This window comes from Camelus ferus, chromosome X (assembly GCF_009834535.1).
Source record: "Camelus ferus isolate YT-003-E chromosome X, BCGSAC_Cfer_1.0, whole genome shotgun sequence".
Lineage (NCBI taxonomy): Eukaryota > Metazoa > Chordata > Mammalia > Artiodactyla > Camelidae > Camelus > Camelus ferus.
Genome location: NC_045732.1, coordinates 23046280 through 23118368, shown reverse-complemented (window position 1 = coordinate 23118368; position 72089 = coordinate 23046280). Strand labels below are relative to the sequence as shown.

Below are 72089 nucleotides of genomic sequence, written 5' to 3'. Positions count from 1 at the left end.
CAAGTCCCGTTGGTTTTACTTGCCTGGGAAGATATTTTGAAATATGTCAGCCAGTTAAGTGTTTACTGGCATTATATATGTTTCCCATAACAAATCCCATCCAAGTCTGCTCATGGAAGCCAAAAATAGTAACAAGAGATTTCCCTCTACCAGCAAACCTTTTCAAATTTTAGGTATTTGCTACATTTCTGTCATAGGTAGGCTCATCTAGAATTAAAGATACCAGGAGTTTTATTCATAAAATGTAATATTATGGAGCTATTAATACTTTCAAATAATTTTTAGTAACATGAAAAGCTGTTCATGATCTACTGTTTCATTTTTTTTAAGTGGGGTGCTACCTGATCCAAATTTGTGTGTTTAAAAAAGACTGGAAGGAAATAACATCAAAATGTTAACAGTAATTAAATTGGAGGGGATAATGGGGACAGGGGATTTAAATATTCTTTATACTGCTCTGCATTTGCCAATATCTTTGTTAATTATATGATTTATATTTGGGACAATTTTTGTTTGTTTTTTAATAGATTCAAGGGATTGCTTTGGAAATTCCATTTGTAGATCTTAGCAAACGGCATTCTTTTTGCTCTAGAAATTGATGACACTTTTTTTTAAACACTGCAGTTCTTAAATCAGAAACCCCAAATTTCCGAAATCAAGATTTTCAGAACAAAATTTTTCAGTTTTATTGGTTTTCCCAATATGCTACAATCATTAAGAGCTATCATTGTAGCACGTCATTACAATTATCACCTCACACTTCAGTAGCATTTTAAGTAACGTATGTAAAGCATATATGGTTCTGTATCCTTCTGCTATCGAATTCTCCATCCTGGCCTTTATCTAATCAGAGCAGGGCATTTCTGTGAGCTAGGCTGCTGGTTCATGATGAGTAATCACATGTTATATATTAACTTCACAGAGAAATTCATCTTAAGTTTGTCTTTATTTTCGGAGTGACCAAACATGCTGGCTATTATACAAAATATAATAAATGCTGGCTATTATAAGCCTTACTTTCTAGGAACCTTAGTCAGACTTTGAAGCAAGTATTGGCTTTAATGTATGTAATGGTTCTGAAAATTTAAGTCTATCTGAATGTGTTAACAGAAGATCCAGGTACATTATTATCAAGGTGTGTTGGCTAGAATTACAGCATACCCTTACAAGAGAGCAGTGTGAGCTATTAAATTTCCATTAGGTCACTTGAAACCTGTTCAAGGGGGTCTCCTCTTTCAAAGCCCTGAAAAATAATCCCACGGTCTGGGATTTTTACACTTCTAGCCTGACGTATTTGCAAATTTCCTACTCCTTGAAGGTAGCAGCAGGTCCTCCGTGTATATGTGAGAAACTGGAAAATGTTTAATTTAGTGTATCTGGAAGACTGCTGTTAGAGAATGGAAAATCTAATTACTTGAAATGTAGGAAGGCGATTAACTTGGAGTGGTTACAGTGAAGTATCCAGTAAGGTTTAGTGCAGGGAAGGATTGTAGGGGGTCTGTGAGCGTGAATGGGAGACAAAGTCTTCAATTTCACTAACCTCCAACTAAAATTTAACATTTCTTTCCATTATGAACATCAGCAACAAACCACATTAGCTTCAACAGTACTTGCTTGTACCTGTCTCCAGTATAATCACAGATATTTTCATGCCACATTATGGTTGTTCCAAGTATACTGAAGCATCATTTATACTCATCATGATCTTGAGTGGTTAGTTATGAGATCACTGCTAGATCTTGCAGTTTTAAAGTGTTAATAATAGGGCACAAATATTACTATATCACCAATTTGGTTTTTGATATTTTGATAATTGCATTTCAGCATAATTGGTCTCCTTTGTAATTCTAAGTATTTTATTTTATGTGTTCAATAACACTAGCCTGAGAAGTCCATCAGCATCACCACGATGCTAAAGAGGTCCAAAGATTTAGAAGCCCTAATTTTTAGTGATTTCCTAAAGATGTTCTTCTGTCATCCCACCAAACTTATCGTTGTCATAGAACATCATATTTTTTTCTTAGTTTCCAAGCCAGCACCTTATTGGGAAGGAACAGCTGTGATAAATGGAGAATTCAAGGAGCTGAAGTTAACTGATTACCGTGGAAAATACCTGGTTTTTTTCTTCTATCCACTTGATTTGTAAGTAATACGTGTATATAGCAGCTAGCAAAACCTCAGTCAATATCAGTCATTATTCAAGAATATCCAACAGTTAGACATTATTTAGCACTTGTTCTTAAAGGACAAGCTGAGATGAATTTTTTTTAAGAAAGTAATATCTACTGGGTATTTCAGAATCATAAGCCATTGACCCCAATACTTTATACTTATATCCACATGATTGAGTTAACATAATTAATCATTAGAGAAAAACCACAATTATATTCATTAATGCAAGAAAATGGATTGAGAATATTTTAGAAAGCATTTAATAACAAAACTTATGTGACAAATCTGTTAACTGAAAAATGTATAAGTCTTTTTCTCTAGTGATGCCATTTATGGTTTTATTATTTGTATTCTTTGCTGCATCTGTTGCTTTCCTGTGATTTGAACATTTTCCTGAAAATATTGCAAATGCTTAAGGAATAATACCTATTAATATGAATTATGGTTATGGGGAGTTCTCTTTAACTGTGTGACAGTGAACACTTGTAGATAGAAAGTTGACTCACAGTAAATACTCTTGCAGCTTTAGTCACATTGAGGATTTAATTTTGAGTGTTTTTCAAATTCCATGAAAGTGAAAAGATACCAAAGAGACTTATCCCAACTTCTGTCTTTTTTTAAATATATTTTTTGGTTACAAAAAGTAAGAAGATTCTTCTATCTTTGCCACTGTATTATTAAGGTCCTTTTTCCGTTAGGACTAATCTAGAACTCTAAATATAATTTAAACTTCCAGGGAGGATATACTTAAGCTCCTATCTTTAGGCTGTCTCTAGGCCAGGGGTAAGCAGACTTTTTCTGTACAGGGCCAGATAGTAAATGTTTTAGTCTTGAAATGATCTTTATTGCAACTACTCAACATTGCAATTGTAGCACAAAACAGCCATAGACAATAACAAATGAATAGTGTTGTGCTCCACTGAAACTTTATTTAAAAAAATTAAGATCGGCTGGATTTGGCCTGTGGAGTGAAGTTTGCTGACCCCTACTCTAATCCAAATAGAATTCTCGTAAAAATTTGTACATTGGGGCTAAAACAAATCATGAATCTACATAATACGTAATCTTTATTAAATTAGTAAGAACTTGCTTCTTTCTAATCAACTTGTACTCTGGCTTGACTAGCTAAAATGTATGATATAACTTAATTTTTAATAGAAACCAGAAGTAGAAGTTTTTATATAAAATGATAGGCCTTCTAATTTCATGTTGCTGTAAAACCAAAAAGTAACACATGTTAAATATGCATGATGCTAAACCTGAATTGTGAAATTAGTGTAACATAGCAAGTATGCTGTTTCTCCAGTGTTATTTAAAACTCTGTAATGAGTAAGATGTATCTAATTAGAGCATGATGTTAGCAATGGTCTTCTCGGGCAAGGAGCTAAGAGAGCTTCTTTCTGTTTGTGTGTAATGCCTGCCAGACTGGGCCTGGTTAGAGAAGGAAGAATCCTGGGGCATTTGCCACAGTCTGCAAGGAAGGAAAGTCACAAATGTAACCCTTCAGTTTTCTGCCAAAACTTTTAAGTTGGGCAAATATCTCTCTAGGTAGCATTTCATGGGACAATAGGAAGGAAGGCAGGGGCCAATCATTCCTACCTTTTGGAAAATACTAAAAATACATGTCATAGCCCAGGTTTCCAGGGACATAATCTTGATTAGAACTGTTTGCTTGCATATGGCAATCTTCCACTTGAACAACTGAGACATCTGAAAAGCCTGTCTTGGGGCTGTCGTGGGAACTTGTCCCGAGTCTGTTTTTCAGGCCTCCTTGACCATGACACACAGTATGAAATACATTTTTCACTTAACACATACATGCAGGGTAACATTCAGTTTGTACCGGTACAGCTGGTGCTCCTTAAAATACTGAAAAACTTCCATACCAACCCCCTCCCCAATTTGCCCTTCCCACCTGGTCCCTTTCAGAAACCCTCAGAGCTAAAACCAACCCTGAGTTAAGATGGTTAAGCATTTTTAATATCACTCCTGAACACACACACATATATATGCACTTATGTATACATATGTTTCATAACTTACTATGTGTGACATATTCTCATATTTTCTATTTTACTTTTTAAAAATGTTGGTTGGAACTCAGTAAGTTGTCTTAAGGAGCCCCTAACATGGTTTGAAAAATACTCCCCTAAGGTAGTAGTCTCTAAACATGCCCTTCTGACAAAAGGACTGGAAGACAAGGTAGAAGAGGACCTTCTCAAGAAAGGGAGGGCAATGGTAGAGGATTTCCTCATCTCCAAAATTGATACAGATGCATCTAGCTCATAGGGTTTGTATAGGAAGGTTTAAGAAAAAGTGAAATGAGGTAAAATTTGTATAGATCTTTAGAAAGCTGTAAAGCACTATGTAAAGTATTATTGAATAAAAGCTGACAAAATGGGGGTGCTGCCATAAGAAGGGACCATTGCTTCATCTCTGATCCATTAATTTATATAGTTTATCAAGATGTAATTGGGAACTCTATAATATACTTTTTTAATTAAATGATATTTGATCAAATGACAATGTTTTAGACTACATCTTGAGAAGGTTCATAAATTGTTCTTAATGTTCATTTTTATATACTAAAGGTGTTTATAAAAACAAAATCATTCAAAACTTTAGGTATCTGTGTATTTTGAAGATAATGATTTTTTTTAACTTTCAGCACTTTTGTGTGTCCAACTGAAATTATCGCCTTTGGTGATAGAATTGAGGAATTCAGATCGATAAACACTGAAGTTGTAGCATGCTCTGTGGATTCACAGTTTACCCATTTGGCCTGGTCAGTATCTTACGCTTAACATTTGTAGGGAAAAGAATGGATATACTCTTAAATTATGGGCAGACAACTTTTAACATGACAGGAATATAGTTATTTATCAGACAGTTCAGGAATAAATTTATCTGAGAGCTACTAGTTCAATGAAAGTATGGTAAAAATGCTGAACAATTTAATAGGACATTTCATATTTTGAAAAAAAAGTCAAATTCAAAAGATGTAATATCCATAGCAAAAACTAATGAATTGTATGATTATTATGACTAATTGGGTAACTTTAATCTGGAGGAAAATGTTTAAAATATCATTTCTCTCTGTTACACAGTTGTCTAGTTTAAGTCAAATTCAAAACAGCTTTTATTACTTTTTAAGAAGCAATGATCTTTTAAAATAATTCTTTAAATAATTTTTTAGTTCATTAAACATGAAAAGATGTTCCACCTAATTAATTGCAAAGAACTGAAAATTAAACTGACAAAAGATGCCATTTTTTTCCCTGATTGGCCAAGAGGTCAAATATTTAAGAATTTCATCCAGTGTTGACAAAGGTGTAAAGAAATAATACTGTCACATACACATTTGATTCAGCATTTCTGGAGAGCAGTTAGGCAACATGTTTCAAAATTTGAAATGTGCATGTTGACATGAGTTTTTCTTTTTTTTTTAACATTTTTTTAGAGTGATAGTCATTTTACAATGTTGTGTCAAACGTGAGTTTTTAAACAGCGTCCTCAATTTTGTTCACAAAATTTTATGCACAATAAAGATTGTTCAGAATTATTTTGGTTTTAAAACTTAACATTCAATTCATTAAAGTAACAAATTCAAAACAGGTTTTTCTTCATTTACACATTATGTACATAAATATATATACATATACATGTATATATATTTGTGTGTATATATATAACTAAATGTAAATAGCAATAAGTGTAAATTATATATACATATATGTGCGTATATATATGTAAAATTTTAATTAGTTCAGGAGCTACAATTTAAATTTAATTTACATTCCCTTAAGTAATTGATTCTCTGAAGCATTTTAAGACGCCGTTATATATTTAATATATTTGATTTAAACTCAATTTTCAGACAAACCTTCCCAAGAACTTAAATAATAAAAATAAAAATTAAATTATTTAAATTAAATAATGAAAACACAAATCCACTAAGGAAAAAGTTATGTCATTCCAGAAAATTTGAGATTGCTTTCCCAAGGGAGCTTTGGGAATACATTCTCAGCTGTATATGAGATGTCATGTATATGGATGTCAGAACTAGGGCTGCAGACATCTGGAGCATTATTTCCCCGTTTTCTAGCTGCTGTGTCAGTGTCCTGCCCTTGAGGCCCCAGTCCACATCCCTTGGTTTCAAGTTACAGAATACTTAAATCTGAAGATTGATGCTGTGAGATTACAAGTAACTTCCTTGCTGCTTCAAGTGGACTTCACACTTCTTTGTCTCTCTGCACATGAAAATGCCATCCAGTTGTATTCTGCCTGTCTCACAAGGCTTTGTCTTGCAATCACAATTTTAAGGTTATGCTTATGATGCTGCATATCCTTTGATCCTTAATTCCACTTCTAGGAATTAATCAGACAAGTGTACAAAGTTGAGAATATAAGGATTTTCCAGCAGTATTGATAAAAGTAAAAAAAAAATACGGTTTCAATGTCTGTCAATAGAGATTAGCAACATATAGTATGTCTATACATTTAAAAATGTGATGTATATCTCCATATTTAGTGTTTAAAGGATATAAATATATTGGGGGGGGGCAAGAAAATAGACTGTATACTAGCCTGTCTTTGTTAGAGAAAGAATATGATGTTGTGTGTTTGCATATGCAAAGAAAGAGTGTTGACTTTTAATATATGCCATTTACTTAACCCTGAGAGGTAAATGTTCTGTTTGTTACAGGATTAATACCCCTCGAAGACAAGGAGGACTTGGGCCAATAAGTATTCCACTTCTTTCCGACTTGAACCATCAGATCTCAAAGGACTATGGTGTCTATCTGGAAGACTCAGGCCACACCCTTAGGTACCTTTCAGTGATTTTACACTATGATAAATACAAATGTGTTTGTAATCCTCCTTGAAATGGAGTTAGAAGGTACAAGGTTAGATCAAGAAATATGTGCTCTATTTACAAAAATGTTGTAAAGATACCGTTAAAAACAATTGGTAAGCACCCTACTTAGTAACTATTGGGTTGAAATCCATATTGACTTAAATAAACAGATAGTAAAGTCCTCTGAAAATGTTTATCACTAGTATACTTTAACTCTTGCAATGCTACCCCTATCTCAATAGCAGGTCTTGTAGGTCAAACTATTGCATATTTTCCCAGGCTGTAGTAGTGAATCACCGATAGAGAGATTGAGAAGGAAAAGCAATTTCCATATTGGTGACCTTATCTTTTTCCACCACTGAAAAGGGAAATACAAAGACATTCTAAATAGCCAGTGATAAGAAAGATCACTCACTCGTTCACCCACAGGAAGGCTTTGCTGTGTAGCTTTATCATTTCATTTACAGTACAATCCCAAACCTAGTACACATGAAGATTCCACTGTAAACAATACAGTACATTTCATTGACAAAAAAACAAATTTTAAAGCTACCATTTCACAGTGATAATCCCAAAATATACAGTAGGTAAGCATGGGTATGGGGGTGTGGACACGTGCATACAGCTAAGTAGGTAGGCAGTGTGTTCTGGGCTCTGGGTAACATCCTTCTGTGGGTGGAACAGGGATTCACATTAACTAGTATTTGTCTTCACTGAGAACACGTGCCCACACCTCTACCGTTCTTATGTTTTACAGAGGTCTCTTCATTATTGATGACAAAGGAATCCTAAGACAGATTACTCTGAATGACCTTCCTGTGGGTAGATCCGTGGATGAGACACTGCGTTTGGTTCAAGCATTCCAGTACACCGACAAACACGGAGAAGGTGCCCTTTCCTTCTAACCATCATGGCCTTTTGATTTTTCAGTTTGAGGGATAGTAGCATAATTAGTTTGGTTTCTTACCTTAAAAGTAATTTGGATGATTCCAAAGTCTTCTGATTGATTGTTTTCAGATTATTAGATCTTTTAAGCAGATCAAATTATAATTTAAAGTGCTTTTAACAAAATATCACTAATATAGTCTACTTACTGAAGAGGGGGGGAAAAGTATTATTTTCATAGTCCTTTTAGAAGAGCTCAAAGTTTCTGCTACTGTAATTTTTCAAATTATGTTTCTATAAAGTTAAAATGTACCAGCCAATCTGGCAATGTTTAGTAGTGTACATTTTATTTGCATGTTTATATTATTTGATTTCGCTTTTTTTCCTCAAAGTGATTCAGTAATCCTTAAGGTTATTCAGCATCATACTAGTAATCCATCAGTTCATCCTTTCACCCCAAATTTTTGCAGTAGCCAAACGGAAAAGGCCAGATTCTTCTTAAAGTAGAACATATGTTATATATCCCTTTTAAAAATGTAACTTGGTGCCTGGCTCAGGGCGCATTCCAAATCAAGGGAAAATCTTACCTTCTGAATAATTTTAAAGTCTCTTTGGACAGTGAACCATGGCATCAGTACAAAATACTGCAGGACACAGCAGATAAGTTTAAGGGAATATACATTCGAGGAATTTTTGCTGTGCTCAGACCTTTCAGTTGATCAGATTCCCAAACTTTCCAACTTTATGAGAGGAAGACTCAATTTGGTTTCTTATATTATAAATGTAACGAAACATAACTGACAAAAATGAAAGTAGATTAGCTGCCTGCTAATAAGCTCTATGACTAAAATTCCTTGGTGTGAGCAGGTAAGCTGACAGAAGTCAAGTGTTCAGTGGCCTAGAAATGTTCTCATTAATATAGGCTCTATTTTCAGCTTTATTTGGAAAAAGAAAAGCTCCGAGTTGCTGAAGAGAACTGAATTCTAACTGTCTTTTGCCAATTTTTGTTTTTTCAGTCTGCCCTGCTGGTTGGAAACCTGGTAGTGAAACAGTAAGTCAAACTGATTTTTCTGTTAAGCGGATGGCCAGAGCCAAAAAAAATGCCAACCCCAGGATAATCTTTCCTTGTAATAGAACTGTCTTGATTTTGTACAGGGAAGTCAATGCTGCTAGGCAGAGCTCCTAGGAGCACATGCTTCTTTGGACTGGAGGGAGAGCAGCTGAAACTGGAGAAGCAGAACATGGGACTTAGTACTGTGAACTTTAAAGCCAAGTATCCACAGAAACATATGATTTAGAAAGCAGGAGGAACAGTGGAAACTTAGTAGAATAAATTCAGGGCAAAGAAAATAGTCACAAGCAAAACTTCTCTATGTATAGTAAAAAGCTTTTGAGAAAATCTGCCTTAGTTAACCCTGAAGCTAATGCTTCTCTCCTTGTCATTTGAAGGAAGAAAAGACTGAAACAGGTACACTAACTTAGGGAGGCTGTATAATTTACAGACAATCTCCGAAGTAGTCTCTGGCCAAAAGACAATTTGGAAACTTGTCTCTACCTTTTTAAAATAACATTCATGTAAAAATCAAGAATTTTACACAAACTGTAGTTAGGAAATTGAAAAATACTAGAGCATTGGAGGGAGAAATCATTATCTTAGGGTAAAAGAAAAATACAGACTTATATTATAAAATAAGGATTATATTATAAAATTATATTATAATTATATTATTATATTATAAAATAAGGACTTTCTTCCTTAACAAACCGAAAAAAGCATGGTTAGTAATAGACAATGAGAAGTAGAAATGTACTCTGTAAGCTTACACAGATTAGGTAAAGTAATATTTCACTGATTTGATGGGTTTGCAAAACAGCTTTGCCTCTGAGGATCAAAGTTGATGTTACAATACCAATTATTCACCTCTACCTCTACATAGATCTGATGGCTCTCAGAGGGGGTTTGAAGTTAGGCATTAAAGGTACTTTGAGCACTAGGTAGTTTATAACTTAGTCACTAGGTTAGTTTACAATTATGAATTGTGAGGGTTACAAATAGAAATATGAATAGAAGCTGCAGGCATCACCTGAGAAGGCTTAAAAAGCATTTCTGGATAGGTCTTCAGCATAAGGAGCACTTTGCCCTGGAGCTTTTTTAGCAAAACCAGCAGTGACAAATGAACACCACCACCTTTGATCACAGGCACGTGCTGAGCAAGAGCTCCCAAGGACAGATTAACTCAGAAGGGTATCATAGGATGATGAGTTGACATTTCAGAAAACATGTTGACTATCTACTGGATTAACTTTGGGGGGGGCACAAACCCCTCGGATTATATTTTTATATAGGGATAGAGATACTTTACCTCTAACTCGCAAGTAACAGTTAATGTGAGAATTTTTTTTTTAAGTCCAGGAGGTTTCTAAGGCTGTAATGCTCCAGGAGGGAGCACTTATTTTAGAGTATTTGTCCATTCAGTAAATAGTTATTCAGGCTATTTTTAGAGTATTTCTTTTACTTTGCAGTTTGAGATTAAAAGGTTACATTCTAGACCTCCAAAAATATCCAGCTGAACACACTACCCCCTTTTCAGATTGTAGCATACCATCACTTCAGCAGCAGATGACTTTAAAAATACATTAACATCTGTAGCCATGCTCTCTTAATGTGTTTGACTTAATTAGATCAAACCTGAAGATGCCATGAAAGCCTGGTGGCCAAGAGAAGAGCTGTAAGTAAATTTGGGGGTGCTTGAGTACAGATGTTAATTGACTAACAAATGATTTGCCTCTTGGGATAGCTGAGATTAGCAGGTAGGACAAATCCAGGTTTTCCTAAACATATATAATTTGATACATAATTATCTTCTTTAGTCAACAGATGGGCAACTAATGTCATACTAATGATGATGTACTTAGGCTTTTTAAATGAGTAATTTTTTTTCTTTAACAGATAATCCCAGATCCAGCTGGAAAACTGAAGTATTTCGATAAACTGAACTGAAAATACTTCCTCAGGTCATGATGCTTGAAACTTCTCAGTAAAGTTCACCATTGTATTACCACACTGTGTTACAGCACTAATTTCTTGAATATAAAAATCCATGTCAGAGTCCAAAGACACTTAGTGTTCAAGTTAGACACTGATGCCAAAAGGTAGACAGTTATTCTCTATCTTTCCAAAATAAGAAATGTCAGATTAACTCAAATTAGTAACAGCAATAGTAACTAACATTTATGGAGTACATGCCAGGTGCCAGGCGTCGTTAGGAGGTTAGAGGTGTTATTTTACTCAATTCTCACAGCGACTGTTTGAGTTCTTTATTTTACAGATGAAGAAATAGCTGTCTAGCAAAGGTACAATCAGTCTTTGAACCCAAACAGGCTAATTCTAGTTTCTGGGCTCTTAAGACTCCACAGTGGCTCATCTCTCTGTACCTTTGGGAGGCTGGAAAGAAGAGGTTTTGAGCACAGTCCCCTCCATAGCATGTGGCAGGGACAGCTGACCCCAGAGCTCACTGCTCCAGATACAACAAAGTCCTTTGGACCCCCCTTTTTTTCTAAATTCACATTTTCAGCTTATACCAAATTTATAAGTAACAATATGTTTATATTTAGTTTAACAAATAAAAGTTGAATCACTAAATATATGTAGCCAACTATTCACAACCACATATAAAGCTGAACTCCAGTGCTATTCCATCACCCCATTTACCACCCCAATATGGCAGCGGCTTTACTATAATTATCTATAGACATGCCATGTAGTAAAAGGACCCAAGAGAATTTGCCTCATCCTGTCTTCCATGCTAATCCATTCTCAACACTGACAAAAAGCTCCTCACCCCAGGGGAGGCCATCACTAGAATTGGGGGTGTACTAGCCTCCTGGCTGACACTCAAGTTCTGTCATAAATGGCAAGTGATTAGTGACATGCATGTGGACATGGGAATTCAACAGCCATTTATAACCCTTCACTACAGCAAAGTATGTTCCAAGTATGGAATCTAAAAAAAATGGTACAAATGAACTTACTTACAAAACAGAACTAGAGTCACAAATACAGAAAACAAACTTATAGTTACGAAAGGGGATAGCAGGGGGTGGGAAGATAAATCGGGAGTTTAGGATTAACATATACATGCATTACTATATATAAAATAGATAAACAAGGACCTACTATATGGCATGGGGAACTATTCAATGTCTTGTAGTAACCTATAATGGAAAAGAATCTGAACTATATAAAGAATGAATCACTGCTGGATACCTGAAACACAACATTGTAAATTATACTTCAATTTAAGAAATGATTCATAAATACAAATAAAGCCCTGCTTCTCCCTCACATTTCTGATCTTCTATTGAATACTTCGCAGGTAAGCCTTGCGAGCGTCCTGAGCTTCACAGTGGTTGTGGCGGACAGCTCTTTCAAGGATTTCTTACGTCTCCAGAATTTCATGCAAGGAATCATTCCCCCACTCCCATCATTTCCTCCATATCCAAGGGTATACCTAATCTTACATCCTTAACTCCAGCTGTCAGTAGACTTCCAGGTTTTATATTTTTTTCTCAAATACATTAACCACTATTCTGTTAGTTAATGATATTTTTATACTCTTAACTCCCCCATATGGTATCATGGAATGCATCCTTGTATTTTGTTACCCATGAACTTTCTGACAACACTATGTCACTGAAATTTCTTTGAATAGAATTAACTAATATATGAATGGGAGGAAATGCATATTTTAGGTGAATAGCTCCATAAAGGTCACCATGCCAGGGTGTGTGAGGGTGTCTGTGTGCATATTCATATGTTTGTGTATATATACATATTACACATATACATACACATACATGCACACTCCTCTAAAATCACTGAATTTTTTACTTAGCTTTTAAAAGAAAAAATGCTTATCATAGTTACTATGTATTTAGTCTTAGATAGCAAAGCAGTGTGTACCAATTCCATTATTAACACAATTTGGGCATAATGTTGTACACTTATGTAAAATCCTAAAAATACATTTTTAAAGATCTACCTTCCTGAGGCTTAACCTTAAAATTTTTTAAATAAATCCAAAAGCCAAGTTACACCCAAATTCACCTAAATTATGCATTTGTTCATACAGAAATTATTTATGACCTGCACAAGTGCAAGGTACTGTGCTGGCAATACAGGTAAAAGGATATGACACAATCCCTTCCCTCAAGAAGCCCACAGTCTCCCAAAGGAAATCAGCAGGTTAAAAAGAGCAATACGGTGAGTAAGTGCTAAAAATGCTGACATCTGTGTTGGCTCCAAGGCCAACAAGAGCAACGACAAGGAAAGACAGAGATGAGAAACGTGTCACAAAGAAGGGGAGGTACAAGTCCACTTCCCACTCCAGTGAAGGCTGTATCAGGTGCTAATGTACTCTCCTGTAAAAAGGCAGCACTTGTGACCCAACCTCAAGAGAAAAGCGTTGACTGGTTCTCCTCTCATGATGATCTACTGGGAGATGGCACACAGTTTAGAGTTGACTGGCTAGGGTTAGAGGTTCAGTGTGTGGCCAACAATAGATGGAAGGTAAAAACTGAATCTGCAGGTGTGAGTTCCTTAACTTCCAGCTCTGGCCACCTGTACAGCTCAGCCAGGACCTCAGGAAAAAAAAATTGCAAGTTTTGTATCAAATGGAGTTACATTTCACTGTAACCCAATGGCCACGAGAGGGCGCCCGATACACCAAAATTCCAACTGCCTTGTCCTGAGGCCCCCTTTCAAGATAAACTAGAAGAGCAACAACTAACACTCAAATGTTTTTTGGGGGGAGGGTATAGCTTAAGTGGTAGAGTGCATGCTTAGCATGCACAAGGTCCTGGGTTCAATCCCCAGTACCTCCTCCAAAAAATAAATAATTAAACCTAATTACCTTCCCTTCAAAATAAAAAAAAAGCTCTTAAGTGTTCCTTATTTTGTACAAATCTAATTTAGGGGGAAAAAAGAAAAAAACTTAAAAATTGAGACCAATTCAAAACTAAGTACAACTCAAGTTAGCATCTTAATTTGTACTAAGAGTATGTCTTCCATCAATGACCATGACCCAGTTAGAAGTACATTTTATATTGTGACCTAGCACACCTGTAAATGTGTGTGCACCGTGCAGAGGCATAACATAACAAGTATCACACAACGCTTAACCGTTACTATGCGTGACAGTTGGATCTTTTAGTTTTGTAATGTTGGCCACAATCCACTAAATTTCATGACCCACCAATGGGCCACTCTTGTTTTTACAAAGACATATATATATATACTTAAATTTATATATGTATATGTGTAAATATAAAAAATCAGGATACAATAAATGCCTGGCATATCAATACCTTGTCATATATAATTTTCACTTTCCCTCCATTACAGTTTTGTTCGTTTTAGACATACTATCCCACTAAAGGTGCACGATTCCTGTGACACAAAAACCAAAATATCCTACCCTTTCTTTTGTTACTATAATCCTTTCTCTGAAGTATTAATTTCTCAATGCCACTGGCTTACTGAATGATTTTCAGAAGGACCTGTTTTATTCTGAAGCTCCATTTTCTTTGGCATATGCATCTTTAATGGAACTTGATTTTTCAAATGATCAAAGTTCATTGGTAGTCATTACAATGTAGTCATTAAAATATTTCACTAACCAAACAGGCATATCAAGTGAAAGCCTAAATCAGGAAACTCTGGAATGAGAAAACTGCCTCGCCTTTTATGGAGAAAGAAACAGAACCCAAAGAGATGAATCCTCCATCCCAACCCTGAACTTGCTGGATGCAGATGTAGGAGAGACCTCACAGGTGCGGACATTCGGGCCAGCACCACTTCTCAAGCCACACTGCCACCCGAAACCCACCCGCTGGACCAAAGGACCCCAAAGCCACCTCGGATTGATCTCCTTAGATCAAAATAATCTCATGACACAAGAATTTCATCTAGAAGCAATGTGATTAGTCAAAAACCCTTAAATCTGTTTTTGAATTTACCAAATCCGTATTTTTAATTCCTCTTTCCTGTTACCTAAAGTAATTCATTATTTGTTGCCAAGGGAGAAAACATTCACAATTCAATTTAGAGTCAATCACAACTGTAGCAAATTTTTTTCTAAGAGGAAATTAAAACAAATGCCAGAAATATTTCAACCATCCTTGTCTCTTACAGTTGAGACCTAATTATATTCTGATATAAATTTTATATATGTGTGTGTGTGTGTGTGTAAATCACCACAACCCCTTTATCACACTAGCTAAGAAAAATATGTATGAAAGTGGCAAAGGGCCAAGATTCTAGACCTAAGCTGGGCCAAACCCACATAACCCCATCTATGAACAGTTACAGGGTGAGCTGTGGGAAGTTACTTTCCTTCTCTGAGCCTAACTTTCCTCATCTGCAAAAGCGAGTAATGGTCTTGCCCTCAAATGGTAAATTTAAGGATTAAATGAGAAAATCCATTTTGATGTCATTAGCGCAGTGCTAAGGATCCAATATGTGTTAGTCATACATAAAAATTCTTATTTTGTGGTGATTACATTCTGTGACTGATTTTTTTGCCACACTGAACTAACATACAAGTTGCCATGGGGTTCTATATACCAAATAAAGAATCTCTACTTCCAAATGTTTTCATGGTAAAGCATAAAGCACTGGATTTCAGCTTGAGGCTCTTGCACAGAAACAGAATAACACAAACTTGTATTCTCTGTATCAAAATGGAGGCAAATATCTTATAAACTAACCTTCACCATCCTCCAGATGCACTTCCTTTCACCTCCCTCTCTTAATCTATAAAGGGTCATAATGCTTAAAAATTATTATTCAGAATCTGTTGTAAAGTTAAATGCATTGTTACCAGTTAACATTTTATAAAACATCAGCAGTGACAGCAAGCAAGTACACTCCTGTTAAAAAGTAAGACTGTCAACCCTGGCAAGCTGGAGAGTCAGTCAGATCTAAAATATTGTCCTAAATCTGTTTTTAAGAAACATAATACTACTATTTGATTCTTCATAGCAAGGGCATAATGATTTGACAATATACATACTTTGACAATATATAATCCTGCCTTTTCATGTTACAAAGTAGAATACAGAGTATCGTTCTGGCTTTGTAAAAATTATGAAAACTTCTAGTGTGTTCGGTTTATTCACATGTATTAACAACAACAAAAAGTCCATGATCAAGTTAAATTTCACAAAAGCTGATTTAAAAAGTTAAACAAGGAGGGAGGGTACAGCTCAAGCGGTAGAGCACATGCTCAGCATGCATGAGCTCCTGGGTTCAATCCCCAGTACCTCCTCTAAAAATAAATAAAACTAATTACCTCCCCAGCTCCGCCAAAAAAAAAAGTTAAACAGGTGTTCTTACAGCCCTACATTTCAATGAGTCTTTTATAAGCTAATATGCACTTTTATAGAACACCAAAGGAGAGGTATCCTATGCAGTGTTTCCCAATGTTACTTGTCAATAAAATGTTTATAAGACATTTTGTAAATCTGATAAAAATTGTTTTATATAAACATATAGAATGGTTAAGAAAGAGCATTTCACCAGTGTCCAAGAAATTCACCCAGGAGAGCTGGGCACTTGCAATTACTCAGCCCCTTGCCATCAAGCCCTAGACACCATCGCTTTTTAACTGCTTTTTTCTCACCAATGACTTCTCAATCATCAAACTGGTGGCCTTTTCCCAGGGCTCATCTCTGTGAATTCCATGACACTGCTGATCATTCCCTCCACAAAAATGGCTTTGAGAGACAGGAGGGCGACATATTGAGGAGCTAGGAATCTGACTGGTTGTCCTTGGAACCTATAAGCTACCATTTAAGAAATCCAACCAGCCTGTTAGAGTGGCCTGGTTGGCCCCTACCCACTCCAGCCACCCCAGCTGAGGTGCCAGATGTTCCAGCCCCAGACGAGCTCCCGATTGAACACAGGTGCCTGAGGGACCCCAGCCAATGCCACACGGAACAAAGAACCTCCCAAATGAACCCAGCCACCCCACAGAATCAAATGTGTCTTTAAAAAGATGAAATGCTTTTTTCTCTACACAAACTCACCAAAAAGAAAAAAAAATTTTTGAACTTCCTGGGCCTGGGGGTGGAAGGAGAACCTCAGTTCTTCAGGAATCAAGCTACTGACTCAGTTCAAAGAGAGGAGAGAAAGCAGATCGCAGAGAATGCAGGTAGCAAATGGAACGGGCAGACTTGTAGCATATTCGGGTTACAGTGTCACCCGGGCACACACAACACAGTGCAAAGTGTACTAACATGAACCGAACTCTTTTATAGACACCATCCTCAAAGATTGCTCAGTGAAGAAAGACCTAAGCAAAAACTAAGAAGATGGTAAGAAATGCCTGAAGTAAAATGTGGTATGTCAGCACAAACTACTCAATACAAAACTATTCCAACCCACTGAGAGATTATCGTATTAAGTGAAGTAAGTCAGACAAAGACAAGTATCATATGATGTCGCTTATATGTGGAATCTTAAGAAAAAAAAGATACAAATTTTATTTACAAACCAGAAATACTCACAGCAACAGAAAACAAACTGTGGTTACCAGGGGGAGAAGGCAGGGAGGGATGAATTAGGAGTTTGGGATTAACAGATACACATTAAAATAGATAAACAACAAATTTCTACTGTATAGCACAGGGAACTATATTCAATCTCTTGTAACGAGCTGTAATGGAAAATAATTTGAAAATACATATATGTATGTATGTAAATATGTATAACTGAATCGCTTTGCTGTATACCTGAAACTACCACTGTAAATAGACTACACTTCAATTAAAAAAAAAACTATGTCCAACCCACACTAGGGAGTTCCACAGTAAATACGCAGCTGTGCTGGTACTGGTTAAAAGTCCACTATTCCTTAACGAAGAGGGAGTGAACACTAAACATGTAGAATCTACTGTTTATCTTGCGGAGTTGGCTTCATATTATCTCATCTTCTTAAAGTCCTATATTAAATATAAAAATCTCTAGTTCTTATCATATAAAAACTTTCACTGGTAGGTAACAGATTTTGAGTTAAAAATCTGACACCCAAAATTACTCAAACAAGTAATTTGACTAGAAAGACAATCAGAGATTTTTTAAAGTTCAATCTCAGTGGAATTCGAAGAACGGCAATTAATGAATGTCATTTTTCACCTATAAAAATGGCAAAAATGTTTTTAGAAGTAAAGGATAAAATATGGCAAAGTTCAGGGAAATTGCTTAAGTGGATGTGAAGTGAAGTGTTAAGTGAATGGAGGGTTATATGAAATACAGATTCAAAGCCTTGAATGTATGCGTACTATTTAGTATCACTTTTCAACAATTTTCCGAAGGAATAATTTAAGGATTAAATGTTTTATCTTTAGGATATTTACCGTAACACTTCTTATAACCGCAAGAAAAGTTCAAGCAAAAGGTTCAGTGTACAGCAATAAACGGCTAAATGCACAGTGCACACCAGCACACAGTAGGTCGCTTAACTGAACTCCACTTAACACATTCACACAACTCTCCAGGGCCCGTCCTTTCCAGTTAGCCACCTCAGGGTCCCCACCGGCTTACAGGCAGATCTGCAAAATGCCGGCCTGAAGGCCAGGTGGAGCTCTGGAGGGCGTAGGGATGGCGCGGGGAGGCGAGCACCGGTGCCGAGCTACTACCACACAGCACATGCTGGCATCCGTGAGCCAAACTGCACGCCCCCGCAGCAGCTGTGTTTGTTCCATGACTGCTTCCACCGGAAGTGCTTATTCATGTTAACTGTGATTTCAATAAACATTAAATTAGTAAGAATTTTTTTAAAAAAGTATTCTGGCCAATTCTGAGGCAGAGCCAAGTTTGTGACCGCTGATCTAGAACCCACACTCACTCAAGACTGTTTCCTTCCTGGAAATAATACCTTTATGGAGATGACTTTTTTCCTCTCTGCGACCTGGGTTTCTTCTCTTCTGAACTTGGTCAACTTACCGTCCCATCAAAGAAGACACTGTGTCTCGGCTGCAGACTCCTGAGAATCCCTTGGGGATCCTGGGTGGCACTGTGATACTGGGCCTGGCTCCCCTTGCTATAGTCCCAGAAAGCAGTACCCGGGCCCCACACTAGCTGGTTCTGAATCCCAGTGCCACGACCTACTAGCTGTGGGAGTTGAAGCAAGTTACTTAACCTCTCCGTGCTTCAGCTTCCTGAGTGGCCAAACCCTCTGAGCAGATTACAGAACCTGCTCAGAGTGTTGGTGGAAAAACTTAATGGGCTAATACATGTCACATGCCCAGGAGAGCGCCCACCTAGCACACGGCAAGTGCTCCGTAAGCAGAAGCAGCCGTTCCTGCCGTGGCTCTGCATCGTGCTCATCAGACACGCACCGCCCAGCCCCTAGCAGAGTGTGCTGCAGAGCTGTGCGGTGAATGAACAACGAGCACTGGGCTGCTTCTCCTCACCTAGGCCATCTGTGAACACCTCCTCTTGGGATACTTTTAAGATCTGAAGCTTCCCACAAATCTTCACAAGTGCTGTTATCTTTCATCAAATCCCTTCACCCCAACTTTTCATCTACCCTCTGCTAACAACAAAAGCTGGGAAACAGAAGGAGGCAAAAATATAAAGGAATCATGTAGGGTGATGGGATTTCAATACAGGGGAACTGCTGCAAAGGTCAGGTTTAAAGGATGCCCCTCAAATGCCCTGGCAGGAAACTGTAGACTGACAGTTGCAGTATGCATAAGAAAAGAATGTTTCCAATTGTGTAAAAAGGCATTCTGTCTTAATTTCCTTAGCAGACAGGAGGCAACACAGTAGGTTCTCAATTTAAATTGTCTTGAAAGTATTTATTGTTTAACTCTTTCTCCTTCTGCCCCACCCAGCCATTCTCTTCGTTCCGCTTTTCTGGTCATCCTAAAAGCTAAATACATTCTTCTCTATGGAGGATGAGAATAAATACTAAAACCAATACACTTGCTCAGGCCTCCATCAGGCATTGTGTCACTGCAGGGCGCTGGTCTCCAACAAGTGTAGTCTTCCTAGGGCTCCACGAGGTATTCCTTGTTCAAGGTCACTGGTACACTCATGGAGTTGAAATGCCGCTGCCCATCTAAATACAACATGGACTCTGGAACACAGGAGAGAGGGCCCTGGATAAACCTATAGCACCTTAGAAAATCAGTGCACAAACACAAAACTACTTGGGAATACCAGAACGGCAACGAGAATGCAAAACCAGCGCCAGGCATGCCCCACTGCGCCAGGGAACACACAATGTCCCCAAGGGAGTGAGCCTCAACTCCTGCCCCTTCCCTTTGGTTGGGCCAGTCCTGACCACCAGTGGCTGCTTGTAGCTGACACCAGCCCTTCAGACAACAGCCAGGTGGGCAAAGCAGCAATGGGCACCTGAGGGCCACAGGGCATCCAGGCCTTCAGGGCCACAGAACCTCTAAAGCACAATCCCCTAAAGATACACTCTCGGGCTGATGGGCATCAGAGTACTTCCCACAACAATTTAAAAGGAGAAAAACATCTTTAAATGTTTCCCTCCTTAGGGACAAGCAGCCATTGCTGCTTACCTCCGTATGTTCTGGGGAAAACCAAGGGCACTTCCTTCTCTGACATGAATGTGAAATGAAAGACGTTGGTGGTCATGTGCTCTTTATCCTGAAGAGAGGCCACTTCACTGTGGACTCTGACTTGAATGTAATTCTCCTGAGTAAAGCAAACCTAAGATTTCAAACATGATGGTTAGTCACACCGAAAAGGGGGAAGAAAACAATCAGAAGAGAAACAGTGACTTAAGAATATAAGAACTTCTTTCCTAGGCCCCAACGATACAAAATTGTATTTCATCTCTCACCGCACACCTACCTGTGAAGAAAGGAACAGCAATGACCCAACCTCAACAGGTTTCTGAAACATGATATCATCCACGGCTACGACAAACGGTCGGGAACCACTATCGGGGAAAGACAGCATCGCTGGGGTCAAGGGCAAAATTCAGATGATGTCTAGTCCTTCCCTAACAATCAGCTGAAGCAAAATTTAAATGATCAAAGCATAAACCTAGAGAAGGAGGAGATAATCATGCCAATGAGAAACGGTAAGAGATGCCATTGTGACCACATCAGTGCCAAAAATCACTGCATCTTTCCCCTTCTGCATATCATCACCTCCTTTTCTCAGTAGGTCTTTGATGCACTAACTTACAAAACCAGAGCAAGAGCCTTCTAAAATGAAGACCAAACCCAGCTGGTATCAGCGTGGCATTTATTCAAAAATATAATATATTCCCAAACACATCCAGACTAGTCCAAAATGCTTCACTGAGTCAGGTCATATAAACGGCTTCTCAGAAGTTACAATTACCTTAAATCTAACTCACCCGAAGTTACAAGCAGTAGCCCATCCAAGTTCATATGCTTTCCTCATAAGGAAACCACCAAAGATCCGATTGAAAATGTTCCGCTCCTAGAAGACATAAGTATCAATAAATACAAGCCTGTGACCACCCCTAATCTATAGAACAAAGGAATGCCATAGAACAGAGGTCAGTTTAAAAGTGTGTCAAATCTCAGATGAGTGTCATAAATCCAAGTTACCCTGTTTAGAAGACCTTTCACTAAATTCTAATACCTGAGGGTGGCAAATTTCCAAGCTCTTCAGTTTGGAATTTTCCATCCACACCGAATTAGGCGGCAAAACTCGACTTTGAAAACTTATAGTCCTGTACAAATACAGATTGAGTAAACCCTGTTAGTGCCATGATTTTGCTGCTGAAAAGTAAAATATTTACAAACACCTCCCAATATGTTCAAGCCAAGTGCAGCTCTGGAGAAGGCCAAGGTTTACATGCTTTCCCAGCCTGGAGTCTCACCATGCTGACTTACTTTGGATCCAGCGTGCTAAGAAACATCTCATGTATGGTTGTCCTCTCCTCAGCATTGGGAGCCATTTTCAGCAACGATGTGGAGCTGAAGGCGACCCTTCTCCCCTTGTTCACTGGAATCGGGGACAACAAAGAGCTACGATCAGGAGGACCACACTATAGCACTGGGTTCCTGACCTGGGCCACCTTGGACCCTCCACAGTATTTCCAGATTTCAAAAGGCCCACTGGAAATTGTACATGTACCCCAGAGAAGGCTGCTGAGGCTACATAAGAACCTGTGATTCTTTGCTTTCAGATAGAAATTATATCAGTTCATTGTAAGACCACTTACAATCATCTTGACCTACGGCCCCGACCAGCAGTTTTTTTATTAAGATACATTCCCCGTTTCATTAAAAATGAGAAAACAAATTACTTCACTTAATATTGCATGATCGATAAAACTGTTCAAAGTATGGACTCTGTGAAATAAAGAAATAAGGTAATTTCTCGTTCCAGACACCTGACGGGTATGAGGAGTCCATACATACTTTTAAATAATCTCCTCGGCATTACAGTTAATGTGCTTTCTAAACTGTATCTTATTATGAACAAATTAATATACATTCTCCTTGTCTAAAGAGCTCTTCTTCCTCTGGGCTTTCAAGGACGAGTGGATTTACAAATGCCGGCCTAAAGAGAAGAAAAGAAAAGAATAGATTAAAGACACGCCATTACTTAATAAAGACTGAAAATGTTCACCATGGGTAAGGCTTCCTAACTACTTCACCTAAGAACTCTGCAACAATTAGGGGAGCCTTCTAGTCACAGACTTATCTGTAGACTAGAAAGTTCATGCTCTAGAAAGGATACGGCCACTTTCCAAAATGTTTCACCTGATTCTAATCATGAGGAAACAGTTAAAAATAGGTTTACAACATTCTACAAGAAAGCCAGCCTGGACTCTTCAAAAATGTCAGTGTCAAAAGACAGAAAGTGGTAAGGGTGGTTATTTTAAAGAAACATGATAACCACATATAATACATGGTCCCTGGTCACTGGGGGGGAGGGGGGAAGGCTATAAATATTTTAGGGACAACTGGCAAAGTTTGAATATGCATCATACATTAGGTAATATAACTGTATCACTGTTAAATTTCTTGGATATAATAAAGGCACTGAGATTATATAAGAGAATTATCTTATACTTAGGAGATACATGCTGTAATATTTATGGGTGAAGTAGTCTCAAATTTTGATTCTGGGGGAAAAGGTGTATGTATTTATAGAGAAGGCAAGAGTACGGCAAATGTGGTCAAGTGGTAATTGGTGAATTTAGGTGAAGGGTATATGGATGCTCATTGCATTGTTCTTTCTGCATTTCTGTAAGTGTCAAATTTTTCAAGATAAAACACTGAGAAAAGGGATAGGATTTCACTGTGGTAGAATCCAAAGGTTTGATGCAACAAAAATGGAAACAAAAGAACTGAAATGGCAGCTTGGAAAATGGCATCAGCTGGGAAAGAAGCTTCAAGTAACGCCCCCAGTGATAGAAAAGGAGCCCCAGGCCAGCCACTAGAAGCGCCAGGTCGGCTGGAGCTGGTGGGAGGAGCTAGAGAAGACCGAGGTATTCATTCTTCGCTCAGATTGGAGTCACCGAGGTGTTTTCCAATCTTAACTGAGTTTTCCAAGTCAGCTTTTCATACAGCAGAAGAAATTTCTCATTACAGACTCTAAAGTTTCTAAAACAAATTAGACTACCCATAGGCCTCTAGACTCTGTCCTGTACAAACAGCAATCCTGCAATATTCCCTCCCACCTCAGTCCCACACATATAATGAAATAGTTTTTCCCACTCTGAATGCCTTGGGTGTAACTGTTATTGGGAAACAAGAATTCAGTTTAAGAGAAAAAAGATAAAGTATAAAGCCAAATAAGTTAAAGTTAAACTTGACTTGGAAATAACAGTATAAACTCAAGACAAGAGGTTTGCTTTTTAACATTCATCCACTGAAAAGGCCTAGAAACAATGACAAACCAGTTACAATGTACAGTTCGCGTACCCAGATTTTAGTGTCTAAATAAATACCGGTTTCTCACTAAAAGGAACTTGAGGACTCCTTGGAGAAACGGCAGATTCCAGGCCCAGAGCAAGAAATGTATAGGATGAGCCTAAGATACCTCATTGCACCAGAGAGCAGGAGGGTATCAAAGACTAGAGGGGAAATGTCAAAATAGCTTATCACAGGAGCCAGCTTGAAGGAGCTCCCGCTGACCAAAGATACACTCGCAGCAGCAGGAAGAATAGTAGGCTGCCATTTACTGAAATATATTTACCATACTGGAATCCATGAACTCACGATACTTTTTCCGAAAGCCAAAACAGTAGAAAAACTATGTCATCACTAGCTAGTAAATGTGTAGATAAAGGCAAGAATGAAACACTGATCCTGACTTTCCTTTACAAACCAAACTGCCCTAGTTGATAAGTGAAAATTCTTCTTTACAGATCTCCAGTTAATAAATATAGAAAGAATGACAGAACTTGAGAATCATCTGACATCCCCTAATGAGAATGGTTAAAGCACTGATCAGCAACGGACATCAAAAGCACTGGTGAAAGAGTGACGGGGAACCAGCTACGCACAGGATGACAAAGCGTACTTTGGATACGCCTTATACTGTTCTACACCTGTACATTATTGCTGATCATAAGAGGATAAACTGAACTACACAATGGGAAGATCAGTCTGTCACTACTTGAACCCATGCATCAATCTTAATATTACTATGAGTGAGACAATCTGCACCTCCCGACATGATACAATATGAAATACAGAGAGAGCATCACCTACAAAGTGCGCTCACCAAATATACTGAACCCAAATTTGTAGATCTAACTTCAATTTACAGAAAATACTAGGGATAGTTTAAAAAGTAAAAAAAAAAAAAAAAAAAAGAGGAAACAATGAGGTAAATCCAGAAAGTGGAACACTGTATAGCTCAATCAATCCAGGCTTTCAACGAGTTAATGATCTGAAACAATAGGGGACAGTGGGAAACACACCTATTCTGGATTAAAACAAACAAGAGATTACACAACTCTGTGAATATACTAAAGGCCATTAAATTATATACTTTCAATGGGTGAATTGTATGGTATGTAAATTATATCTCAATAAAGCTGTTAACAAAAAAAGACTTACGAGACATACAAACCAAATATAATAATGTGGACCTTGTTTGGAACCTGATGTGAACAAATTGTTAAAAAGAAAACTGAGTATGAACTGACTATTGGAATATATTAAGGACTTATTATTTTTCTTAGGCATGCTAATGGTAATGCAGTTATTTGCGAAACTATCCTCGTTTTTAAAGATATGCCTACGCTATAGTATTTAGAGGTGAAATGTCATTATGTCTGGGATTTGCTTTAAAATATTACAAAGAGAATATACTTTTAAAAAACAGAAGAAACAAATATGGCAAAAATGTTTAAACTCTTAAGTGTAGGTGATGGTATATGGAAATTCACTATAGCTTTCTCTCCATTTTTATGTATCTTGGATATTTTTCCAAATAAAGAATTAAGAAAAAATAGTAATTACCCTTTATTTTCAGAATCACGAGCCACCATTACAAATGTTGCATCCAAAACAGGACAAAACTCATTACCATGTAACTAGAGAACAAAGGAAAGAAAATGCAGATGTAGAAACACATTTACAAGGAGCCTGTAGTCTAGCGCGGGAGAGAGATGCCCAAAACCCACAGTGCCCGGTGCGAGAAGTGCTGGGATGGGCACAAACTACAGGAGCTGAGCAGGACCGGGACCCAAGGGCAAAGGTCACAGAGGGACCCTCTGTACCACTATCACGTGCTGCCCCGCACCTGGCAGACTCTGGCTCTCTTCAGGCCCACCCGTCCTCACATTGGCACACCCGGCCAGGCAAACCTCCCACCACTCTCACAGGAACTTGAGCGTGCCAACTACCAGGACATGTTTGTTTCCTTAGCAGAGCACAGGGACTCCCAAGAAGGGGTAAGGTAAGTGAGAATTCTGTGAATTAAGCTAAATATTTACAGTGCACAGGCCATTGAGATTTTAAGGTATTTCTTTACCCTTAGAAGTCTGTACTTACAGGAAAGTCATTATCATAAAGTCATCTTGTAACCTGAGAGTATATTTGGTGTCATCCGCAACAAACCTCCTCACTAGTCCTCATCCTGCTGCCTGTTCAGGCCCTTATCACCTTCCCCCTCAGCTACGGGAAGAGTCCCCAATCTTCCTGTACACCTGTCCCGTTCAGACCTCTCAGGAGTTCCCCCTTTCTCCCGGCATCTGGTCTAAGCCTGCTGGCACTGTGCATACAGCCTCCACAACAGAGCCCAGATTCCTCTCTGGTTGTTCACCACACACTCCCCTTGTGCCTGCACCTTTTCCTCGAGCCACAGCTGACAAGCTGGAGGTCCTGGAATGTCCCATGCTGTCACCTGATTCAACTCCCCTCCTTGCCTTTGCCTGATGCCTCCCTCAGGCCTGCACTCCTCAAGACACTCCTCCCCTCCTGGCCACATCCAGACTCCTCAGGCAGAGCTCACCATTCCTTCCTCTGCCTGCCACCTAGGTGAAAACAGAGCCCTCTCCTGACAGTGGTCCTCAACAGGAGAGGAGGACACCACCCCCTAGGGGACACGTGAAAGTGCACAGGGCTGGTTTCAGTCGTGACATAACTTGGGGGACATTACTAGCACAGCAGATGTAACCAAAGAGCTAAGCAGCTCATAATGCAGAACAAAGAATTTTCTCACATACAAGGCCAAGAGCATCCCTGTTGAGAAATAGTGCATAATACTTAGCATACTATATCATGGTCATTTATTTACGTGTGTCTCCCTACTGCACCGTAAGCTCCTTGAGGACAAAGACCATTTTTATTCACGTCTGTATCCCTAGCACTTGGCACAAAGATTAGCAGACAGCAGACACCCAATCAATGACTGCCGACGAATGAACTGAGGCAGGTAACTATTGAGCACCACTAGCATGTGAACTTCAGCAGAGTGGAACCTTCTGTCTTGCTCACGGCTATACACCAAGCACAGAAGAGACACTCCATAAACCACTGCTAAGTGAATGTCAAATGAAAGGCTGTCAGGAAGCAGGCTAGGTGACTCACACCCAGATCCTGTCATCAGGCGCACATAGTCTAGTGGAAGAGAAAACACATGTCCAGACACAGATCTGCAGAGCAGGGAACGGCAGGTGCCAGGAGAGAGGGTCAGAGGAAGGGTACTGAGGAAGGAGGTGTTGGGAAGGAATAGGTACCATGAACCAAAAGGATTGGGGAAGGATTTGGGCAGGAAGTGACCCAGAAGCACCAGTGGAATGGGGCTGTGCAGAGTCAGAGCCCAAGGAGTCCAGGCACAGGGAAAAGTATACGCAAGGATAGTCATCTGCTCACCTGCTGCTTAAGTTCCAGTTTATTATAATGAACACCTACTAGTGCCAAGCATCGGCAATGCAAGATGAATAACTCCCCGCTCTTAGGATGCTCAAGGTGTCCAGTAGTAAGCTCTAAGAAGGTAGGTAAGTTGGAGGGAATACAGCTGCAAAGGTAGGTTGTCGCTAGTTTATAAAGCACTTTGGTTCCTAACTAGTCAAAAGAATTTAGACTTTAATCCAGATAACAGTCACTGAAGATTTTTGAGAAGGGAAGTGATATGACTGAAGATCAGCTTTGGAAGATCCATCCAGCAGAAATGTGTAAAACTAATAGAGAGAGAACAGACTAGAGGCAGAGAGAGTGATTACAAGACAGTTGAGGTACTCACACAAGAGGCAGTGAGGGCTTGAGGCTGAGGGGAAGGGGAAGAAAGGACTCCGGTGAAGAGCTGTGGGTAATGAATTTGCATGACTTGGCAAAAGCCTGCACAGCAAAGGGAAAATTAAAGTTTTCAAAAAGGTTTGGAGTTGGGAGAAACAGGAGGGCGGCAAAGGGGAAACCAGAGGAGGAACAGGACTGGAAAGGAAGATGATGCACTCAGTTTGGAATACAATGCACTTGAGGTAGCAAGAGTACACGTAGGGGAGAGATTGAACAAGAACCCCGAAAGACGCCTTTGAAGGTTAAGCCTAGAAGAGATATATAGGACCATCTCCACAATAATGGCAATAAATTAATATTATTGCCAACATTTGATTAGTGGTTACTGTGGTGATGAAACAAGAGGCTCAGAGAAGACAAGAAATTTGCCCGCAGTCACATGGCTAATAGCAGCAGAGCTGGGATTTAAACCTACATTTGAGCCAAGCCAGAGGCAAAGCACCTATCACCAAGCTCCCTCTCTGGAATAAAAGGATCACTCAAGCCATGAGTTATTAATCAAAATAGCCAATGAGAAATGTAAATTTAAAACAAAAGTCTGTCCTTCTGACACTGATTTTCATTGGCTCTTTCTTCCCCAAAACTCCTGTATCTCTTTTTCAACCTATTTGGCAAGATACCCTAGAAAGCAGGTCCTATGACAGGAATCCACCGTGAATCAACTGTGAAAATTTAAAAAGGCTGTGAACAAACCATAGCAGCATCCCCAACAACTTTATAATGTTTTGCTTTAAAAGCAGTATTACTGTCAGTTTTATCAACATAAGAGTTAAGAAATTCAACTGCTTACATATAGCACCAAATAAAAAACTACTTAACTATTCTGACAAATAACTTACTACAGAGCAACTTTCAGACTTTTTCCAAAAGGTGAAATGTTTCAAATCCTATAACAGAAAAAAATTTATCTGAATTAACAGACCCATTGAATATCCTAACATAACTGAATAAGTTATTTTTAAATAAGTTTCACAATGAAATCTTGGGCATACTCTGAATTATTTGATTTCTGTGCTATTATCCTCTTTGAGGTACTTTTTCTTAACGAATTTCTTTATTCTGAGTTTTGCTCATTACAGAGGCTGTTCCTAACTGCTATAATAATCTAAGTGACTGTTATGGGTTGAATTGTGACCCCCAAGAAGTTATGTTGAAGTCCTAACCCTCAGTACGTGTGAATGTGACTTCATCTGGACATAGGGTTGCTGCAGATATAATCAGGTAAGATGAGGTCACACTGGAGCAAGTAGGCCCTTAATCCAGTATTATTATGTCCTTATAAGAAGAGAAGAGACGCAAGAGAAAAATGCTATATGATGAAGGAGGAAGAGATTGAAATGTTACAGCTATGAACCAAGGAACGCCAGAGAGCCAGCAAACCACCAAAATTCAAAGAAGCAAGGAAGGCTTCTCCACTGCAGGTTTTAGAGGGAGCAGGGTCCTGCTGAGACCTTGATTTTGGATGTCTAACCTCCCAACCATAAGACAATTAATTTCTGTTGTTTCAAGCCACCTGGTTTGGGGTACTTTGGTACAGCAGTCCTTGGAAACCAACAGGAACCAATCCCATTCATACTTAATGTAACTCAAACTGTTGTGAAATTCTCTTGGGCAAAACCCAGAAATAAGAACCTTAACATGGAGCTGTATATGATTTGAACATAATAAACACTAAACATAAACACCAAATAATCTGTCAGTCTTCATCCAGGAAGACGATATTCACAACACACCATGCATATGATGTGCACTTGAATTATTTTTCTAGAAGTGGTGAGCTATACACCTGTCTATGGAGATTCAAGCTTTAAAAGCTTTTCTTTCACTGAGACTGGCCAGCTGTATCAGAACAAAAGGGCAGTGTTTGGGCGGGCGCAGACGCACCTGGAACATTTGTATCTTCACTTCCATGGATGTCTTCCCAACCCAACAAACATGGCCACTGAACTTGATGTCCTGTTCTGGGCTTAAGCTCTTCTTACACATATCTACAAAACAGAAAACCAATCTGAGCCTAAACCACACCCCAAATTTTCTGTAAATGGACAATTTCATTTAAAATTGTGGCACATTCCACTACATTTCCTTTTTGTCTTCAAAACTAAAAATAAATTTTTTGATATACAAAAGAAATTTGGATGTCTTTTGGAAAAATGTAAACAATGCAAAGAACATAAAAAATAAAACTGGAATCATGCAAAACCCTTCCACTTAAAGATAATTATAATAAATATCTTGGTATATAGCATTCTAGACACTTTCATATGCATATGTATATAAAAATTGCCCCTAAAAGGAAAATATTTCCTCTAATCTCAATAATATTTTGTAATTACTAAAAATGCTAAGTATGCATAGAAAATAGTATCACTTACCAATCTTGTCCACCAGGGCTGTAACTATTGATAATGGAGACATTTTAGCTGAATGGATTTTGGTGTGCATGTAGCAAATAAGAACTGTAGAAAAACAGAAAAGAACCAAATAAAGCAAGAGCAAAATTTTTTTCAACATTCGTAATTTATTCCCAGAAAGCCATAAGATGTCTTTTCTTGTTTTGAAGACCCAACCCACCACATTCTACTACTGGCCTTATGATAGGACCAAAGGTTTATACACACTGATGAAATCTGGGGATCATCTAATGTGAATGCCTGCTCAATTTGAGATTTGGTGAGGAAACTGAAGTCCAAACCCAGGCCTACCAGGTAGCTTGTTATCACTCACAGAGACACAGTAACTAAATCAGAAGACCCTAGCACATGAGTCTGACAGCACCCAACATCTTCTAAAAAAAAGAAACAAATCACAAGGATTCAGCTACCTGTTTTTCTCCTGACGCTTTCCTAATTATGAAGCTATTATTTCACTCATTTATCCCTCCTTCCCTGTAACACCCTCAGTTCCTACACTGCCTTGTGGTTATCTACGTACTTTCCATATTTTAACAAGCATTTATATGTGCCAAGCATGGTTCTATGTACCTTACAAATATCAACTCATTCAAAGTTGTACTGTACTTCTTTAGTGGCCTCCCTGCTTCTGCTATGACTCATTCAAATTTGTATCATCAACCTTCAGGACAGGATCTGTGGTCAATATAAATATTTGTTGACTAACAATAAATCCTCCCATCCACACATCTGCTAATGGATGTACCGGGGGCATGAGGGATGAAAGGCAAGAAATTCCATTTAAAAACCTTTGTGGTACCCAGAAATCATATGTGTCTGACCTATGGCAATATTAGTGGAAATGAAGAGAAGAGAAGAGCTAAGGAGGAGGCAGACTTGACAAGACTTGAATCAACTCAGGTTTCTAACCTGCATGAGTGAAGACTGTGTACCATTCATTGAGAAAGAGAATATAGTACAGGAAAAGCAGAATGGGCTGTTTTCAACATGTTGAATTCGAGAAACTCAGGGCACATCCAAATGAAGATATCTAGCAGGCAAGAGGGCAAACTGGTCTGCAACTCAGAAAAGCAGAAAATGTAGCTTCCTAAGTATTCTGCATATTGATAGCAACTGAAACACTGGGAGTAAACAAGATTATTCACAGAGAATGTGCAGATAATAACAATTTTTAAAAAAGCAGAAGACAAACCCTGGAGATAAGCAACATTTAAGGAATCAAAAGAGAAAGAGGAACCTACAAAGGAGACTGGGAAGGAGCAGCCTGAGAGGCAGGAGGAAATGTCACCAAAGCCCAAGGATGAGCTGGACATTATCAGGAGCCTCAAAGGGGTCTGGTAAGCCCTGAGAAGTACCTTGAGGTCACACAGTAAGAGTCAACGGAGAGCTTGGCAACAGCAGCTAACGGCCCAGGGGACGAAGCCAGAACACGGCAGACTGGGAAATAACACGAGGGCAGGATATAGAGGCAATGAACAAATGCTTTTTTTTCTAACTCTTTCCAGAAAGTTAGCTCTGAAGTAAGAGAGAAAGAGAATTTGAGAGTTTTAACAGGGAAGGGGATTTTAGCTGTTTTTCATTGTAAGATGGAAGAGCTCTGAACATGTTTATAAGTTGAGGGAAAAGTGAAGGTGAGAAAAGGCTGGAGATATGAGGGAGAAAGCATACGTGATAAGCCAAGTTCCTTGAAGAAATAGAAGGAACAGAATCAAGTGAACACGTGAAAGGGATTGGCCATCAATAAGAGGTTGTAAGGAAAAGCGAGTAGTGGCAGGAGAGTCTGTGTACTTAGGAACACCCAAGTAAACCAAAGTCGTGTGTGTGTGTGTGTGTGTATGTGTGTGTGTGATTTTTTTTTAAGGCCAGGTTTATTTAATGCGAAGAAAAATGGAGCTTGGTGTAAGCCTAACAATGGACTTATGTCTCTATTTTAAAGGTTATTAGACACTTTATATTTTTTAAGAAAATTTTTTTAGTTTTTTTAGGGGAGGAGGTAAGCAGGTGTATTTATTAATTAATTTTTAATGGACATACTGGAGCTTGAACCCAGGACCTCGTGCACGCTAAGCACATGCTCTACCACTGAGCTATACCCTCCCTCTAGATGCTTTCTTTAAACACTTTCCTAACAATTCAGTCCAAAAGCCATTAGGTAGGAGCAAGCAAGATAGCCCAGAGTAGGGTGCTGAAGACCAAGCGGAGCCAGGAGGACATGCAGAGAGGCAACGAGAGCGATGGCACAGCACACTGCAGCCTGAGCACAACGAGGAGGGTGACCTGCACAAGGGAACCTGGTATGGGGCAGAACCCCAGTGAGGTGGGGGGGCATTCATGATGGGGTTCAGGGTGGCAGCAATATGGAACTGGCTACATTCAGGGGAATTGATCAAATAAGTAAATGTATTATGGATAATGGAGCCAGTTGGAGAAAGGAATTACAAATGTGAAAAAGTGAGTAAATAAGAAAGCACCTGTGGTGTTGAACTGGAATAGGAACAATTAGTATGAACCCGGGGTTTTCAAAGACAGAGAGACATAGATGTAAATGCATGTGTATGTGCAAATACTCACCCACTGAAAGGGCATGGGAACAGTGATACCCCAGCAGCAACGACCACTCCCAGCACCCAGATCTTGGTTTCTAGATATCATTCTCCATTAAAAAGAATCTGGGCTCCCTGGAGATTTGGCTGATTCCAGGAATGGGGCAGGGAGAGTACAAGTGAGCCTAGAACATCTGCTGTACCAGAAAGTGAGGAAGTGCTCAAAGAATGATGGGGATACATCAAAAAACAAACAAACCACAAAAGGCAGCATGAAGAGAGCAGAACAGTCCTGGGACAATTTGAGCATTAAAATAGATGATAGAAATCTATTATAACCCATTCAATAAAATAGGAATCCCTGAGTTCACAGTGATTTTAAAAGAATAAATTGATAAAAGTCTGATGAGGAATGGGATATTTACAAGGTCTCAAAGCACCTCCCTACAAGGTACTAATCACAAAGGGGAAAAGAGTAACTTTATAGTGAAGAAGCCTGGCAGACACCACCCTCATCAATGACTCAAAGTTAACACCACAGTAACTGGACAAACTAAAATTATGTACCCCTTGATAGGATGCAATAAAAACACAGCATGCCTTCTGGAACACTCCTATTAAAGATGCATGTCCCAAATCTAATCTTGGGGAAGCATCAGAGAAACCTAAATTGAGAGAAATTTCACAAAAGAATTGGCCCACAACCTACAAAAGTGTCAAGGTCATGAAAGTTAGGGGAAGACTGAGGAGCTATCCCTGACATGACAATTAAATGCAACATGTGATTTGGAACTGGATCCTTCTACTATAAAGAACCTCTGGGGGAAGTTGAATGGGGTCTGAGGATTATACTACTGAAGTATTAGTGTCAGGGGAGAGGGGTGGGAAGGGACAGACTGGGAGTTGGAAATTTGTAGATACTGACAGGCATATGTAGAATAGATAAACAAGATTATACTGTATAGCACAGAGAAATATATACAAGATCTTGTGGTAGCTCACAGTGAAAAAGAATGTGACAATGAATATACGTATGTTCATGTATAACTGAAAAATTGTGCTCTACACTGGAAATTGACACAGCATTGTAAACTGACTATAACTCAATAAAAAAAATTCTCATCATTGAAAAAAAAGTATTAGCGTCAAATTCTTGACTTTGAGGGTTGTATTATGGTTACGAAGGAGAATATCCTGGTTTGTAGGAAATACACGTGAAAAATATTTGGAGGTGATGAGCATCGTGTCAGTAATATACTCTCACATGATTCAGGAAGGAACAATTCTTTGTACTGTTATGTGCAACTTTTTGGTAAATTTAAGACTTTTTTTTAAAAAGTTATGAGAAAGAAGGATTAATAAGAGCATAACTCTGTTAAATAGGAATCTACATTTTATACATAATTAAATAATTATGACAATTCAGAAGTAGTAGACATCCTTCTTTTTCTGCTGTATTAGAATATCTTCATCTGTGCAAATTAAAGAATTAAAAAGACCCTTTCCAGCCAGAGGATTCAATGTATTGTTATAAGTACCTATTTAAAAATACTAAAATAATATCAGTACCTCCTAAGCTGTCAAGATCCTCAAGAATCCTGCCAAACCTGTGAAATAAAGAAAACTGATGAAATGAAAATCATGATGATCAGCCTTTAAGGAAAGATAATACACTGTAGGGTGATGAAAATCTTCTAAAATTGATTGTGGTGATGGCTGCACAACTCTCTGAATATACTAAAAATCACAGAATCACACATTTTAAATAAGTGACCAGTACGATATGTGAATTATATCTCAAAGTTGTAATAAGGAAAGGATATAAAATAAAAACAAATGACACAAACAAAAATACTGCTGTGTTACCTTACAGTGTTTTGAACAGTCAAATATTTCTCTCGTAATTCGGGCTGACTGCCCAAAGGCAAGAGAACTTCGATGTAACTGTCTTTCATTCTCCTAGGTGGCAGTCCTTTTTGTGACTCAGCCAAAAAACCATGAAGTAATTTTCTTTCCTCCATTGCTTTCACATGGTCTCTGAGAAGAAAGGACACAAGCTTCATGAAACACAGGACAGTTCTATCTCACAACCCCAGTGACATACAGGTCAGTCAGACACCATTATGGAGGAAAGAGCAGGTCTGGACCTATATCTTCTCCTTTTCCTTCCCTTCCTCCCCTCCCCCGCCACTTGGTGAATTTTTAAATTTCTGTTAAAATTACTTAGACTAGTAGATAAGAAAAACATAAGTGACACAGATATATCCAAATGAACTATATATTCAATCGCATCAAAAAGTGTATTCAAAGAACAGAATCTTTAAAATCAAATTAAAAATACAGAAATTGATGTAATAGGATATACAGATACATGGACTAAAGAACGACATGGCCACTGAACTCCAGATTCCCATTTCTCACCTTGACAAGTCTCGTATTCTCTGTGCCCCAGCTCTCTCTCTCTCTCTGCCTTCAATTTCAAGAAAGAGAGACAGAGGAGGAAAAATGGAGTATATCCAAAAGAAGTATGGAAGGCAGAGCAAAAGGTAAAGAAGAGAACACAAAAAGGAGACAGAAAGGGAACAAAAAGAAGAGACGATTACGGTGGAAGAGAAGAAGAGAGACAAAGACATAGGGATAGGCAATGTTGACAGTATCATTAATTAAGCTGTCTTTCTAAGCTTTACTTATGAAGTATTAATGCCAGAAAGGTGTAGACTACAAAAAATATAAGGGATAGAGAAACAAGTCAAAGGGCCCCAGGTAAATCCAGAATGTAGAACATTTGACAAGACAAATGGATTGGCCTCTTTAAAGTCAAGCTCATGGGGAAAAAAAAAAGGAGGGATAACTATTATTCTAGATTAGGGGAGACCAAGAGTCATAACCACCAAATGCAACATGTAATCCTTTACTGGATCTTGATTTTTTTTCAAAGCTATAAAAGATATTTGGGGAACAGCTGAGGAATTCTGAATATGAATGAATAATATACTATTAAAGAATTACTGTCAATTTTACTATATAAGAGAATATCTTACTTGTTGGAGATGCATGACTGCTAAATTTGTTATATGGAATATATTCATTTATTAGAGATGCACTGGAATATAATCGGAGAGGAGGTGAAGTGTCATGATACGTATAATTTACTTAGAAATAGTTCAGCCAATATATATATATTGGCAAATCTGGAAAAAACGTTCATAAAGTATCCAATTCAGATGGTGGGGACATAGGCATTCATTTTCCTACTTTTCAGTAAATTGAAATTTTTCACATAAAAAGATAGAAAGAATTCATTAGATAATTTTATACCAACAATAGATTGTTACTGTTCTTGTGTTTTCTTTTTATCTCATTTTAGCCTCAAAATTCTACAAATCAAGAGGGATATTCTCCTATTTTATAGCAGAGAAATACTGAGAGAAAGAGAACTGATTAACAGTTATTTATTTATTTTTACTGAAGTACTGTTGATTTACCATGTTGTGTTAGTTTCTTGCATACTGCATAGTGATTCAGTTATATATTTATACATATATATTCTTTTTCATTTAGGTTATTACAAGATATTGAATATAGTTCCCTGTGCTATGCAGTAAGACCTTTTTGTTTATCAAGACCTGGTTAATTATGAACTACAAGAAGCAATAAAGGAGTTAGGCTGCATGAAATAGAAAAACCAGGAAACTTGGGTTCAAGTCTCAAACTGTGGTACTTAAGTATTCAATGTCTAAGTCTCAATCTCCTCATATGCAAAAAAGGAATAGGAACATATGCCATAAGCATGTCACAAGACTCACTGAGAATCAGTGAGGTAATATATACCTGAATGCACTGTGAAAAATGAAGAGTACATGTAAATCATATGATTTTATGACAACAATGCATCAACTGATGAGTATGTTGGAATGTTCATCGTTTTCCCCAAGTTAAAAAACCTCTCAACCCATTTGTGAACAAAGGGTCCCCCCAATCCTACACTGGGACCATCAACTGAGCCTAAATACACCCTAGCATACCACTTCAGGGATGGAAGAATGAATGAACAGAGTGCGTACCTCCAGTTTGTGGATGCTCCTACTATCTCCCGCAACTTATCTCGAACTAAAACAAAAATAAAGAGGTCGTTCCATAAAATAAAGAATATGAGAACTGGATTACGGCAATGAGCTCAAGAACTATAAAAAGCAATTCATGCGCTCAAAAGCTTGAAAGATCCATGAATTTCCATTTAATGCCACAAACAGCTCAGGGAAGTGATAAGGCCTTTGCTTCCTGAAAACTTGAGACAACTATTGTCTCCTTAGTGAAGAATATTCTTGTGCCAATTGCTGGGATTTATATAAACAAACAAAAAATAATTCCAATTATTCATTGGATGGGGCTATATTAGTGTCAGTAGGAGTCTCTTTTTGATGGAGACAATTATGAACAGAATCCCCACCCATCTTCTTAAAGGCAGTAGTAGATCAATTACTTAGTTGTGGGACTAGGACTCATATCTAAATCTGAGTCTCATTCTAATTGATTTCTCAAATATTTATACTACTCTAATTGTTAGAAATGTTTAGGCCAGAAAAATGAAGCAAAAAAGGAAAGGCAAAGAACGTAATTTAATTTTAGTTAATGCCCACTGCTCAAAAGTGCAAGAATGAATCAGTGCAAAAAAAAATTTAAGCACTTAAAAAAAAAAAGTTGATACTAATTACCACACACACCGTGATTCACATGTATAGGTGAACATGCTATACGGATAAAGGGAAAATAAATTAGATAAGCAGTAGTAAGTCAATAGCAAAAAATAAATCTATAGGATTTTAAGTAATATTTGAGTTCATAAGTTTTTTGTAACATTTAAAAATACATACTCCAGTTATAGGAAATTAACTATAGCACTCCTTGGTCCTTGCAATCACTAAATATTTGATCAAAGCCATGCATTTTAACTTTCATGAAAAAATGTTTGATTTTTCCATCAATTATTATACACCATTATTAGGTGTAAATTCTAATTACAATCATATCATAGAAAATTGCAGAAAGTATACATTAATAAATCAGTCTTAGTTCTTAATTTTCTTCCCTCCTGAGCTCCCTGAATAAAAGATTGGAAAGTATCAAGTATCCCAAATAGTACACAGATGCTCACTGACATAAAATGATTATGACCAGTTTATAGTCAGTGCAAGAAAGGTGGGTGCTAAGGGTCAAAAAAGTAGAATTTTAAATTGTATATATACACATACATTTATTTGGATCCTTTAAAGAAGCCACAATTTTCATTATAATGAATATTCTTACACTGATAAAGACATTTATAGTTTGCCTATCAGATTAGTAACTGAAATTAACTTCAATTAACCATGGATTAACAGGGTCCCTCTAACAAAATTGTAGGCTAGGAGTGTTTAGTTGGTACAACTGAAGGGCGCACCTCCTGCTTATGTATTAGATCTCTTTTTTCCGTGTCTATCCCTTAGTACCTACACACAGGAAGTAGAAATCATTTAACTAAAAGAGTTCGGTCTCCAAGGCTCCCAGGAATCAAAGTTCAAATTCTGAATGTGATTTCTACCCAAACCTATCCTGGTCATTTTATACATAAGAAGCTTATGAAAGATCTTCTTTGGTATGCCTTATTTGCCCTAAACTGTCTGCGTATATGCCTCCCAAATACAACAGTTTTTCCCCATATGGCCTAAAAGGTAAACACCCATGCTTGCCTTCACGAATGTGGAAGACTCTTTGTTTCTCGGGATCCTGAGATCCTTGAGTCAGTCCTCTGCTGGGAGCAAACAGCCCTTTGCTCCAGGTACAAAGCCTATAAAACAAGATGAAACACACTTAGAGTTCGGTTCCATGGCTTCTTCCCTGGCAACCCCAAAGACCTGTGCCTCCTCCCAGAGCACCCGGCTGTCTCACACCCTTAGTCAATACTGTCTTGCAGTGGTCTGCAATTGTTTCTCAAGTGTATGTATATTTCCATATGAGGCTACTCCATAAATCATCTCTTCAACTAGAGGAAACATTTCTTGAGAGCAGAGACCAATTAGGGAGTTATCTACAAAACACATAAAAGATATCAACCAGGGTTAATGAATTTATTCTTGCTCTTTCTAATGTATTAGCTTCAGAAGCCCAGAATCAATTCAGTAAACAGCTGAGTAAACCAATTATGAACATTTATTTTGTTCTTTATTATTATACCATATTTCCTCAATTAATAAGTTAAACCCAATTATAAATCAATCAACTTTGAAAACAGAATTAACCCTTTCCAGACTCAAAGAGAGTACTTACTTATTGGACTTCAGCAAAGATTTCCTACTCCCTAATGGAATAAAATAAAAACTATTTACCCAAATGTGCCTAACCTGCTCTCCAGGAATAAGCTGTTTAAGTTGATTTTGGTTCACTATTGCTGACCTGTCAACTCCTAACCACACACTATCATATCAGGGATAACACACATATAATATCAGGACTGACAAACTGATCTGTTGAGAGCACAGCTGAAGAAGGCAAGGCATTGAAGAGGTCAAGAGTCCCAGATACTGTTACTCATTGTAGCTCAAGTGGACTGGTAAATGCTTACAACCTAATGCCGAGTCAAGTGATGACTAACCAAAAAAAGAAAGAACACTCTTCATTTTCTTTAGAGCTCAAATTTACTATAGATTTCTCTTCTGAATTCCAGCATTCAGGAAGTCTCTCAGTAGAAATATTTAGTGAAATCTACATGGAGTTTTGACCCTTGTGTTGCTAGAACAAATCCTGGTCCTTTCACCAAGTCAACTATGCTAAAAAAGAACACATAAATATGAGCATATACTCGCTGGCTAACTTAATTCCTTAGCCAGCCAGTCATCATATAATCCCTGCTGGTCCACTAAGACCAGAAGGCTTTTTAAAGCATTTGGGGTTTCGGTTTTGTGTTTTTTCTCCAATCACACAGCTAAAAAGCCTCTATTTTACATATTTTGGGTTTATTTTTTCACAATAAATTTTCCATTTCTGTACTTCTATATATGGATTAATATTTCAGTCTTTTTGTTCTTGACTTTTCAATTTGCTTTTTCTCAGAACATGACTTGAATTTTTTTTCTTTTTCACTATTTCATTTTATGAATCTTCTGTAGGTTCAAATCCCTCACTGGAGGAAATAGGGTATGTGATCCTTCACTCTGCCATCTCAGAAACAAGCACTCTATACCTGAATATAACAGGTTTTAAAAAGCACAATGGAAAAAGCTAGTATTTTCCACTGCTACTATTAGCTGAAAGAGCAAAGGAATCAGGCCCTCAATACATTAATTAGCAGTTATAATACATGTAGCAGATGATCTCGATGTAAGAAATGAGCTCTGACTCTGACACACACACACACACACACACACACACACACTTTTCAGTCGCAGGCTATTTCCCTTTATATATACAACACAGGTCCTGAGAGCCCAAAAGGTGCCCTGCAACCTCTGCCCACATCACAACACCCTTAAGTCAGAGTCCAAGTAGGTCAAGCACTTAACCTTAAGAGCGCAGAGGGCTGGAAAAATAATGTGGAACTCTAAGTACTAGCTTTCTGACAAGGAGCTAACTCAAAACCACACTATTGATGAGCAAAGAAAATGGAATTTCAGGGAACACCCAACTTCCTCCCTTAAACTGCCGCTACACTTTTAATATCAAACTCCCGGCCAGAAGACGCTAAGGTTGGGGGCGCGGTGCCCCACCCTAGGCCAACAGGCCGGAGTCCCAGAGGGGTCGCAGCAGGCGGGCGCCCTTCCCTACCACGCCCCATTTTCCGCCCAAATGCCGCGGTCCGCTCCTTCCGCCCGGGCCCGCTAGCAGCCTGGAGGACTCGAGTGGGCGCTCCCAGGCCCGCGCCCCGCCAGGCCCCGGGCTACCTACCGCAGCGCCGTTCGCCTCATTGCGCTCCGCCACCGCGCAAGTGACCAGAAACCCAGGCCCGGCCCGCCGGTCGGCGGAGGGAAGCTGAGGCAATTGAGAGCGCGAAAGACACCGAGGGCGAGCGCGAGCGCGAGCGCGAGAGGAAACCTCGCTCCCCACGACCGCACCCTTGAAGCGAGCCCGAGGGAGGGGTGGTGGGAGGGGCTACGCTGCCCGGGGGCGGGGTCTCGCTGCCCGGGGGCCCCACGCAGCACCTGAAGCCCTGCTCATTGGCGAGAAGCTGGAGTCCATCTCCCTGGAGCTTCCCGCTCTATCAGCAGCGCGGAGCATGTCGCTAACTAGAGAACCCGCCTATCTGTTGATTAAATGTACCTGGCAGCACCGCCAGAGTGACGAAGAGGCGAGGGGCGGCCAAGTCCTTGGACCTTGTCTCCGTTATCCCGCTTCGCTGAAGACCACGCGACCTTCACCCCAACGCCTTGGCTCTTCTATTGTTCCTCTTCTAGTCTCGGTCTGCCCCCTGGTGTTTGATAGTTGGAATCTCGGCTTGCCTAGAGAGATTCAAGGCCAGAGAGTTAAGAAGATTTTACTGGATGATCGGGTTCTCCATTTCATTCAGCTGTTGGCCGTGCGCAGGACACTGTTTGTAAATTCTGGAGATGTAACAAAATAAACAAAACTCCCTGCCCTTAGGGGGCTTACGTTATACGGAAGGAAAATAAGTCAGCAAGCACGTTAGCAAATCACATAATTTCAAACATGATAAAGTAGTCTAAAGAGGAAACAAGGTAGAGGGAGGATGTAGCTCAAGTGGTAAAGTGCATGCTTAGCATGCACAAGGTCCTGGATTCAATTCCTAGTACCTCCTCAGAAAATAAATAAATCTAATCACCTCTACCATAAAAAAATTTTTTTTAAAGAGGACATAAGGTAATGAGAGGGGATCTTTCCAAAATAGATGCAAGTTTTGCTTTGTCCTTGAAGGTGGTAATTTCCTAAAAGAAATTGATACTGCATGCTTTTTCTGATAACACCAGGCTTACTAAAAATTTGTCAATTTTAAGTTGGCTTTTTTAAAAAAATCACTTCATGAATTACAAATGGAACATGGTCTTTGGGGCTTCATCTTTCCTCTCTACCTAACTTTTCCTGCTTTTTGCAGTCCCACATCCATAAGACTGTCCTTTTGACCTGCATAGATCTCGCCTTCTGTTTTGTTCATATTGCCTGTACCTTTTCAGTGATGGTTTTGTTTTGCTTTGAGGCAACTATTCTGAAACCAAGCAGGATCCTCCCTCCCACGTCCCCTGCCTCTTGTTTATTGAAAAGCTTCCTGCACATGGCAATAGAAACTCCTGAACTTTACAGTCACAGCCACAGCATAAAGACTGACCCAAAAATCTGTATCAAATACAAAAATTCCTGAGAATAAAATCATTGGTCCACTTGGGATCAGGTACAACCCCTGGACTGGTTGACTGTGGCTGCCAGGACAAGGTCATATTTACCCATTTGACTTACCAGGAAGCCCCTCACCCAGACCTATGAGAAGGTCACAATCTACTAACATGGCTATTTCCATAAGTAGCCACTCAGATGGGGATATGGAGCACTCCTTCGAAAAGGAGCACCGAGCAACTAACCCCATAGATGTCCCACTGCGGGTGTTATTTAAAGAGAAAAAAAAACCAGATCTCATCACTTAGCCCACTTACCTTAGTTCAAACCTCAGGGAACCCCTGCTAAAATCCAGCCAGTCTAGCATTCATCCACATCTACACTTATCTCAACAGGCAGCACACATAAAATTCTTGAAACAGCTTAGCAACCCTGATTTCTGTGTGTGTGGTGGTGATGCTGTTGTAAAGTATATAAGCTTTACCAGATTTTGGATAGCAGGGATAGAAGGCAAAGGGGTCACAAAGTCAGGCCAGGAGACATGCAACAGTTGTATAGTGGTGAGAATCACTGTCCTGAATTAACAGATTCTCCACCCCATCTTTTTTTTCCTGTTATTTTCCATTCCTTCTATTCTGATATGGTCTCAGAGTAACAGAAATTACCATTAAAATCAAATAAAAGGCACCTTATACACTGACAGATACAGAAGACATTATCAATGTCATTATTATAAGTAGAAGAATAATATCAAATAACAAACTTAACAATATGTTATCAGTTCAAACTAGCATTATTAGTGAAAAGTATCTAGTAACCATCTTTCCTTGGGCTTCTCAACTATAGATATTTTTGGATATCTAATTTAGGTAGAAAATTTTCTTGGAAAACTATATCATCAACTTTCAAACAAACTGATGTATGCTGTGATTTCATTAGGATAGAGAAATCACTTTTAAAAAAAGTTATTTCCAAGAATATAGAGTTTACACAAAAGGATCTAGGATAAAGTTGGGAGGTTGAGAAAAAACAATGGAAAGGTGATTTTCCCCCTAAACCTTAAAGAAAATATTGTAAAGACTATTGAGCTGTTACATGAAAGTGCTTAGTATTATGCCCACTTGCTCCAATAGAAGTAAAACCCAGGCTAGGCAATTTCAAAACAGCGGTAATTTTTATCACTTTTCCTACCTTTCCTCGGCTCCACTTTTATGATGACTGCTCATCAAATCCAAGTGTTGAAAGGTTTATGTCAAGAGCAATACTCTTTCTCCTCTAACAATTTTCTCTTGCTTAGAAATGGCAAACATGTAAAACATGTCATACTATTAGTGACATGGGATCAGAGGGTCTCTTTAGGATAGGACATCTTCACTTCAAAGTGTCAACTTCAATAAAGATGCCTCTTTCAATAAAATAGGACTTAAATGGTAAAATTTCAAAGGACATCTGTCTTACTCAAGCCTAATCTTCCCATCATCCTTCACCTTGTCACTGCCTCCCATTTAATACACTTCCTCCAACAAATCTGGCTCTCTCCATTCATTCCTGGCTCTGCATCCTCTTTCTCTCCATTCCCCTGCCCACCCACTTTCCATCATTTTTTTTTTTACTGATAGACTTTATTTTTTTTAGAGCAGTTTCAGGTTCACAGAAGAATTGAGCACAAAATACAGAGAGTTCACACATAGCCCTCGCCACCCACACATACATACTCCCCTTCCCTCAACATCCCTCATCAGTGTGGCATATTTGGTACAATCGATGAACCAACATGGACACATTATTATCAACCAAAGTCCGTAGTTCACATTAGGGTTCACTCTTGATGTTGTACATACTATGGGTTTTGACAAATGCATAATGACATGTAGCCACCACTATAGTATCATACAGAATAATTTCATTGCCCTAAAAATCCCTTGTGCTCCATCTATTCATTCCTCCCTCCCTCCCTCTCCCCTGGAAACCACAATCTTTGTATTGTTTCTGTATCTGTGCCTTTTCCAGAATGTCATTTGGTTGGAATCGTACAGTTTGTAGCCTTTTCAGACTGGCTTCTTTCATTTAGTAATAGGTCTTTCAAGTTTCCTCCATGTCTTTCATGGCTTGATAGCTCATTTCTTTTTTTTTTTTTTACTGCACATATTTTTTAAATTTACATATATGTACTGTTCATTGTTTCTAGGAACGTTTAGAGCTTTAGCTTTTTTAATTTACATAGTTATCAAAGGAATAAAGCCAACCACAAAATAAGAATTAACTCAAAAAGATACATACACCCTGCTGTTAACAGCAACATTATTTATAATTGCCAAGATATGGGAGCATCCTAAGTGCACATCAATAGTTGAACAGATAATGGAGATGCAGCACACATATATGTAATGGAATACAGCTCACCATAAGAAAGAAGGATACTTTGCCATTTGCGGCCCTTCACTCACTTTATTTTTTTGCACTTCAAAAAGCAGAATTTTATAACCGGCAGAAACATTTCCATTACATCAAAAACAACAAAATACCTAGAAATAAACCTAACCAAGGAAGTTACCTATACTCCGAAAGCCAAAATGACACAAAGAAATGGAAAGATTTCTCGTGCTCTTGGATTGGAAGAATCAACACTATCAAAATGGCCACACTACCCAAAGCAATCCACAGATCCAACGCAAGCACCATCAAAATACTCGCAACATTCCTCACAAAACTGGAACACACAATTCCAAAATTTATAAGGAACCACAAAAGACCCCGAACAGCCAAAGCAATCTTTTGTAGGTCTTTTTTTCCCTCTTTCTTCTTTTTTGTTCTCTTTTCTTATGGTTTGGTGACTAGAGAAGTTTCTTTAACATTTGTTGTAAAGCTGGTTTGGTGGTGCTGATTCTTTTAGCTTTTGTTTATCTGTGAAGCTTTTGATTTCTTCATCAAGTCTGAACGAGAGCCTTGCTGGATAGAGTATTCTTGGTTGTAAGTTTTCCCCTTTAATCACTTTAAATATATCGTGCCACTCCCTTCTTGGCTGTAGAGTTTCTGCTGAAAAATCAGCTGATAACCTAATGGGAGTTCCTTTGTATGTTACTTGTTGCTTTTCTCTTGCTAATTTTAATATTTTCTCCTTATCCTTAATTGTTGTCAATTTGATGACTATGTGCCTTGGTGTGTTCCTCTTTGGGTTGATCCTGTGTGGTACTCTCTGTGCTTCCAGGACTTGGGTGACTGTTTCCTTTCCCAAGTTGGGGGATTTTTCAGTGATTATCTCTCCAAAAATTTTCTCAGGTCCTTTCTCTCTCTCTTCTCTTTCTGGGGCCCCTATAATGCAAATATTAGTGTGCTGCATGTTGTCCGAGAGTTCTCTTAAACTATCCTCATTCCTTTTCATTCTTTTTTATGTTCTTCAGTAGTGATTTCCACTAATCTGTCTTCTAGCTCACTGATCTATTCCATTGCCTCATTTAGTCTATTTTTGCTTCCTTCTAGTGTGTTGTTCATTTCAGTAATTTTATTCTTCAACTCTGTTTGGATGTTATTTATATTTTCCAACTCTTTGCTAAAAACTTCACTCTGTGCATCTATACTCCTCTTGAGTTCTCTGAACATCTTGGCCATCATTACTTTAAACTCTTTCTCAGGTAAATTGCCTGTCTCCTCATCACTTATTTCCTCTTCTGGGATTTTATCTTGTGGCTTGGCCTGGGAGATATTCCTTTGCCATCTCATATTGTCTATCTTTCTATGTGTTTGTAGGTTCCTTCCACAGGCTTTGGGATAGTTGTTTTCTTATTTCTAGTATCTGTGCCTGGTGGGTGAGGCTGGACTAGAGGCTTATGCAGGTTTCCTGGCAGGAGGAGCGGTGCCTGCCCACTGCTGGGTGAAGCTTGGTCCTGGACCTCTGATGGGTAGGGATGTGTCTAGAGGTCTTTGTGGCTCAGGAAGTCTGCTGATGGGTGGGGCTGTGCTCCCACCCTGTATGTTGTTTGGCCTGAGGCTTCCCTACAGGCTGTTGGGTGGGGCTGGGTCTTGGTGCTAATGATCCAATCAAGATGTCAGCCTCCAGGAAAGCTCATGTAGATTAATACTGCCGGAATATCCATCATCAGCTTTTATGTCCACTGGCTGAGCCACAGCCATCCCCCACGTCCACAGGAGACCTTACAAATCCAGCAGGTAGGTCTGGCCCAGGTTCCTATGAAATCACTGCCTCTGCTCTTGGACCTGGAGCACGTGACTTTCCGTGTATGCTTCTCAAGCAAATGGAGTCTCCATTTTCTCCAGTCCCGTCAGGCTCCCAGAGACAAGTCCCCCGGTCCTTCAAAACCAGATGTCCTGGGGTCTTCTTCTCTTCCCAATGCCAGGACCCGAGCTGGGGAGCCTGACGTGGGGCTTAGAGCTCTCACTCCTGTAGGAGGGCCTCTTCAACTTAACTAATCTTCAGCTTGTGTGTCATCCACCCAGAGGGTATGGGGCCCAATTATATTGTGAACACGCCCCTCCTACCATCCTGCTGTGGTTCCCTCTTTATGTTTCCAGTTGCAGATTTTTTTTTTTGCTAGGTTCCAGTCTTTTGTCAATGGTTGTTATAGCATTCACTTGCAGTTTCGTTGTAGTTGCAAGGAGAGGTGAGCTCATGGTCCTACCACTCTGCCATCTTGGCGGAAATCTCCCTTCCATCATTTTCCTCGTACCACCCCAACTGCTACCATCCCAGCTGGGAAACAGCACCTTCCTTCAGACTCCAGGGCAGCCCATTCAGCTGGGGTAGCATAGGAACCAACCCTGCCCTTCCTCAATCCAAGGAAAATGAACAAGTACCTCCGATACAATTAGAGCTGCACCAGAATGCATAACCACAGAAGGAACAAAGCTATAAACATACTTTACTATCTCTGCAAAAAGTCATGCTTCAGAGTGCTCGCACGCTTTTGAAACTTACTTTACAGGGAGGATCTGTATATTTTATAGACACTAGAATCATGCTGGTTGCTAGAGTTTACATGTCTTTGGGTGTAAATTTGTATCTTGTGCTATTTGAAGATGGAGCCGCAGAAAGACAGGAGGGAGCCATTAGTATTAGTTGACTTTATCTTCAGAAACAATAACGTTATTCTAGCTGGTTTATCTTCATGTGTGATCTTTATGGGATTGTTAGACTGCTTCGTTCTGTTTATATAGGTAACTCATTAGCACAATGCACAGGACACCACATATGGCTTCTGTTTGGCATCATCTGTGGAGAGGCAAAAACCAAGCCTGGAGGGAGGAAATATCCCTTTTTTACTCCTAAAATGGCACTTCAAAGTGGCCATTTCTTCCTTGACTCTAATTCCTATTATTACCCCCAATTCCTTACTCCCTGTGTATTGCTCAGGTTCCTCCATCTCCCTCACCCTGGCCCTGACGGTTTGCATAAAACTTCCCTGAGGAGATTTTATTTATATATATATACACATACACACACACACACACACATATAGATATACATATGCATACATATGTATGTCTACATATATACATATATATCTCCCTGAGGAGGTATAGGTATAGATAGGATAAAAACATAGATATACATACATACATAGATATTGTCAAAAACGGCACAATTAAAACCACCAAATCAATAAATAGTATTTAGTAAGAGTTTATTATGCATATAAAAACAGTTCTTGGGAAGAGAGTATAGCTCAGCGGTAGAGCACATGCCTAGCAAGCATGAGGTCCTGGGTTCAATCCCAGTACCTGCATTAGGAAAAAAATTAAACAAATAAATTACCTCCCCCCACCAAAAAAAAGTATACAGTGCTATATATCAATTATATCTCAATAAAAGGAAGGAATTTTTTTCCTTTTTCAGTTTTATTAGGTATAATTATTACAGTTTGCACATATGAAAAAAAAATTTTTTTAACAGTTCTTGAACTGGGAGTTTCCAAATTCAAAGAATGATATGAAGCTCAAGGCATACAGTTATAAGATGGCTTATAAAGTGAAAGTGAGAAAGTTATTAACATTTACAATGACTAGTTATTAAAATGGGGGTCTCCAGATGACAGGGGATGGGTTAAAAGTGATTATCTCCTACCATTTTTAGGAAGACGGCTTAAGCTTTTAAAAATTTTTTTAAATGGAGGTACTGGGGATTGAACCCAACACCTCGTGCATGCTAAGCATGTGCTCTGCCACTGAGTTATACCCTCCCCTTCCATGCAATTTAATATCAAATAAGCCTAAATAAATTAACATTTCACTTTTATAAGGAGAGAGAGCAAATCTTTTGAGATCTTCTAGGGGCCCTTTAGAAAATCCTAAAGTTAGTTTGAGGTCAAAAACTCTTCATTTGGAATTTGGGGGAAGTTTGTTAAAAATGTCAAAAGATTTAAAACACTTGATCAACATAGGAGCATAAATCACTATGAAAGAATACTTATTTTTCCACTTACCAAAGTGACAATTAAAAGACCTCAAAGGCAAAAATAGAAAGTTATATAGTTGTAAATAACCTTACCTCTTAAAATTGAAAAGACTCAGTTTTCCTAAGTAATCAAAGATCTGATAAAGACAATATGGAGCACATGAAATATTTCCCAAGACACAGAATCCTTGTTTCCTAGGCATGTCACATTAGAGGTAAAGAAAAACCTTTTATAATATTTTATTAAGAGCAGATCAACAATCTAAAAAAGTTTTGTGATTTTAACAGAGAGAAAATTAAACTCCAGTTTTGTATAAGTACATAACTGAGCTCATTTTAAAAATATGTTCATGTATAACTGAAAAATTGTGCTCTACACTGGAATTTGACACAACATTGTAAAATGATTATAAATCAATAAAAAATGTTAAAAAAATATCCTTGGGAATAAATGTATTCAATCTCAGCCTGCTATGACCTCACAACATAAAATTTCTTTTCCATAAAACTTCTGCATCTTTCTATTTTCATTTAGGTTTTGTCTTGTTCTTTTTCCTTTCTTATTCTGAAAAAAACCAGTCATTTTATTTTAGACAACATTACTCTGTCTCCTTAAGAAATACACACACTATATTCCTTGCATACGCCTCATATAAAAATATATCCCACTGTAAATCAACTATACTTCAATTGTTTAAAATTTCAACTTCAGCCTTCATAATAAGGATCCTTTGATGTTCCATATCCCTAGAATCAGCAATATTTTCACTATCATATTGATTCCTTCCAATCAATGTGGGGGAGAGCAATGTCAGTGTTCATTTCTTTGAATCAAAGTGAGAAACAGCATGGGCGGAACAGTCTAACATAATGTTCATGTGCTGTTGGCTGTAAAGAGTTAGAGGGAAAGAGAAAATCAGCCATCAGCTCCTTTCTCTACAACACATTGATCAACCAGCTCAGGTGCTTTTGTGTCCCATTCACTTGTGCAGTAACTATTGCTTGTATCCATGCCATGTAAACTCAGTCTATTATTTTCAGGATGTAGAACATATCTATACATCCTTAGTGAGGAACCAGAAGAGCCAGTCTCATAATGAGTGCTTTGGCACTTGTGGGGGATTAATAGCCCTGGGTTTAGATCAATGAGTTTAATTTCTTAATCCTAGTTATTCAGGGGCTTTATGAAGAATGGATAGAAGTTCTGTTGACATAATTATGGGGTATGTGGCTGTGACAAGATAATGAATATCTCAATTCTACTGGAATTTGAAGGGAGAAAAAAGTATGTCGAAAAATATATGCAAATACTTAGTGAAAAAACTGTTGTTTTTAATTCAAGGATTTTATGGAGTTGTTTTTTTATGAGGAAATGAAATAAACCTTCACTTATAGTTTAAAAATCCTATTTTTTCCCTTACTTTATATACAAAGTTGTTTTCCTTCACCCTTTATTGTTTCTAGTAGTTCTATTTTTACATATTGATTATAAATTTTAACTGTGAGTAATCTTTACTTTCCAGTGAAAACTAGGAAGCAGGCAAAAGTGAACTATCATATATTAGCATCCTATAGTAATTAGAAAATTTATAAATACATAGTTATAAAAACTTATACTTTTTAGAAACATGTTTTTCATAATACAATTTTTAATGTGGCAAAAGACATATTTATTAATAAACCCAAATATCTTTTGTCTGTAAAAATTATGAAGTCAAAAGTAGATCAACTGAAATTTATGTCTCAGTAATTATCTTATTTGGAAATGACCTAGATATTTAATAAATATCCATTATTTAGCTTAGTATAAACTTTTATCTTATTTACTTTTATCTAAATTACTTGTTTTTAACAATTATACTTAGATTAGACATCAGCTAGCCATAATCTTAAGTTATTTTGTAATACAGAGAGGACATGAGCTTATTTGACTAGTAAACAAAGGTAGAAAAAATTGTATGTTTGCATTACATTTAATATTGACAATTCCAAAAACACACCTGTTTTTATTAAACCAACAAACTTAAACTAGCTTTTATTTATCAAATATTATCCTAAGGGAACCCTCCTATACTGCTGGTGGGAATGTAGTTTGATGCAGCCATTATGAAAAACTGTATGGAGATTCCTCAAAAAACTAAAAGTAGACCTACCATATGATCCAGCAATCCCACTTCTGGGTATATATCCTGAGGGAATTCTAATTCAAAAAGATACATGCACCCCGATGTTCATAGCAACAATATATACAATAGCCAAGACATGGAAGCAACCTAAATGTCCATTGACAGATGACTGGATAAAAAAGCTGTGGTATATTTATATAATGGAATACTACTCGACCATAAAAAAGAATAAAATAATGCCATTTGCAACTACATGGATGGACCTAGAAATCGTCATTCTAAGTGAAGTTAGGCAGAAAGAGAAAGAAAAATACCATATGATATCACTCATATCTGGAATCTAAAACAAACAAACAAAAAGGACACAAATGAACTCATCTACAAAACAGAAACAGACTTGCAGACATAGTAAACAATCTTACGGTTACCAGGGAAAGGGGATGGGAAGGGATAAATTTGGGAGTTCGAAATTTACAAATGTTAGCCACTATATATAAAAATAGATTTTGAAAAGTTTCTTCTGCGTAGCACAGGGAATTATGTTTAATATCTTGTAATAACCTTTAATGAAAAAGAATATGAAAATGAATATATGTATGCATACATATGACTGGGACATACACCAGAAATTGGCACATTGTAACTGACTGAACTTCAATCAAACTACCAAAAAAAAAAAGATTATCCTGATCATGTGAACTTGAAAACGACTGGCTTAGAGTCTCTATTTCTGCGAGTTTTAGGAATACTTAATTTATATAAGTGCTTATTTCTCTATAAGCCAATTAAGTAGAACTCCTTTGAAAATATCACATATACATAATTTACATATATGGACATACATAATACATAGACAGACACAGAAATCTTAGAGTTTCCATTTTAAAATTTTAGCTATGTCTCAGATATAATAATACAAAATTCAAAAGAATCTGGAGCCAAATTTTGTTTCTGGCAGACAAACTAACTTAAGGTTATCTGCTCAGATGATGTCAAATGGCCAAAGTTTTTTACTGAAGAATGTGGCAGGGAGGGGCGTGCGCGCACTGTAAGGATTCTTTCAGAGAAGCTATTTTGGAGTCATTTTGCCTCTTAGAAGCTTCTACATACCAGTGGAAGAATATCTTCCATTGTCTCTGAGAAGTTTGCGATTCTGTTTTGAAGGGCACCCTTAAAGTGGACTATCTTGTCTAAGTTAAAATTTCCCCAAAGTGTCACTACAATTCCAAATTATCCTTTGTAAAGTTCACCCATTTTTCCAGAAAGGTACAAGATCCTGGTCCACAGAGGGTATACATATAAGAACCAGGAGTCTTTGAGGGAGAAGAATGAGATTTAAACCAGGCAGGACCTATCTCTGCCTTTAGATTCACTAAAACAGTCTATGTGGAGCTCAGTAATCCAACTGCTGCCTAAAATCCAGGGAATAACAGTTTCTCCCCTTACAGACAGAAGGGTGACTTACCAAGAAGCTTCAACAACCAGAAAACAGACGTGCACAACAAGGTCGGAGAGTTCAAAATGCAAAGAGAGCGGAGCTTGGGTTGACTGCAAGGTTGGGGAGAAAGCCGTGAGCTCAATGCACCCTGTGGATACCAGCATCTGGTTGCTCACTGGCCTCCGAGTTGTTGAGAGTCTTATTTGGATCCCACTTCTAATGTCAGAAAACTGTCAGAAATTCAGAAATAACAAAATTAAACCCACCAAATCAATAAATAGAATTTAGTTAAGAGTTTATTATGCGTATGAAAACAGTTTGTGAACTGGGAGCTTCCAAATTCAAAGACTGTTATAAAGCTCAGGGGCATGAAGTTATAGGATGGCTTATAAAGTGAAAGTGAGAAAGTTATTAATGTTTACAATGATTGGTTATTACAATGGGGGTTTCCAGATGGCAGGGGATTGATTACAAGTGATTATCTCAAACCATCTTTAGGAAGATGACTTAAGTTGTTTTTTTTTATGATTGTCAGCAGCATTTATAAGAAATAACCTAGGTTAAGTTCCACTTATGTTTATGAAATAAGCTAGATTGAGCTTTGCTTACTGTCTTAAATGGTTTTGTCTGCACAGGGTATTCTCAAGTCCAGTCTCCATTTTGTATTTAATTTTAACCACACACACACACACACACTCACTCACACACACACATAAACTGAGAGCAATCTGCTCTAATTTGCTGGAATAAATGTGTCAGGCCAAACCTGCCAGAGCTTGGGTTTGCTATTAAAGGGCACATCACATTCAGGGCCCCTCAAGGTACTGAAGTCTAGTGTTGGGTACCTAGAGAAATGGTGTCACTCAGGGGAATCCCAAATTGAATACTTTAGTGATTGGAGCTGCTCAGTTTCTAACTGAAAGTCTGTGGTTTCCAGTCTGGGACTATAAGGGTTGAGAAATACTCTGGGTGGCGGGAGTGGGAGGGAGTCAGAGAGGGGTTTATAATTGATCAGGTGTATCTGGAAGACTCAGAATTCTGCTGAATCATTCCTGGACCAATAGCCCCACAGAAACCAAGCTGCTTTTGGCACTGCCTCCCTAAGCCTGCAGCAGACCTGCAGACTCTCCACATTCCAGCCCCACCAGCCCACACGGCAGAGAACTAACGTCAGCCGGTTCAGTCTCCACCAGTTCTTGGGTTTCTCCTTCCCATTGCTGACGTCACCACCAGAGCATCTCCTCCACACGTGCCTCCCCACTTCCTCCTTTGTCACCACAGACACGCATGGAGATTCAATGACATTTGAGAGACTAAAAATACAGAGATGAATAAGGCACAGTCCCGGACTAGGAGGAGCAAACAGCCTAAGAGAGAGAGGAAATGGAAACAAACCAATATAATATAATGACATTAACTCTAATTGAGGAACATGCAAAGTACTCTTGATACAGCAAGAGTGAATTATTCCTGGACAATGTGATCTGGATAGTATTTTCCATACCCACCTTATTAGTTTCCTCTTCTGCTGTAACAAATTACCACAAACTTAGCGAGTGAAAACAACACACATTTATTATCCTACAGTTCTGGATGTCAGACATCTGACACAGATCTCCCTGGGCTAAAATCAAGGTGTTAGCAGAGCGTTTTTCTTTCCTGGAGGCTCTAGAAGAGAATTCATTTCCTTGCTCATTCTAGCTTCCACAGGCCACCTGCACCCTTTGGCACCCCTTCTACCTTTTTTGAAGCCAGCCACACTGCATCTCTCTGTGCCTTTCTTCCATAGTCACATCTTCCTGTGACACTCTGACCCTCTCTCTTCCTCTTTTAATGACCCTTGTGATTACACTGGGTCCGCCGGGATAACCCAGGTAATGTCCCTATCTTACGGTCAGCTGATTAGCAGTCTTAATTCCCCTTTGCCATGTAACCTAAAATATTGACAGATTCCTAGGATTAGGATGGGACATTTTTTAGAGGCCTTTATTCTGCCTGTCACATCCACCAAAAAAATTCTATAAATATAAATATATATAAATACACACACCATCCCCCAACCTGAGTTCCATACACCTTCGTCCCTGCTCCATTGTGTAGCAGCAGCCATACCTCCTTCTGATTAAGGGCAATTACCCCTGCCAAGATGGGGACTCCTTGGCCACAGGAGTCCAAAGCCCTGGCAGTGGTTATACCTATAGTTCAATGGGACCCTTGCTGTCCAGTGGGAAGAGTGTGATCCTCTGTGGAACAGAACCTTGAACTCTGCAGAGCCCAGAGTTGCAGGTCTAGGAAACATAAAGTTCCACAAGGGGTCATTAGGGGTGATGGTAATTGGGACCATGCCTACTTCTACCCTTTGGTACTCAGACTCATCTATTTTTCCTATTGGAGGCACAATGCCATTTAGAGGTCTCTGATTCAGTGCCTGTGGTAGGCAGAATCCTAAGATGACTTCCTTGATTCCCACTCCCTGCTATCTATGTTCCTTTTCTTCAGCATGGGCAGGACCTGTGAATCTGATGGCTGTCACTCACATAATTGAGTTATGGCATGTGACAAACGTGAAGGCATTTTGCAGATGTAATTAAGACCCCTAGTCAGTTTGATTTTCAGTTAATCAAAGGAAACAATACCCTGGGTGGGCCTGATCTAATCAGGTTAGCTCTTAAAAGAGAGATCGGGCTGTCCTTGGAGATAGAGATAGATTCTCCTGCTGGCCTTGAAGAAGCTAGCCGCCGTGAGTTCTACAGCAGCAAGAAAATGAATTCTGCCAACAACCACTTGAGCTTAGAAGAGGACCCAGAGCCTCAGATGAGACCCCAGTCCTGGCTGACACCTTGATTGCAGCCTTGTGACATCCTATACAGAAGCCCCAGCTAAGCCATACCCAGACTTGTGACCACAGAAACTAATATAGTAATAAGTAATAAATATGTGTTGTTTAACCTGCTAAGTTTGTGGTAATATGCTACCCAGCAATAGAATATTGTATCTTTGCTTTTTATACCTAAATTATCCTCAGGCATATAACCCTATGACTGATCTCATCCGAAGTCAGTCAAATCTGGTTTTAATTCTCCACTTCCCTTTCTCTTCTCTTTTGATTCTTCACTTTCTCTTTCTGACCCTACCCCACAAGGAGTCTGCTTCCTCCCTCATCCATCTTCTCTCAGCCTCTTTTCAGAATCGCCTGCAAACCAGTTCTGGGGGTGGGTTTTTTTTTTTAATTTTTTAAAAAATTTTTAGTGGGGAGGTAATTAGGTTTACTTATTTAGTTTTAGAGGAAGTGCTGGGGATTGAACCCAGGACCTTGTGTATACTAAACATGCACTCTACCACTTTAGCTATACCCTCCTGGGTTTTTATTTGACCAAGAGTCTCTAACATCTGAGTTAGAGAAAGTAAAAGTAATGAATATGAAGAATTTTTCTGATGAATTCCATCTTAAATTGTTTAAAAATTATCAATAGGGAAAATATATCAATTTAATTTAATCCATTTATTGAGTACCTACTATATGCCAGGTGTTTTGCTGGGTGCCGAGGCTGCAAAGATCAAACAGAGAGATTTCCTGACCTCATGGAATCCATCACCCAGAGAGAAAACACAAAGATGTGATCAAATGCACTGTGATAACTGCTCCAATGAATAATGTGCCATAAGATCTCAGAGGAAGCAATATAAATGATGCATTCTGCTGGATGGAGTGTTGGAGGAGTCATGGTGAGGAGACAGGGTAGTGGCCTGTAAAGCCACAGAGAGGAGGTGACACTTGAGAGAGTTCTTCCCTTAGCGAAAAAGACACTAAATTACCCAAATTGAATTTTCCAGTTTCATAACTGAACTTTTTATAAAGAGGCTAAGAACAGTTTCTAAACAACTAAACAGGAACATGTTTGTCCTTTTGTCTCACATTATCATACATACCTGGCTAATTAAAGTACATCACTTTAATTAAAGGTACCCATGGAAGGTAGCCAGGTATCAATGTATCAGCGTACCAACGGCCCGGTGCTCATTTCCCAGCAAGAGTTCCCTAAGTGACCTAGCAGTGTCACCATCACTACCCACCCAGATGAAACTTACGCTGGAGGCAACTAGGGCTGTGTCCTCAGCGGAAGTGAGTTGCATAAGCAAGACATCCCTTTTGCTGCATTCTCAGAGGACACAGTTCCATGCTCTGGGAGAAGTAACGTGCCTCTCTCAGGATAGTTCTGAGCTGAGCACCAGATCCCTGAGGGAGAGTCATTGCTTGCTAACATGAACTTTGCCCCCAGGTAGCCAAACCTCCAAACCATCTCCTCCATATGCCATGTTTGTTCAAGTCAAGTACACCTATCAAGGGCCTACTCTATGAGAAAAATTCTGCTTGATGTTGGAGTCACAAGACTGAAAATGACAGTCACTGCCGCAGAGGGGTTCATGTGTGGCTTCCTGACTCATTTCACAGACAAGGAAATAGGTTCTGAACTTTTCTGGTTTCTTTTTCTGGTTTGTTTGTACTGTACTTCCTTCACTGAGTACCTTTCCCCCTTTCTGGATTCACAGAGCCTAACTGAAGTCCTACTTCTTCTAAGAGGATTTCCTGACTCTTGTCATCATTAACTTTTACTTTCTCTAAGTTTCTATTTCACTAAGTCTGTATTTGACAATTTAGCACTTAATTATAATTTGCTTTGTATTATTTCTTTAATTTTTTGAAGTGTCCATTGTGGTACTCCAATAATATTGTAAGCTTCTTGAAGGCAGGAGCCATCTTTTAAATTGAGTCTGGGCACATAGTTAATTCTCAACATCTAGTTAAGATTTAATGGATTGGGTGATGGAAACCAGCTCTTGAGCAGTAATGGAAGGAGAGGAATGGTAAGCAATGCTCCCACCTTCAAAGGCTGGTTTGGTCCTAATCCAGCCTTCAAAAACCAGCTGGAATGGGTTTAAAGAACCTTCCCTAAGAGCATAACATAAAAACAAAAGGATCCACATTAGACATCAAATTCACAGTCCGTCCAATTAAAGACTGGGTCCACTGCAGTAAAAAAAAAAAAAAAAGGATGATTCATTGCATGGGAGAACAATATAAATAGCAACTTCAAAAGGTAGCCTCCCCAGCATCCAAAATTTAATTCAATCAGTCTATTATCCATGCATTAATCTAACCCCTTCGAGATGTTTTTAAATTCAAAATAACTTTTTCTTATTGCCATAAAGGATTGTTTTTTCCTCCCTGTCCCATTCCTATTCCTGGGATCTGGCACCACCTACGAAAGCTTAATTAACAGAAGTGGGCATTTAATAGGGAAAGAGACAGCAACTCTTTGTAGCATTATATAATGCGTGAATGTTGGCAGTGGGAAAGGTCTGACTTGTTTTTTGTAGCTTATTATTTCGAGGGAGGACCATGGTAAGTAAAGGCTTCTTTCTTTTCTTCCCTCTTCTACCTATTTGCAGGTTTCAAGCCCAAGGAAATTCTCCATCCTTTTCTACCCCCTGGTCTGTCTCATCCAGAAGGAACTGGATGACTGATGCCCTGCTGAAGGCTAAAGAACAAAAGAAGTTTGAAGGGCTGAGATTTCCCTGTGGGCTGAGGAAAGACGAGTCTACTACTTCCTTCTGGTGTCTCCTGGAAAGGCTGGAGTGGATGTCTTGGTCTGCGCTGCTTTGTGTCTATATTCTTTTCTCTTGTTATAGCAGAGTTGTTCTCCTAGTACTTCAGTGGAACTTTCCCCCTAGTTTACTAGGTTCTGGGAAAGGAAAGGGAAAAGGAAAGGTGTAACAGAAGAAGAAAAGAACACCATGTTGAAACCACCTCTCTCATTCTTCGGCTTATGTATTCTATTACTTTAACCCTGGGCACAACGAGTTAAATATTAGAGAAATGGTCCTTGTGCCCAAATAGCTCATTAAGTTCCCTGAAGAAAGTTCCCATCCCACAGTCCTGGGTTAGTTATGGCTACTACCTGTTGTAGATAGCTTTGCTTTCAGCCTAGAAACCTTGCTAATAAGCAGAGATAAGAATGGTAAAGTAAAAATAACCGCTAACAACTTGAAGTTTTCGCAGGAGCTTTGTAATCTAGCCTACATGAGCAAACAGAAGAACGAAGAAATGTTATGCTTCCCTTGAAGGCCAGATGTCTCCAAGAAGTCTGCACTCCACTTTTACCCTTTAATCTTGAACCCTCCCCTCCCACTTCCCCTTTTCCCTTAGCATAAAAGAAGCCTGAATTCTATTCTGAGTGAAGATGGTTCTTTAGGACAGTAGTCCGCTATCTTCTGGGTTTGCTAGCTTTCCGAAGAAAGTTGCTTTTCCTTGCCCCAACATCTTGTCTGCTGTGGCTCCTACACCTGGCATTCGTGCCTGATACCTTGTAATCATATAATAAAATGGATTGGCAAAATGACTAAAGAGCAGTATGATAGCCACCAAGTTTTGAGTACTTATTTAAGTGCCTAAAATGTTGAAAATGTATAATCAATATTTGTTGAACAAAGAGAGAATAGTAGTAGGGATAATATTAATTATTAAGCCCTTATTGCTCAATTACCTTCTTTAATCCTCACAACAACCATAGGAGATCAGTATTCATATTATTCCCATTTTATAGATAAGGAAAATCGGGGTTTAGAGGCATTAAGTAACTTCCCCCAAATCAAAAAGGCTAGCAAGGATTTCCCAACTATTACCAGACCCGCAGTGAGTGGTGTCCTCCAGCAGAGGGCATAGTCTTATACCCCAGACTTGCCCTGAAAACTGATGCAGGTCCATCTGGGGAAGTAGACTCATGCTCCCAACCATGTATAATAGCAATTGCTGTGGGAATCAGAGGATTCTGCAGAGTCAGAGAAACCAAACTGGGCATGAGAAGTCATCTAGAAAACTAGATGATCACGAGGCCTCAAATCGTAATCCTCAAGTTCCCCTGTCATGTACATATTCAGCATTTTCCAGGCCTTCAGCCAATATTTCTCCTTTTCTGGTTTCTTTCCTCACGCGGACAAATGTATTCTACAGTTAATTTTTACTTTATTATAAAGTAATGACACATGATTCTAACTTAATCAATGGGTTATCATCAAATGGCTCCTCAACATACTGTAAACAAAATGTTTTGAAATTTGTCATTTCAGAACCGTATCTCTGAATGTCAATTTTCCTAATCTAGGATTCTTTTCTATCTCAAGCCAGGGAATAAGGAAACTTCCTTTCTACTTCTTGCCACTGTGTTTTCACAAAAATAGATGCAGAACTTACTACTATTTCATTTGATCCTTTCAGGTGGATCTGAGTCTGCCTCATTTATTGGCTAGATCCTTACATACATATCATCCTTATCCCACCTTTAGTTCTGTCCACCATGGAAGCAGTAAGTGATAAGGGGACAGTAACAAGCATGAAATTCAAAACCAGATGCAAGCTGACACTGGGGCTACAGGGCCCTTATTTTCTGCAACTGGGGTGGACCATTCCTGCTGGCCTGTCAAAAGTCAAGATTAGGAGAAAAGACATATCAGGTAAATATTTAAAAAAATAAAGGTGTGTTAGCTGTGTATATTTCATCAGAAAATTAAATTTAAAAGCACTATAAAGATAAAGAGGCACAAACATGAGAATAGGAAAAATTCACCATGAAAATATAAAAATTCTAAACTTGCACCTAATAACATAGTCTTAGTTCAAAATGGATTGATAAATCTGACTGCTTTAAATTGAAAAACTTGCATATAGCCAAAGACACTATTAACAACAACAACAAAAATCCTAGCCACAGATGTGGTACATGTCTGCAACAATAATAAAAAAAGAGGGATGTGGAACTGGAATAATAAATTATATAAAAGGGTTACTACAAATGAGTAAGAAAAGATAAAGAAACCAACCAAAAGTGGATAAACGTCATGAAGTGGCAATTCAAGTAGAAGAAACAATATATGGCCAATAAACAAACATACTGTTGAAAACATCAATATCACATTAATAAAATTCAAACCACAATAAAATATCATTTCATACCCATCAGATAAGCAAAAACCAAGAAGTGAAATTACCAACTGTTGGTAACGATAGAGAGCACTGAGAATTCTCATTCACTGCTAGGAGAAGTTGTGAATTGGCAGAATCACTTTGGAGAAAAATTTGGCTCTGTTTTGTAAAGTTGAACCTGCATGTACCCTTTGGCCCAGCATTCCAGTTCTAGGCAAATACCCTACAAATTACTGTTCCTGTACTCAAGGATATATACAAGAATATTTCATAATAGCATTGTTTGAAATGATGGGGGAAAAGGGAAACAATCTAAATGTTCATCAATAGGACATTTTTTTAAGCTTGGATCCTCTGAGGAGGAATTTGAATCCAATCAGTTCATAATACATTGTACAAATCACAGTTTTAAGGTCAGTACTCCTTTTTTGATAGATTTAAAAGCTTATCATTTAATATTTATTTCTTGTATCCCTTTCACACATATGAGTAAGTCTAAACATTCCAAATAGGAGAAACATGCACTATTGGGGTATTAATTGGAGAAAGCTGTGAGTCTCTCTGTCTGCCACAATTGCTCACAGGGTTGAAACACCTTGTTGAATTTACCATGGTTCAGGTACTGGCCCGCAGATATGCAAGTCAGGAACTTGATTTGTCACTTCACTAGAGGTGACTCTGTGTCCTTAGGAAGACTCACATCAACCAAGAGACTGATAAATGAAATAAGAATCTCAAATTCTTAGCTCACAATGAAATGTGGGACTGCCTAGTGACCATGAGAAATCCAGTAATAATCAGAAAATTTACTGATGATCATGGAATCGGTTGCATTTAGCTAGGACACATTGATTAGAAAGTAAGCGCCATGAGGGCAAAAATTTTTGTCTGATTTTTCCATGACTAAAATTCCAGAGACTATAACAACATCTAACTCAATAAAAATCTGTGAAATGAATGAATGAATAAGGAGAGACTGACGTATTCATTTCTATAATATGCAAAGACCCATCTCATGATTCAACTTGGAGTTCTTGCATCAGGGTATTCTTGTTTCAGCACAGTGCCAGAGCGAATGGTGCTACTTTTGGTCTCTGAGATTCTTTTCCTATGCATCCATGACTGCTCCTAGTAGACACCTTCAGTTGCCTACCCTATAGGCATTCCCTTCTAATTCCTTGCTAACAGAATCCCAATTTTGTTCTGGGCAGCAATGTGCCCAACCTCAAAGAAAGAAGCACAATTTGTCTTGGCCAAACATATCATCTCTGTTCCCCTTTGCCAAATACTCACTGACCCAGCCTCCCTTGCCGCCACATTACCCAGTACTGTCCTGTAAGACATAAAGGGAAGACATCTGGGGTATTCTGGGAAAGATTTGCTTCCCAGATAAAAAGACAGAGCCTCAGTAGAAGAAAGATGTTTGCCCACAACCTTTCCTCCCCTGCTTAGGATGCTGATGTGAGGACATGATGCTTGGAGCTATCACAGCCCTTTTACATTCATGAGATGAGTTGAGGATGACTGGCAGAGTGGAAGGGTTTTAAAAGCCCAGGTCCTTGATAACATGATTAATGGCTGAACTAGCCCTGGAACTGACTATCTCCAGGTTTCTAATTGAGTTTCTTTTAAGTTTTTATGGTTTAGTCTACTATAAGTAGGTTATTCTGTTAGCTGTAGTCAAAAGCATTCCTAACTGATACAATGATCAAGTTTGTTATAAGATATATCTTCTCTATTTAGTTATCTTAATACATTCAATCAGTTTATAGCCAAATATTAACTGGCCTGGGATGGATACAGTTTGCATATCTCTGCTTGGTTTTAAGTTTCACTTTCAGAGGCTATCCTAATTCACTCATTTCTAATGCCACACTCAAGTCATGCAACCATCCTAAACGTGAGAGCATTGAGTACCTCAGGTCTCCTTTCTCAACACTCATTTGCCTGATCTGTTACTTCTTTAGAATCTAAGTTGTGCATTTCTGAACCAAAATTATCTCTTTTATCACGATAAACAGAACTGACTTCAATGCTGAATGAATTAGAATATAACTGATGTTATCATCAACAAAAACTATTTAATTCCATTTGTGAGAGTCTGGATATCATGTTTACTTACTAATTCTTCAGCTCATTCCAATTTTGAGAGGTAAATATAAGTTGTTTGGGGAGTTTCCACTGGTGATTTCTTACCTGATAGGCATATCAGAAACAACAGTAGTCCTACACTTCTGCTTGTCCCACCTGTTCTTTATTCCTTTTTGTTGTTGTTGTTCTTTGTTCCTTTTCCCCTCCTTTCCTATCTTCCCTTGGACTATTTTTTATGAAACCATTTTATCTCCTCTATTGACTTATTGGCTGTACCTTTAAATTTTAGTGATTGCTCTAGGCTTTACAATATGCATCTTTAACTTCTCACAGTCTACCTTTAAATGTTATAACATTTAACATATAATGAAGGAATCTTATAACAATATACTTCCATCCCGTCTCCCCCATTCTTTGTGCTCATACATTCTACTTCTACAAATGTTATCAATCCCATAATATACTGTTGTCATTCTTACTTTAAGCAGTTAATTATCTTTTAAAGACATTAAAAACAAGAAAAATGTTTTTCATATTACCCACAGACTTACCATTTCTGGTACTCTTCATTCCTTTGCATAGATTCTTATGTATATCTGATATCATCTTCCTTCATCCTGAAGAACTTCCTTTAGCATTTCTTGTGGTACAAGTTCACTAGCAATGAATGCTCTTGGCTTCAGCATATCTGAAATGTCTTCATTTTGCCTTCATCTTTGAAGGACATTATCAATGGATTCTGGGTTGACAGTGTTTTTCTTCCAATGCTTTAAAGATGTTCCACCATCTTCTGGTTTGCATTGTTTTTGATGAAGAACCGGTGATGAATATCAACTTTAAGATTTTCTCTGTATCAATAGTTTTGAGAAATTTGATTCTGCAGTGGCTTGATGTGGTTCTCTTTGTGTTTATGCTGCTTGGCATTCGCTGAGATTCTTGGATATGTTTGTAGTTTTCAACAAATTTGGAACATTCTGAAAGTTGAGTAGGAGAATTATAAAATTGTAAATTGTGTTACATTGTTATATATTACTGAAGGTAAATGAAGAGTGCTTAACCACTATTTACAGCTCTTCAGTAGCTTTTTGTTTTTACCATGGCTTCAGACTAGGTACTGAAAGAAAGTTTGGGACATTGTTCTATCTGCTGTCCTGCCCAGATTCTAAGCACTATATACCTGCATAATTTCCCTCTAGTTTGTATAATGGTCAAATACCAGTAAAAGAGAGAAGGGAGAAAAAGTTGTGTGAATTATTATGTTCTGCATAATGCCTTTTCAACATGTTCTCCTATTTTCACTAAGCCTGCTTCTTCAAAAAAGAGTCTCCACATGTAGTTTATAGTTGGAATGTTAATTAGGTCACAGATGAGGTCCATTTCTAAAGGGAGACAGGATTGTAAATAATTTATCCTAGATGATGTGCTCTGGATTGGATTGTCCACATGATGTCTGGCTCGGCAGATAAAAAACTCCAGGCAGAGTGCAATAGGGATTACAATACTGATTACCCAGCCTCTGTGATGATTCCTGATTCTATGATACTGGAGCAGGCCTCTTGGGTTGGCAAACATTAACAGAATCATCGCACATTTATTATTCATGAGAGACGTAAAGCTTTGTGACAAAGGTCAATGAATAAGCGAATGATTCTGTTTAAGGGCAGGAAGAAAACAGGTTTAGGGACAAATCCTTCTCTCTCCCCATTGGACCATTAACAATTATTCTTCCTAATCCAAAAACTCTTATAATCTTTATTTCACAAGAAGACAGAAAGGAATAAACATTTAGAGGGCTCATACTATATTCTAGGCACTTTACAAAGGACTTTACAACAGTATTTAATATTCACAACCCTAGGAGAAGGTTAACTCTATCTGACATATAAGCACAATGAGCTGCAAGAACCTTGTCCAAAATCACACAGCTGGTAACTGACAGTGCTGGCTTTGCATCTAGGCCTGCCTGGCCTCAAAAGTCCCTGCTTTTTCTGCCACACAAGTGCACTCAGCTCCACCCTCCAAAAAGTATTTTCTGAGTCAATTACCCTTTGGCTTCAAGCCAACAGGCTGGCATTCTCTAAGTCACTTGCTTGAATGGGAAAACCCACTCTTCTTGCCAGATGATAAGTGTGCATTCTACCTATGAGGGAAGAATATAAATGAAGAACTGTGGACCACTTTCAAAGTAGTGGGACAGTGCTCATCTCAGAAAGAAGGATGGTATGGTGATGCCCCAGGTTCACTGACTAGATGTTCATAGAGGACTCCTCCATGAGCAGAGAGTCCTTACAGCCTCTGGAATCCTCCTGTGAAGGAGTCTGGATGGGGGCAGCTTCCTGCAGCCTCCTAGGGTGTGGGGGATCTCCTAGGAAGCTAATTGTTTATAGTTGTCTCAGTAGGCATTCCTGATCCCTATTGCAGAGTCCTACTTATCAGTCCCGTTCTTGGGATGGGGGTCAGGGGTGCAAGGCAGAGAAAGAAGGCTCAGGAAGAGGAAGAAATTGGGGAGACTGGAACTGTCAAGAGCAAGCATTCTTTTCTGTAATAAAACAAGGCATACACTAGTGAAACTTAATTTGTGAGATGTGGACCAAATGTGTTGAATATTTACAGTTTTTTACCTGAGCTCCAGCCTTAGGATAGTATTTGATACAATGTCTGTTTTTTAATTTTCCTTTTTGGCCAGAAGATCTGTGAGGACTATAATTACACAGTGGTGTAGTAAAAGATGTCTTGACTAATGGTCAGGAGACCCCAGCTGTATTTCTGACTCTGCCACTTTCAGCTGTGTGACTTTGGACAAGTACTTTACCCTCTCTGGGCTTCAGTTTTCTTAGTTATTAAATAAGGAATTTGGACTAGAGAATCGCTAATACTCTATGCTTCTATGATGACAGACATCTCAACAATAGAGGTTGGAGGGCTTTAAAGACAGAAAAAAACCCTGTTCTTCCAAATTATATTCATCCAGGCCAATTTTATTTAAATTGCTGATTTTATTCCCGGTGTTCCCTGAAGCTCTGGAATGGAAATGTATAATTAACCCTTTTTTTTAGTATAACAACAAATATCTTTTTAATTCAACAGAATTTCGATAACAAAGCAGGATATATGTTAAAAATAAGTAATAATACAAGAAAACTAAGACTAAATGAAATCACATCTGTAAAATGCCAAGCAAGACATACCACTCATAGTAGGCACTAAGAAATGCTACTGCACATCTATCTCATTTCTTCCTCTCCTATAGCACCCTCCTATAATTAATCTTTTAAGGAGACTTAAAATGTATTACAGTTCTCCCAACCCTATGGCCCTGGGTCACCTTTTGATCTTCTTGCACGCTTCTCCTTCTATCATCACCCCAAAAGGCATGACTCATTCCCACATCCTCTACCTCCTGAATGAGTTCTCAGGTAATAACCTCTGTTGTCTCCAGCAGAATATGCCCAACATCCACTCATACCAGGGCCGGAAAGTGGGTCTGTTCCTTGTTCCTCAGGACAAACAGAGGCTGCTGATTTGGGTGGAGTTCACTCCCTTGCGTTTCCTTCTTTGAAGTATCCTCTATTTTCCCAAATTCACTGTTAACATTTAATTGCCAGTTTATGAATGGTACAAGGATTGGTAAACTGGATTCTGAACTTTAAAATCTATTGCGTGGACCCAGGAGGCATAGGGAAAAGAGGGGGTGTCTTACACTTTGTGCACTAACAGGCAATTATTTCCTATGATCTTATTGAGTAACTGCCATGCCCAGATTCAAAGAGCTGATACTTCAGGAGGTCTCAGGATGGCTAACTGCACTTTTCAGATTTCCCAATCATTTATGAGGAGTTAGAGCCTTGATCCCTGAGCTGAGTGATGGGCAGGAGTGTTCCCTTTGCACATGACTTCACAAGGGGAGAGAGGGAGGGCTGCCTGGAGGAGGTAGGTCACCCTGAAGGGATGACAAATTGTGTATCTGCCCCTCAGTTTTGATTGTTCCTGTCCTTTTTCTCCAGAAGGCTAGATCCCTTCCAACCATAACTAGAACAATAAGGGCCTGTAATGTTTAACTGTTAAGTCTCTGGAGGGCGCAAACTATGCCATATTTATTTCAGCACTCCTCAAGTACAATGCTTGGGAGGAAAACAGACCTTAACGAATGTTTGTTAAATGTTGAACAAGAAGCAGGTTATTATTGCCATTTAAATGCAGATAGACTCCAAAGTGGCCCCATGATCCTGCCTCCTGGTGTTTACACCTTTGTGTCAAGATCTGTGACTCCCTTTTAACTAAGAGAATATGGTGAGGGTGATAAGATATCACTCCCATGATTATGTTACATTATGTAAAACTCTTCTCTTGCCAGGCAACAAAAGCAAAAAATAACAAATGGGAATGCATCTGCACATCAGAGGAAACAATCAACAGAGTGAAAAAGGCAACCTATTGAATGGGAGAGAGTATTTGCAAACCACATATCAGTTAAGAAGTTAATATCCAAAGTACAGAAAAGAACTCCTACAGGTCAACAACAACAACAACAAAACAAATAACCTGATTTTTAAATGGGCAAAGGACTTTAATATATATTTTTTCAAAAAAAAAAGGCCAACAAGCACATGAAAAAATGCTCAATATCACTAATAATCAGAGAAATGCAAATCAAAATCACAATGAGGTATCACCTCACACTTGTTAGTATGACTGCTATCAAAAAAAAAAACCAACTAGAAAATAACAAGTGCAAGTACAGAAGTGGAGAAAAAAGAACCCTTGTGCACTGTTGGTGGGAATGTAAAATGGGGCAGACTCAATGGAAAACAGTATGGAGGTTCCTCAAAAAATTAAATATAGAACTATCATATGACCCAGAAATCTCACGTCTGGGTACATACCCAAAAGAATTAAAAACAGGATCTTGAAGAGAGATTTGCACACCTATATTCATTACACCATTATTCACCATAGTCAAGAGGTATAAGAAACCTAAATGTCCATCAATGGATGAATAGATAAAGAAATCTGGTATACACATAAAATGGAATATTATTCAGCCTTGAAAGAGAAGGAAATTTTTTCACAGGCTACAGTATGGATAAACCTTGAGGACATTATGCTAAGTGAAATAAGTCAGTCACAAAATGATACCATATGATTCCACTTATATGAGGTATCTAAAGTAGTCCAACTCCTAGAGACAGAAATTAGAATGGTGGTTACCAGAGGGCTGGGGGAAGGGGAAAGGGAGTTGTTCCATGGGCACAGAGTTTCAGTTTTACAAGATGAAAAAGTTCCAGCGATCTGTTATACAACAATATGCGTATAGCTAACACTACTGTACTGTACACGTCAAAATGGCTAAGATCGTAAATTTTATGTTATGTCGTTTTTGTTTTTTTTTTTTCAGAAAAAAAAATGACTCTATCTTGCTAGCAGACTATTCCAGACACTCTCCTTGCTGGCTTGATGAAGTAAACAGCCATAATAGGTAAGACCACATGACAAGAAACTGCAGGCAGCTTCCAGAAACCATGGGTGGCCACAACCAACAGTCATTAAGAAGCCAAGGCTTTCAGTCAAGGAAATAAATTCTGCCAATGCTAACAACTTGAGCTTGCAAGTGGATTCTTCCTTGGCCACACCTCCACACGAGAATGAAGCCTGGCTGACACCTTGAGTAAAAGACCCAGCTAAGCCATGTCTGAACTCCCGAACCACAGAAACTGTAATAATAAATGCATGTAATTTAAGCCACTAAGTTTGTGGTAATTTGTTTTGTGGCAATAGATAACTAATACAAAAGGGGTGCTATGATACAATTGGGTTTGAAATAACTACCTTTCTGTTATAGAATCTTGAGATAGAAAGTGTTCGTGGTAGACAGCAAAGGCTCTTGGACCAACAAGACCACTCTTAGCCTTGGAATATATCCATGTCTTTCTTAAAAGTCACTCAGCCTCTATGCCTGGTTTCCAGAGGGCAATCTCTGTGGACTTAGTACAACTGCCAATGTTCTAACCTCCTCACAAGGGGCACTAGACAGGAAGAAAGGAGGCATGGTCACATCTCTTAAACTTCAACCAAAGGTCTCAGTGGTCCCTCCGCCACAATTTTTTATGATCCTCAGCAAGAGCCCCCAGGGAATGTAAGAGTAACAGCCTGGGATGGATTCAGGCTAGGATAGCAAATAGATTTCATCTTCTAAATAGACAGGGGTGGCTTGAGATGACTCCTGACAACAGAAGAATGTCTCTGCTCCAGTCTACCAATACAGCTTTTCACTCTTTAGTTTGCTATAGACATTCTTTGTGGTAAGGGTCAGAAATGAGCACAGCTGGGCACATTCCTGGGAATTAAAATATGATCACTCTTATTTCGGCATTTACCACCCCCAATCTCCATCCCTGGCTAGGAAGCTTCTTATCTCCACTTCTTTCTGTGGTAAGTGGAAAGGGGACTTTATGACCATTTGGCTCCCTTTTTTCTCACAGGTATGTGTAATGGTGGTGGTTTGGGGAGAGGGGAAGGTGAGAAGGTCAAAAGTAGGCAACAGTGGTAGTTGGGAGGATACAGGCCATCTCTGCTGCAGCTGTGCAGAACCAGAAACCCAAAGGTGGTCAGTCTTTTCTGGCAGGTCAAAGTCACTGTCTCAGACTTCCACAACTTCCCAGATGGAACAGCAGAAAGGAAAGGACTTTCTTGGTGTCAATGAGAAAAAATTCTGATTGTCATGGCTTGGGTCACAATATTGACCAAAGGAGTGCCAGGTTCTGATTGGCAGCCCCCTGACTACGGATAACTACTTAGTTGGATATAGAGGGAAAGTAATTTTTCAAAAGCAGAAAATGCTGTTCTGGGAAACAAATAGCTGTCTAGTACAATCCATGATCTTTTCTCTCTCTCAACATATATTTCAGATGTACCACAAGGTCCTGGTTCCTGTCATACCTGTGCTTCCTGCAGTGAGCAGTGAATTCCCCTCTTGCCTAAGCAGGATAGAACTGGGTACCACCACTTGCAAACAAGAGGCCTGATTAATACTTTACGTATTGCTTACTGGCCTCTTTTAATTGCAGCCTCAAATCTTGTAATATTTTACATTTAGAAGTCTTACATTTTTGATGGTCCACCCCTAATGATGAAACAGCTTTCCATGCCTTAAATTACATTTTCTCAAAAAGAAAGGAAAGGAAAAGGAAAGAGAAGGGAAGAGAAAAGGAGAGGAGAGGGCTGGTTGTATTTATTTATTGATCATTCTCATAGGCTATCACTCACATGTGGCAAGAAAACCACTCTCTGAGAAAGACCCAACCTCTAGTCCATCCCAAGAATTACAACCTGTGGAACACAGATGTTATCACATTATCAAAACTTAGATAATTCAAGCTAGAGCAAGCACATCTGGAGACTCATCTCAAATTACACTTTCATGTAGTGAGCCCCAGGGTGTTTCTCTCGCTCCAGATCAACAAAATTATATCTCTGCTCATCTAGTAATTTTACTTCTACGAATCTATCTAAGGAAACAATTAGAAACCTGGGTAAAAACTTGGGGAGAAAGATGTTCTTCAAAGCATTATGTATCATTGAAAAAAACCCTGAATCTTCAACAACAGAATAAATTGCACAAGTGGAACTCAAAGGAGCCATTATATATATATGTATATATATATATTTAATTTAGATAGCAACATGGGAAAATATGCTATTAATAATAATAATGTTAACGATTATGCCAGGGGCTATGCTGGGTACTTAATATACGTTACTTCATATGAAGGATACTATTATTATTTACTCATTACAGATGAAGAAATGGTGACTTTTTAATTGAAGTATAGTCAGTTTACAATGCTGTGTCAATATCTGGTGTACAGCATAATGTCTCAGTCATACATGTATTTGTTTTCAGCCTTCTTCATTGTAGGTTACCACAAGATACTGAATACAGTTCCCTGTGCTATACATAAGAAACTTGTCATTTATAAGAAATAGTGACTTAACAAGGTTAACTGACACAGTCACACAGACGGGGAGTATCTAAGTCCAAAGCTGCCACTACACTATTCTGCAGGATAGACATTATAGATACACGAAACCAATTTGTTGTTATTACACACATACACCCCACACAGGTGATTTTTTAAATACTTTTAAATGGGTACAGCAAAGCACAGACCAGTCAGAATGGACAACACAACCAATCAGAATGGAAGTCAGGTGTAAATAACCCAAATGGCCAACTGGTTTCAGTTAACCTTTGCTGTGTAACAAACAACCTTAAAATTTAACAGCTTAAAACCACCTTTCTATTGGGTCTCAGTTCTATGGGTTGACAACATGGGCTGTGATCAGCTAGTCTCTTGTGTGCCTGCAGTCATCTGACAGCTCAATTGGGACTGAATGGTCCAAGATGGCCTCACTTACGCACCTGGCAGTTGGTGCTGGCTGTCAACTGGACTCCTGGAGGCTGGCTCAAGCTTCTTCATATGGCACAGCAGTGCTCCAAGAAGGCATAAGCATAATCTTTAAGATCTCTTGAGGTCTTGGTTGAAGTTGTACAGCAACACTTGCACTGTATTATATTGGTCAAGGCAATGCACAAAGCCAGTCCAAATTCAAGGAGTAGAGAAATAGACTCTACCTCTTGGTGAGAAGAGCTGCAAGGAATTTGTGGACATTTTTAATCCACTGCACTGTATATACCAACTGAATATCAGCCCTATATGTATATGTACTTAGAAAAAAAGACAAAGGAAATCAAAGTACTTACAGGTATTAACTGTTTCATTTCTGCATTACTCCAATTTTCTTAATCAATATGCATTATTTTTACAAACAGAAAAAAAAAATGATGGCACCTTCCATAACAGTTTAATAGGGCAGGTTGGACAGCTTCACTTTGGCCAGAAATCAACAGAATTCCTTCTTTCCTAGCTCTGCCACTTCCTGGCCATGGCAAATTCATAGCCCTCCGAGCCTCTGGTTTTCTCAGTTGTAAGATGGAGCTAACAAGAGCTATTTCACAAGACAGCTGATATTAAACGAGACAATGAATGTAAAACACCCACAATGCGCCTTGGCCATTTCCTTTCCTCCTACTCTCCCCCTACCCAGACCTCTTCTGTTATGGGAATTCTCTTTCTCACAAATACTAAATTCTGTTATAGTAAATTACAAACACATCTCTAAAGTAAACTGTATGCCCTGGGGGCTGGTTTCAAAGCTTAGTCCTCCTTTATAACCCCCAAGTATCTAGCACAATAGTTAGTAAATAGTTGTTGATGTGTTGACTCATTAACCAAATTAAAGTTTCCAAATGCTAGGCAGTTAATCCCTTTTAATGTGGTTTTAAATATAAACTCCAGTATCAAGAGGGGATAATGTTGGTTATTCATGGCAAGTACCTATTCCTGACGATGGAAAAGCCTAACTTGATTCACAGCCATGAAGAAAATTCACGTTTCTTACGGTTCTAAGTTTCTACACATGCACAATCACAATGAGCTTTTTTTTTTTTTTTAGTCACCTGTTTTTCAGAATAGGCTATCCGTGTCACAGTGGCAAAGTGAATTTAAATTGGAAAAACAGAATAAATAGAAACAAATGATAATGTGTTTCAATGAGTCAACCATTAGTCTCAAAAACCAAGCAGTTCATACTGAAAATGGCCTTGTTTTTGCCTCAAGGAGGCAGCTGTCATTAGTGCTTAGTCATGAAGCTCTAACTGACTGTTTAGCAGTGACTCTGTAACAAGCTCTCCTGGGTCCACCCACAAGTTAGACCAAAGCAGGAGGGAAGGGCCTATGCATGGTCACCCATGTGTCATAGTGTCAGGAAAGACACTACCTGAAGTAGCTCAGGCAGATGAGAATCAAAGCTATTTTAAAAGATTTTTGAGAAAGACATTTCATAACCTCTCACGGTGACTCACGATGCATGAAATCCCCAGAGGGTGGGAAGGGTAACAGAGAAACTATTTTTGCTCTCTTTTCTACATACAGGATATTTCAAGCAAAAATAGAGAATTACTTGTTGAATGTTAGCGTGGGTCATTTGGTAACAGTCCAACCTACAAACTGAAAAC

At 38.7% G+C, this 72089-nt stretch overlaps 2 protein-coding genes across 7 annotated transcripts in view; one reads left to right on the top strand and one right to left on the bottom strand.

Moving 5' to 3' along the window:
• Positions 1 to 12260, top strand: part of PRDX4 (peroxiredoxin 4) — a 13797-nt gene extending 1537 nt beyond the window's left edge. Inside the window, exons 2-8 of one of the 2 annotated variants that reach the window (XM_032474860.1) lie at positions 2025 to 2142; positions 4841 to 4957; positions 6878 to 7000; positions 7788 to 7918; positions 8932 to 8966; positions 10598 to 10644; positions 10866 to 12260. In XM_032474860.1, the coding sequence (XP_032330751.1) occupies positions 2025 to 2142; positions 4841 to 4957; positions 6878 to 7000; positions 7788 to 7918; positions 8932 to 8966; positions 10598 to 10644; positions 10866 to 10869 (575 nt within the window). In that variant the 3' untranslated portion in view covers positions 10870 to 12260. The remainder of the gene's footprint in view (positions 1 to 2024; positions 2143 to 4840; positions 4958 to 6877; positions 7001 to 7787; positions 7919 to 8931; positions 8967 to 10597; positions 10645 to 10865) is intronic. The other variant, XM_032474858.1, reaches the window with a different exon arrangement.
• A 7492-nt stretch (positions 12261 to 19752) lies between these two features.
• Positions 19753 to 70583, bottom strand: ACOT9 (acyl-CoA thioesterase 9). 5 transcript variants are annotated; one of them, XM_032475841.1, is made up of 17 exons: positions 70434 to 70583; positions 62566 to 62988; positions 40944 to 41122; positions 38381 to 38478; positions 36716 to 36761; positions 34518 to 34688; positions 34221 to 34258; positions 30070 to 30153; positions 29579 to 29682; positions 25415 to 25488; positions 22429 to 22496; positions 21824 to 21935; positions 21570 to 21660; positions 21319 to 21404; positions 20805 to 20892; positions 20510 to 20660; positions 19753 to 20058 (listed from the first exon to the last, which is right to left on the bottom strand). In XM_032475841.1, the coding sequence occupies exons 6-17, from the start codon at positions 34670 to 34672 to the stop codon at positions 19970 to 19972; spliced, it is 1140 nt and encodes a 379-aa protein (XP_032331732.1). In that variant the 5' UTR covers positions 34673 to 34688; positions 36716 to 36761; positions 38381 to 38478; positions 40944 to 41122; positions 62566 to 62988; positions 70434 to 70583; the 3' UTR covers positions 19753 to 19969. The 5 variants fall into 5 exon arrangements, with proteins under 5 accessions (XP_032331732.1, XP_032331731.1, XP_014422314.1 ...); XM_032475840.1 differs by lacking the exons at positions 62566 to 62988; positions 70434 to 70583 and adding an exon at positions 51970 to 51985; XM_014566828.2 differs by lacking the exons at positions 40944 to 41122; positions 62566 to 62988; positions 70434 to 70583 and adding exons at positions 37367 to 37402; positions 40572 to 40762.
• Positions 70584 to 72089: the final 1506 nt, after the last annotated feature.

Coding starts and splice junctions, on each gene's coding strand:
- ACOT9 (XM_014566828.2), bottom strand. CDS start 40,591: ATGAGGCGAACGGCGCTGCG. Junction 34,259..34,517: donor ACTGTTCAAAACACTGTAAG/GTAACACAGCAG, acceptor TTTATTTCACAG/GTTTGGCAGGATTCTTGAGG. Junction 21,661..21,823: donor CTTAGCACGCTGGATCCAAA/GTAAGTCAGCAT, acceptor GTATTTGTACAG/GACTATAAGTTTTCAAAGTC.